Source organism: Schistocerca cancellata, chromosome 4 (genome assembly GCF_023864275.1).
Source record: "Schistocerca cancellata isolate TAMUIC-IGC-003103 chromosome 4, iqSchCanc2.1, whole genome shotgun sequence".
NCBI classification, from domain to species: Eukaryota; Metazoa; Arthropoda; class Insecta; order Orthoptera; family Acrididae; genus Schistocerca; species Schistocerca cancellata.
This window is the reverse complement of record NC_064629.1, coordinates 116,440,323-116,512,411: the sequence shown is the minus strand read 5'-3', so window position 1 is coordinate 116,512,411 and position 72,089 is coordinate 116,440,323.

The window sequence follows — 72,089 nt, the reverse complement described above, 5'->3', positions numbered from 1 at the left end:
GAGTTGGTGACTAGCTGACAGATCGTTTGGGCGGGAGAATGGTGTCCGTCACGGCAGTATTTTAAGTGCTACAGTATTTGCCATAGACATAAAAATATCACGTCTGCGTTAACGAGTCCTATACAGTGCTCCTTATCTGTGGACGATTTAGCTGTTTTCTGGTCCTCCTCCGGCATTGCAACAGTGAGCCGTCAATTCAGCTTACAGTGCGGAGGTTAGGGGAGTGGTTAGCAAAGACGAGTTTTCAGTTTTCGACAGCTAAGTGTATGCGTCCAATTTAATCATTCTGGTCGTATTTTTAGTTTACCTGATTTGCATATGAGGGACACCATCAGACATTTCAGAGACTCGGTGAGGTTTCTGAGTCTCATTTTTTACTCCAAATTGTCGTGGTTACCACAACCGCGAGGCCTGAAAGCCAGAACCCTGAAGGCAATGAATTTCATAAAGTACCTTAGCTACAGGTCTTGGGGAGCGAACAGGGCGCGTCTGCCCCAGTTTTATAGGGCACGGTGTGTGGATCGGTGAGGCGTTCTTATTTGCAGAACATTGACGTTGTCCACCATGAGGGGATTTGGCTGGTTATGGTGCTTATTGGACCAGTCCCATAGCCAGACTCTGTGCTGAGGCCGGGGAGCCGCCACTCACCATCCGGCGGCAGTCCTCATGGTGCGACAGGCATGTAAGTTCGTCGGAGCTCCAACTTCATCTGCATACTGCACTGTTGCTCGTTCGCCTTTGGAACGTCTTTTCTCCCACTGTCCATAAGCTACAATGCCGTTTGGTATCCGCGAGTACTGTGTGCTGCAGTCACTCGGTGTGGCGCAAGAGCAACTCCGAATACAGGGTTCCGCCTGTTAACATGGTAACTGCAGAGGCCCAGTGTCATTTTAGATGTAGTGGAGTACAGGAGACATTGCACTCCTCCTCCGGTTTTTGATGCGATATTTTCTAACATTTTATATGAGCACCACAGCTGTGTAGCTATCTTTACGGATGGGTTGAAGCAGTGGGACTTCATTGTTCCTATGTGGTTTTCCTGGATCGTGTCCTCAAGCTCCGACTGCCTCTAGAATTAACTGTCTTCGACGCAGGATTATATGTTTTCTTGCCGGCACCGGAGCAGAAGAGGCGTTCTTCACTTGCTAAATTTCTTATCTTTTGCGGTTCTCTGAGTGCCCTTCACTCACTCCGACGTTTGTACTCAGAGACAAAGTAATCCAGAATATTCAGGGTGCCCTCATCCAACTAAAAGGACTAGGGAAGAAGGTGCCTTTCTGCTGGGTATCAGGGCACATGGGTATTATGGTAAACGAAAGGGCGGATCCAGTAGCCAAGGAGGTGAGTCGTGATCCTCAGTTAGTTCAGTGTGCCATCCCAGTGCATGCTATCACCTTGCTATTGAGTGACAAAGTCATGTGTAGATGGGAAGATGAGTGGCCGACAATAAGCTCCGTGTAGTAAAGCCCACAACTCGGCCGTGGCGTACTTCTTCCAGCCACGTCGATAGGACGAAATCTTTCTTACTCGTCTTCGCATAGGCTACAGCCCTGTGACGCATGGCTTCTTACTCCGGCGGGAGGACCCTCCAATGTGTGGTGTTTGTGGCGAACAGATCACTGTGCGCCTCATTGTATTGAATTGTGTTTTATTTTCCGACCAGCGGGCTGCGGCGGATTTGCGGACGGATCTGCCCTCTGTTTTAAGCAACGTTCAAACGAATTTGGTTCAAGGTTTAAGGTTTTGGGAATTGTCCAACATCTTTTCCAAGATTTTAGGGAGATGGTTTTAATGTGTTAACAAGGTGACTGGCTCACCCATATTTTTTGTAAGCAGTCAGCCAGTTACATTTAACTGTGCATTTCCTTTAGATCGTTTCTCGTTTTACTTGGTGTGTATGTATAACTTCTTTTACATTTTCTTCATTGTTTTAGCGCATATGAGATAGAGTTATTTTTGGTCGATTCTGGTGCATGAATGTTGAACAATTTTCGAGATTTTAGCGACATTCGCGCGCTCTTGGGAAATGCTACTCATCATGCGGCGGCACTCCTCTTAGTGCGCCAGGCATTTAAGTTCAAACCAGCTCCTAATTCACCTGCATACCATACTGTTACTCGTCCACCTTTAGAACGCCTTTTACCCAATCTTCGATGAGCAATAATGTCGTTTGGGATCCTCGTGCAGCTTGCAATGGAGTGACTTGGTGTGGTAAACGTATGACTCCAAATCCAGGATTTTAATAGTCTGCCACCATGGTTACTGCATAGGTCAAGAGTAATTTTAGATTTAGGGCAATACAGGAGAGGTTGTACTCCTGCATATGTTTTTAATACTTTATTTTTTGACATTTTAACTGAGCACCACAACTCTACAGCTGCCTTTATGGACGGGTCGAAACAGAGGTTCTCCGTTGGTTGCTCTGTTGTTTTCCTTGATCGTGTTTACAAGATCCGACTGCCTCGAGAACTGTATGCGATCTTGTGGTCACTGCAGCAGATGAGGCGTGCTTCCACTGCTAAGTTCTTTGTCTGTTCCGATTCTCTGAGTGCCCTCCACTCTCTACAACCCTGGCACCCAACAGAGAATGTAGTGCAAGACATCCAGGACGCCCTCCTCCAACTACGCTAGGAAAGGAGAAGAGTTTCTGCTGGGTACCAAGACACATGGCTATAATGGGGAACGAAAGGGCGGATGTAGCAGCCAAGCACGGGTGTTGCGATCTTAGTTATTTCATTGCGCTATTCCCCTACCTTCTGTCGCCTCACTTTTGAAGTACAGCGTCATGTCTCGATGGGAAGAGGAGCGGCTGGAAGTGTCAGATAATGAGTTGTTTCTAGTTAAGTCCACTACGGGGCCATGACGTACCTCCTTTATGCCACGAAGACAGTATGAGGTCTTGTTTACTCGTCTTCGCATAGGCCACAGTTCTCTGACGCATGGCTATTTCCTCTGGAGATAGGATCCTCCAATGCTTGGTGCTCGTGGCCGACAGCCAACTGTGCGCCACATTTTACTAGACTGTGTTTTATTTTCGGACCATAGGGCGGTGGCAGGTTTGCCGGCAGATCTGCCCTCTATTTTCAGCGATACTGAAACGAATGCAGTTAGAGTTTCAAGAATTTGTAATGTGTCCAACTTATTTGCAAAAATTTTTTGGGAAATGCTCTTCATGTGTTAACAGGATGAGGAGTTTCACCATTTGTACGTGGTAAACCAGCCACATTCCCCTGTGCCTTTCTTTTAGCTCTTCTCTGGTTTTATTTCTGATTTAATCCCAGGAATAGAACCTCACACCGTTCCCGTTGTTTTAAGGTATGTGAGATAGAATGATTGAGTGGGTCATCACGAGTGAGGTGAGATTGGATGAATGAGTGTCATGTTATTAGTTTCTTTCGCACTTTGTGAGGACAGCGTAAGACAGTTGATCCACATTTGTTTCTTTTAATATGTGTAAGGGCGCTGATAACCTCTTCATTGAGCGCCCGTAAACTTCAAACACACATAAAAACACGGACGATGTATTCTGACATTGAGCATGCCGAGTTTCTGACGTCATGGCATGGAAAAAGCACGTTTGGCATTCTTTCCTATCGTGCAGAGCAATCTCTAGTATGTAAGATATTCCGAACGTGCGTTTCAACGTAGACGAATGAGATGGAAGATCGCTACGTCACACGGCCGCTATCTCTGATCAGTAATATAAGTCGCGAGACGCATATTGGCTTTCAATTGAAGCCTGCATTTATATTGCCATTCCCAAGCACTAGAAAGTGAGGATCTCTCGAAAACTTGTCATTAATTGTATCATTTATTGTAACAAAATAACAGGAAAGGTCCTATTGGTGGTTAAAGAATTATTGTAACTCGTGTATTATGAAAGTACGTATATACCGTTTAATGGCAACGGCACGTTGAGGATCCATCAAAAACGCGATGTTCTGGGCACAATTTGTTTTAATTAAATGTCAGTCAATAACATATCTGCGATTAGAGCTTTCAGGAAACGGTAAATCATTCGTCATCGCTGTAGCGTAATGAGTAGAGTTGCAGAATTGTAAGACGTGAGGTGATGTGTTGGTCGTTGGCGTATTACTGGATAGAAACATTTCTTACTATGTTTGACGTTTTTGTAATAGGATCTCATAATTTTGTATTAGCTTAATAAAAGTACGCTACTGGCCATTAAAATTGCTACACCAAGAAGAAATACAGATGATAAACGGGTATTCATTGGACAAATATATTGTACTAGAACTGACATGTGATTACATTCTCACACAATTTGGGTGCATAGATCCTGAAAAATCAGTACCCAGAACAACCATCTCTGGCCGTAATAACGACCTTGATACACCTGGGCATTGAGTCAAACAGAGCTTGTATGGCGTGTACAGGTACAACTGCCCATGCAGCTTCAACACGATACCACAGTTCATCAATAGTGACTGGCGTATTGCGACGAGCCATTTGCTCGGCCACCATTGACCAGACGTTTTCAATTGGTGAGAGATCTGGAGAATATGCTGGCCAGGGCAGCAGTCGAACATTTTCTGTATCCAGAAAGGCCCGTTCAGGACCTGCAACATACGGTCGTGCATTATCCTGCTGAAATGTAGGGTTTCGCAGGGATCGAATGAAGGGTAGATCCGTCTCTAATGACCTCGTTGTCGACGGGACGTTAAACACTAATCTCCCTCCTCCGAATGAAGGGTAGAGCCACAGGTCGTAACACATCTGAAATGTAACGTCCACTGTTCAAAGTGCCGTCAGTGCGAACAAGAGGTGACCGAGACGTGTAACCAATGGCACCCCATACCATCACGCTGGGTGATACGCCAGTATGGCGATGACGAATGCGTTCACCGCGATGTCGCCAAACACGGATGAGACCATCATGATGCTGTAAACAGAACCTGGATTCATCCGAAAAGATGACGTTTTGCCATTCGTGCACCCAGGTTCGTCATTGAGTACACCATCGCAGGCGCTCCTGTCTGTGATGCAGCGTCAAGGGTAACCGCAGCCATGGTAACCGAGCTGATAGTCCATGCTGTAGCAAACGTCGTCAAACTGTTCATGCAGATGGTTGTTGTCTTGAAAACGTCCCCATCTGTTGACTCAGGGATCGAGACGTGGCTGCACGATCCGTTACAGCCATGCGGATAAGGCGACTGTCATCTCGGCTGCTAGTGATACGAGGCCGTTGGAATCCAGCACCGCGTTCCGTATCACCCACCTGACCACACCGATTCGATATTCTGCTAACAGTCTTCGGATCCCGACCAACGCGAACAGCAATGTCGGGATACGATAAACCGCAATCGCAATAGGCTACAATCTGACTTTTATCAAAGTCGGGGGCCGGCCAGGGTGGCCGAGCGGTTCTAGGCGCTTCAGTCTAGAACCGCGCGACCGCTACGGTCACAGGTTCGAATCCTGCCTCGGGCATGGATGTGTGTGCTGTCCTTAGGTTAGTTAGGTTTAAGTAGTTCTAAGTTCTAGGGGACTAATGACCTCAGAAGTTAAGTCCCATAGTGCTCAGAGCCATTTGAACCATTTGAGCCATCAAAGTCGGAAATGTGATGGTACGCATTTCTCCTCCTTACACGAGACATCACAACAACGTTTCACCAGGAAACGCCGGTCAACTGCTGTTTGTGTATGAGAAATAGGTTGGAAACTTTCCTCATGTGTCGCTACCGGCGCCAACCTTGTGTGAATGCTCTGAAAAACTAATGATTTGCATATCACAGCATCTTCTTCCTGTCGGTTAAATTTCATCTTCTTGGTGTAGCAATTTTAATGGCCACTCATACACTCCTGGAAATTGAAATAAGAACACCGTGAATTCATTGTCCCAGGAAGGGGAAACTTTATTGACACATTCCTGGGGTCAGATACATCACATGATCACACTGACAGAACCACAGGCACATAGACACAGGCAACAGAGCATGCACAATGTCGGCACTAGTACAGTGTATATCCACCTTTCGCAGCAATGCAGGCTGCTATTCTCCCATGGAGACGATCGTAGAGATGCTGGATGTAGTCCTGTGGAACGGCTTGCCATGCCATTTCCACCTGGCGCCTCAGTTGAACCAGCGTTCGTGCTGGACGTGCAGACCGCGTGAGACGACGCTTCATCCAGTCCCAAACATGCTCAATGGGGGACAGATCCGGAGATCTTGCTGGCCAGGGTAGTTGACTTACACCTTCTAGAGCACGTTGGGTGGCACGGGATACATGCGGACGTGCATTGTCCTGTTGGAACAGCAAGTTCCCTTGCCGGTATAGGAATGGTAGAACGATGGGTTCGATGACGGTTTGGATGTACCGTGCACTATTCAGTGTCCCCTCGACGATCACCAGTGGTGTACGGCCAGTGTAGGAGATCGCTCCCCACACCATGATGCCGGGTGTTGGCCCTGTGTGCCTCGGTCGTATGCAGTCCTGATTGTGGCGCTCACCTGCACGGCGCCAAACACGCATACGACCATCATTGGCACCAAGGCAGAAGCGACTCTCATCGCTGAAGACGACACGTCTCCATTCGTCCCTCCATTCACGCCTGTCGCGACACCACTGGAGGCGGGCTGCACGATGTTGGGGCGTGAGCGGAAGACGGCCTAACGGTGTGCGGGACCGTAGCCCAGCTTCATGGAGACGGTTGCGAATGGTCCTCGCCGATACCCCAGGAGCAACAGTGTCCCTAATTTGCTGGGAAGTGGCGGTGCGGTCCCCTACGGCACTGCGTAGGATCCTACGGTCTTGGCGTGCATCCGTGCGTCGCTGCGGTCCGGTCCCAGGTCGACGGGCACGTGCACCTTCCGCCGACCACTGGCGACAACATCGATGTACTGTGGAGACCTCACGCCCCACGTGTTGAGCAATTCGGCGGTACGTCCACCCGGCCTCCCGCATGCCCACTATACGCCCTCGCTCAAAGTCCGTCAACTGCACATACGGTTCACGTCGACGCTGTCGCGGCATGCTACCAGTGTTAAAGACTGCGATGGAGCTCCGTATGCCACGGCAAACTGGCTGACACTGACGGCGGCGGTGCACAAATGCTGCGCAGCTAGCGCCATTCGACGGCCAACACCGCGGTTCCTGGTGTGTCCGCTGTGCCGTGCGTGTGATCATTGCTTGTACAGCCCTCTCGCAGTGTCCGGAGCACGTATGGTGGGTCTGACACACCGGTGTCAATGTGTTCTTTTTTCCATTTCCAGGAGTGTATATATTCCATAATATTCGATGTTATCTAAATATAAGAGCGCTCTTTGTGAAGACTGAATTTGTTCGGTTGGCTTGCTGTAAAATGTTTTGGACTTTCTTGTTTTAAGTCTTGTGCAATGGGGTGAGAGAAGTCGTGGGGTACCTCCTAATATCGTGGCGGCCTCCTCTTGCTCGGCGGAGTGGAGCAACTCGACGTGGCATGGTATGGTCACAACAAGTCGTTGAAAGTCCCCTGCAGAAATATTGATTCGTGTAATTTCTATAGCCGTCCGTAATTGCGAAAGCGTTGCCGGTGCAGGAATTGACCTCTCGATTATGTCCAATAAATGTTCCATGGGATTCATGTCGGGCGATCTGGGTGGCCAAAGCATTCACTCCATATGTCCAGAATATTCTTCAAACCAATCGTGAACAATTGTGGCCCGATGACATGGCGCATTGTCATCCATAGAAATTCCATCGTTGTTTGGGAACATGAAGTCCATGAATGGCTGCAAACGTTCTCCAAGCAGCCGAACATAACGCTTCCCAATCAATAATCGCTCAGTTGGACCAGAGGACCCAGTCCATTACATGTAAAAAGAGCTACACCATTATGGAGTAACCAACAACTTGCACATTCCCTTGTTGCCAAAATGGGACCATGGGTTCGTTGGGGCTGTGCCACACTAGAATCTACCATCAGCTCTTACAATCTGAAACCAGGACTCAACTGACCAGATCACGGTTCTCCAGTCGTCTAGCGTCCAACCGATATAGTCATGCGCTCACATGAGGGGCTGCAGGCGATGTCGTAATGTCAGAGTCGGTCATCTACTGCCATGGCCCATTAACGACAAATTTCGTCGTACTGCCCTAACGGATGTGTTTATTGTACGTCCCACATTGATTTCTGTGGTTATTTCATGCAGTGTTGGTTGTCTGTAATCTCTGGCAACTCTACACAAATGCCGCTGTGCTCGACGTTAAATGAAGGCTGTCGGGCACTGCATTATCAGTGGGGAGAGGTAATACCTGGAATGTGGTATTCTCGAAAAGCTCTCAAAATATTGACTTCCCTAACGATTTCCGAGATGAAATGTCCCATGCGTCTAGCTCCAACTATCAATCCACGTTCAAAGTCTGTTAATTTCCGTCGTGCGGTCATAACGTTTTTACATGAGTCATTTGAGTACAAATGATAGGTCCGCCAATGCACTGGCCTTCTATACCTTGTGATCGTGATACTATCGCCATCTTATGTGTGCGCATCGCTTTCCCATGATTAAGTCACCTCAGTGTATTTCACGTGTTGTTAAGATTCTGGTACTAAACAAGAACAGTGATCAAATAAGAATGACGTTGTTCTTTACTAAAAAGTGAGAATGACTTAATAATTTCTATCTTACGTGGAGAACTATTGTAAATTTGTATCGCGATGCTTGTAATGGATCTTTTATAAGTCGGTGTCCCTAATGACCGGATGTGGTACTTTCATTTTTGCCTTATAAGATGTCCACAGATATTGAAGTTTTTATTTTTGTGTGCTACAGATACAACAGCATGACTAGCATATGGACAGGGGAGGAAATTTGCGCTTTAATAGAGCTAACGTAGGAATTTTACGCCCGTCCGTTTTGTAAACACGCTGTGTGCCATCATGTATACCACTTTCAGGCCCAAGTACCGTAGGCTCAAGTTGTGAGTGTTCCGCAGCACGTTGAACTCGGCATGCTCAACATTGACGTCCCAAAGCACGGTTCGCGTGCCGACGGCCTTAGCATAATGTGCTGCTGGCTAGCTTGGGACTAAGCGCGAAAGTGAGTGCCGTACGAGTTAATAATTTGAGGTAGGTGATTTATTATGGAGCAAGGCTCGTGAAGGCAGGACGGCAGGGTATTTTTACCGGTGGCTCCCTCTGTCTTGGTGTTTACTGCGCTGTACAGTCGGTGTGGAAGAACGCAGGCGTCCGCCGCGTCTCGGATGTCCGTTTACTCGCCACTCACATCGCTTACGTCGCCTTTGTGTGGACAAACGGCTGTGCTGGAAGCTACGCCGTAGCTGGAACAAATTCATAGACCAAATAAATAAAGTATATTTTCATAGATGTACACAAGTATAGAGTTTTTCCAGATTAGAGGGGTAACATAATTGAAGACCATTTACTCTTTTATTGTCTTTTTTCTATATTGGAGCCTCAGTATGGAAGTGCAAATTTGAGGGAATGGCCGTTATTCTTCTGCAAGTGTTACAATTACCATACCGTATATACAGGAGGAACCAGAACTGTACTGACAAAATTTAACTGGACTGTTAGAGTAGTCCAGTTAGTGTTTAGTTTTAAGAACCCTTTGACTCCAGCAATTCTTTGCGGTGTACGTCATTTGGTTTGCTACCCAAAGAAATTTGTATGAGTAATCCACTAAATTACAGGCCCATATTGTTAACGTCGATATGTAGCAGGATTTTAGAACATATATTGTGTTCGAACATTATGAATTACCTCGAAGAAAACTGTCTATTGACATACAGTCAACATGGGTTTAGAAAACATCGTTCCTGTGAAACACAACTAGCTCTTTATTCACATGAAGTGTTTAGTGCTATTGACAAGGGATTTCAGATCGATTACTTATTTCTGGATTTCCGGAAGGCTTTTGACACTGTACCACACAAGCGGCTCGTAGTGAAATTGCGTGGTTATGGAATATCGTCTCAGTTATGTGACTGGATATGTGATTTCCTGTCAGAGAGGTCACAGTTCGTAGTAATTGACGGAAAGTCATCGAGTAAAACAGAAGTGATTCCTGGCGTTCCGCGAGGTAGTGTTATAGGCCCTTTGCTGTTCCTTATCTATATAATCGATTTGGGAGACAATCTGAGCAGCCGTCTTCGGTTTGACGCTGTCGTTTATCGACTAATGAAGTCATCAGAAGATCAAAAGAAACTGCAAAATGATTTAGAAGAAATATCTGAATGGTGCGAAAAGTGTCAGTTGAACCTGAATAACGAAAAGTGTGAGGTCATCCACGTGAGTGCTAAAAGGAACTCGTCAAACTTCGGTTGCACGATGAATCAGTCTAATCTAAAAGCCGTAAATTCAACTAAATATCTAGGTATCAACTTAAATTGGAAGGAACACATAGAAAATGTTGTGGAGAAAGCTAACTAAAGACAGCGTTTTATTGGCAGGACACTTACAAAATGTAACAGGTCTACTGAGGAGACTGCCTACACTACGCTTGTCCGTCCTCTTTTAGAATACTGCTGCGCGGTGTGGGATCCTTACCAGATAGGACTGACGGAGTACATCGAAAAAGTTCAAAGAAAGGCAGCACGTTTTGTACGATAGTGAAATATGGGAGAGAGTGTCACAGAAATGATAGAGGATTTGGGCTGGAAATCGTTAAAAGAAAGGCGTTTTTCGTTGCGACGGAATCTTCTCTCTGAATTCCAATCACCAACTTTCTCCTCCGAATGCGAAAATATTTTGTTGACACCGACCTACATAGGGAGGAACGATCACCACGATAAAATAAGGGAAATCAGAGCTGGTACGGAAAGATACAGGTGTTCATTCTTTCCGCGCGCTATACGAGATTGGAATAATAGAGAATTGTGAAGGTGGTTCGATGAACCCTCTGCCAGGCACTTAAATGTGATTTGCGGAGTATCCATGTAGATGTAGATGTAGATGTAGATTATATTACGCTGAGAATAACTAAATACCAATTTAAATATGTATATTGAGGAATATGTGTCACGTTTTTAAGGAAACTTTTCCTCTATTCGAAGTATTCGTTGTTGACAACACAACTAAATATCCTCTACGCCTCCACTGCTGAACTTAGACAATGGTTAAGACTTATTTGTTCGAGGACACAAACCAAAGTTTTATAAAATAAAAAGGAATATGTCGGTCACATTACCGTGTAGTACAGCAAACAATAATGTAAATCGTGTCTTTAAGTAACTGCTCAAAAGTTGACGACATAATTTATGTGCTCACACATACTTCGTAAGCATCTACGTAGTGCATGGCGGAGGGCACTCAGCAACAGTATCAACAATTTTGTGCTGAATTCTGTTACCCTACAGAGCGGATGAAAATCACTGAGTATACATTCAAGGCATTTCACCCAAAATTCATCCACAAACAATAAATACATTGAGGCGTGATTCTGGCTTTGGTTCAGCGGACCAGGTGCCCGATTTTCTGACATGCGCAAGTAATTTTTAAGTTATATAGCTGCCGAGACGTGACATCGCCTTTTCATTTTAATATAATTATTTTCTTAGTCTTTGACACTGAAAAGAGCATTCGAAGAGCACTTCAACGCCATAACATGTGTGGAACCGAACCAAAGAGTAACAAGATCAAAATGGTTCAAATGCCTCTGAGCACTATGGGACTTAACTGCTGAGGTCATCAGTCCCCTAGAACTTAGAACTACTTAAACCTAACTAGCCTGAGGGCATCACAAACATCCATGCCCGAGGCAGGATTCGAACCTGCGACCGTAGCGATTGCGCGGTTCCAGACTGTACCGCCTAGAACCGCTCGGCCACACCGGCTGGCGTAACAAGATCGTCAGGGCCACAAATCACTGGGCCATCCTTTGGAGAAGAAGCCCTTGTGTAATACACGTAATCAGTCACTTAACTCAGGTAAGTATTGTGTGTTTACTAATATGACTGTCACAACAAATGCTCAAAATTTTGACTTTTAGCATAATACAAATCGATTCCGCACGGGCAATTCTGCACGCTGAATTTCATCTGGACTTATCACAGCAGAAGACAGTGTTATATGGCATTTCATCTCTTCGGGTGTAGTCGATGTTACCTTACACACCTCTTATTTTAATTGTCTCACATCTAAAAACCTAGAAGTGTTAAGTATGTTGAACATACAATCCATTTTGTGTCTTTCCTGAATTACCGATCCAACGATCTACAAATGTGCTGTTAAGAAAGAGCGCGATTTTCTAGGTGGGAGATCCATCGTAATAGTACAACATAGACTGCCTTACGTCGAGTAATTTGTCTCCTAGTAACTGTTGTAGCACATCTGATAGGCGCTGTAGGTATTTGTGAGTATTTAGAGCTCTGTCAATAAAAAGGGGAACCAACGATATGATTCTTGAAAAGACACATTGTCAGACCACGGTCATTGTTCAGCCACTTCTCTTAGACTTCGTGGATTTTCAACTGACTAGTAGTGCATATTCCAGTGATAGATTTACCCATGGTTTGTAAACAGTGCTTATCCAGTAATATACCGATTCAATACTGGTTGTACAATGACATGAAATGGACGTTTGCCATTTTCGTGAACGGTGTTGCATCTACAGGAAGCGGCAGAACTGACTGAGCAGTTTTAAAGAGCAATAAAAAGTAAATCTGGATGTATAGAGAAATAATGTTTTTATTTTCTAAATTAGTACAATATACCATTTTTACATTCATTTAGTTTTGAAAATAATGTCCTCAAGATGGCAGCCATTAGCATCAATACATTGCTGTAGGCGATCCCTGAAGTTTCGAGTAGTTCTTGCACACATATCGCGGGGTATCGCATTCACTTCGTCAATAATCCGCTCTTTTAACTCTGGTAGGGGTTTTCCTTCAGATACCCCCAAAGAAAGCAGTCACAAATGCTCAAATCTGATGACCGCGAAGACCACCCGACATCACCCCTCAAAGAGACGAGGCGTCCCGGAAACATTTCTCTCAAAACATCAAGTGAAATTCGAGATGTGTCAGCAGTAGCTCCATCCTGTTGGAACCACAAGTTCCTCAGTCCATGTTATTCAACAATCTCGTCCATTCTGAGTTGCAGAAAATTTCGCAACATTGAAACATAACGTGTGGAATTCACTGTCACGGTCGCTCCTTCCTCCTCAAAAAAGTAAGGGCCTACCACACCAAATTGTGATATGGCACACCACACTGTCACTTTAGGAGAATGTTGCGGTCTTTCATGAATAATTCGGGGGTTGTTTTCAGCCCGGTAGCGAAAGTTTTGCGTGGAACGTTGAACTGTTGCCGAAATGCTCGTTGGGTAGTGATCACAGATCTGTTGTTTTCATAATAAGCGCGAACGGCAAAACCACTATATGTACCGGTTCAGACCGTGTTGGCTACTGAATGGTGTCAACGACTAAACAAAGGCAGACCACGTGCAACTGCCTATCCCCACCACAGCCCCAGCGGCAATCGATAGAAACTGCTGTCGGTTCTGCCGCACGCTGTATATTAATTTTATTTAGCTGATTGTCTGCCAATAGTGGTAAACAATGGCACAGGTCTGCTTTGTGTGAAGAACAACGACTGATGCTAAGATTCTGAAAGTGTGGTGAATCGCTGTATACGGAATAAAATAAATATCCGTACTCTAGATTTAAGTGATCCCAACCCACCGCCGTTTGCGACTTCAGCGGCGTCAAGCGAGGGCTCGTTGGAGGGCAGGGTCTGTTGTGTTTTCTGATGGAAGCTGCTTCTGCCTCCGTGTAAGTGATGGTCGTGTGTTAGTTAGAAGGAGGACATTTGAGGGCCTGCAACCAACCTGTTTGCGTGCTAGACAACCTGACCTATACCTGTAGTTGTCGTTTGGGGTGCGAATTCATGTAACAGCAGGAGCATTCTATTGGCTATCCCACACATACTGACTGTAAATTTTTACGTCAGTCTGATGATTCGATCAGTTGTGCTGCCATTCATGAACAGCATTCAAGGAAGTCTTTTCCAGCAGGATAACACTCGCCCATATACCGCTATTGTAATCCAGCATGCTCTACAGAGTGTGGACGGGTTTTCTTGGTCCGCTCTATCACTAGATACGCCTCCAGTCGAGCAAATATGGGACATCATCGAACTAAAACTCGAGCTTCATCCACAAGCAGCATTAACTGTCCCTCTGTTGACCGACCAAGCGCAACAGGCACGGAACTACTTTCCACAAGCTGACATCCGGCACCCGTACAAAACAATGCATACACGTTTGCATGCCTGCAGTCAACATTCTGGTGGTTACACCCCTTATTAATGCACCAGAATTTCACTTTTTTAATGGCTTATCTCGCCTGTAATCTTGCGATGTTAATCACTTAAATATGCTACTCTAAGATAATTAATTTTTGGTATTGTGATCTTTTCCGTCAGTGTATAAGTCGACAATGGTTAATGAATTTTTTAATTACCCTTGGTAATGCGCGTTGTGGGAAATTCGTTAGTATTGCTGGCGTTAATTAGTGTCATTTTGTGGTAACAATTTCGCAAATACAGTACTGAGATTGTTCTACAGGGTATTTATCGAAAAGAGTCTGAAAAGATCTTAAGGGTGTTGCACGGTACGTTGTGCTGAGAAATAGTTGTTAAGGAAAAAATTCGATACGTAGAGCCGTTTCCGAATTAATTATCATTGAAGTTAGCCAATCAGGCCGTTGCGCAAGAAAATTGAAGCGGCCCGCTAGATAAAATTGGTGCCAGTTGTCCTCATAGCGAAGCTGATAGCTCACGAAACTGTTTAGCCTTTGGTTTGGGTTTGATCCTCACTACCTTCCCATGTCCAGTTTTTGTATAGCTCTCTTCTTTGGTTTTAGGATGCCAAGTGAGCGACACATTTGGTGATACCGTCTCTACACTCCAACTTCGTCACTGACTTACCTCAATACTAATTAACTCGGAAATGGCGCAACGTATCGAATTTCTTATTCTTAACAGTTATTTCGCATGAAAATCTACCCTAAAACACCCTTAAAAGCTTTTCAGACTGTTTGTGAGCACTCTGCACACACAAACACATACAATCACAGGTAAATACCGTAACAGGAAACATTGTATGTTTCTGCGTTCCGTTTTCTATTCATTCTGTGTAATGGTAAAATAGTTGAATAAAGGTCCTTTCTTTTCTGGAATGACTACAGATTCCTCTTTAACGGGAGTCACGATTACCAATTTAGTCAAAGAGCAAACTGTCACAGCAGCCAAGACACTGGACCAGTATTCGAAGGAAAGACAGTTCTGTTCTTTCTTGATTAGATTTTCCGTGGTTCCCTAAATCGCTCTGAACCAATTCCGCGTTCGTTCCTTCGATAGGACACAGCTGGTTTCCTTCTATGTCTTTCTACAATCGGAGCTAGTGTCACATTTCTATTTCCGTGACATAATTGCAACGTTGAACCATAATCTTTACTTCCTTCATAATGATTGCTCTATCAAGTGTCATTTCCATCGGTACTCTTTTCCGCACAGGTAATAGTGCCCCAAGAACAATGCTCTCGTAATCGAAGAAGTGAGGGTCTTTAACCTTACCTGTAATTTTCTGGATCCTTCATAACACAGGATCCTCCGACAACAGTTTCACATGTGAATGCGCGTGAGAAATGTATTTTCTTCCCTTTTGCGACGCAAAATTCCAAAAAGTTATAGAAATCCAGTATATGTTTTTGCGTAAGTTTAATGTAATGTGACAGGAAATGAGATCAGTACACCCACTCCTATAAAGTTCACCTCTTAGTAAACATTTGTCTGTCACAGATACAAACGCGTCTGTGTGTGTCTGTCTTAAGATCTGTTCAAATTCGGTGTTTTCAGAGCCCAATTTTCATTTTTCTCAGATGAGGAAACAACATTAAAATAAATAAAAGATTTTTAGAGTTAGTGTAGTGTAAGCAACTGACCCACGGACCAGAGAGTTGTCATTCAGATATCTCATTCTATCAGAAATACCGTGGATATGTATTGTGAAATAGGCCGTTGAAGTTTTATTACTTTCACGTTTTTCTTGCTCTCGACAAGGGTCAACTTTTCTGCGATACGTCGGCAGAGGGTAACTAACTCCCAGAAAAAAAAAAAAACGATTAAGACTATTTTTTTCAGTGCAAAGTTCTCTTGTAAAGTGGTCGTGCAACAGTCTGCGTTCAATATCGAGTACTGTTCGCTACTTTGCAAGGACCCCTGTGAGAAACCCTGATGCAGGAAGACCCGTAGCGCAGTTTCATTCGGAGGGAAGGATCGGTGTTAATGTAATATGTGCTATTGAATTAAAAACCCTTATTGATATCTTGTGTGCATACATAGGTGAATTTGGATGTTGTTATTGTTGTGGTCTTCAGTCCAGAGACTAGTTTGATGCAGCTCTCCATGCTACACTATCCTGTGCAAGTCTCATCATCTCCAAGTAACTACTGCAACCTACATACTTCTGAATCTGCTTAGTGTACTCATCTCTTGGTCTCTCTCTACGATTTTTACACTCCACCTGCCCTCCAGTGATCCCTTGATGCCTCAGAACATGTCCTACCAACCGATGTCTTCTTCTAGTCAAATTGTGCCACAAATCACCTGATTTAATTTGACTACTTTCCATTATCCTCGTTTTGCTTTTGTTGATGTTCATCTTATATCCCCCTTTCAAGACATTGTCCATTCCGATCAACTGCTCTTCCAGGTCCTTTGCAGTCTCTGACAGAATTACAATGCCATCGGCAAACCTCAGAGTTTTTATTCTTCTCCATGAATTTTAATTCGTACTCCAAATTTTTCTTTTGTTTCCTTTTATGCTTGCTCAATATACAGATTGAATAACATCGGGGATAAGCTACAACCCTGTCTCACCCCTTCCCAACCACTGCTTCCCTTCCATGCTGCCATCTGGTTTCTGTACAAACTGTAAATAGCCTTTCGCTCCCTGTATTTTACCCCTGCCTCCTTCAGATTTTGAAAGAGAATATTCCAGTCAACATTGTCAAAAGCTTTTTCTAGTCTACAAATGGTAGATACGTAGGTTTTCCAAAGTATCCTTAATTATTTTATGCCAAATACGGTGATACGGACTTTGAAATGCCAACCATCGATTTTTTTGTCTTCTCCATTGTCCAGTTTGTGCTTATGATGCATCTGCATCGATATAGCTTACTTTCCGAAGTCGAAGTAATTTTAAGTTCTATATACAAAGTTCTTAGATTTCATATTTTACATATTATAGCAATTTAAGTAATGTTCTTCTTTCTTTGTACATTCTGCGGGTGAGAACTAAATTCTTACTGAAACTAAAGTCATTGTCTTAATGACTACTCGGTCGAGTTAACTATTTGAAACAGGCTATAAAACAACTCTCATGCCGACAAATGTTTCATGTAAGGTCAATAAGGAAACCGGGATTACGACACCTTCGAAAGCACAGAAACAGACACTTTGCCCTCGCTCCAAAGACACGCACATTTGTATAATGAATGACTAATAGTTTATACGAAGCTATTTACGGTACCCTGGGTAGTATGTGTATAGCTGTAGATCTGCTATTCCCTAAATGGCAGGTGGCAGAACTAGCAGTGGAAGATGTTCCGGAGTAACGACAAGTGCAAGAAGAGAGCCACTGAGATTTTGGAAGGTACCAACAGCGATGCTGATCCATGTTAACATAAGTGCCGTGGACAGCTGGGCTAGGGTTCTCGGTTCAGAATCCATGACGCGTGCAGCCTGATCGAGATGGTCCCACAGATTCTGGATTGGGTTTAAATCCGAGGAGTTTGGTGGCTAGGGGAGTACGGTAAACTCATGTTGGTATTCATCGAAGCTCGCACTTACACTGCGAGCTGTGTGACACGTTGCATTGTCCTGCTGGTAGATGCCATCGTGCCAAGGAAAAACAAACTGCATGTAGGGGTGGATACTGTCCCCAAGCATAAATGCGTTCTTGTTTTGATCCATTGTGCCTTCTAGAATGACGAGATCACCCAGAGAATACCAAGAAACCATTCTCCAGACCATAATGATCTCTCCTCTGGCCTGGAACCTTCCGACGATTGTTGCAGGGTGTTTCACCCCAGACACGTTGACGGCCATGCATCCGACGGAGCATAAAATGTGATTTGCCTGAAAAGACCACTTGTCACCAGTCAGTTGACGTCCAGTTGTGGTACTGGCGTGCAAATTCCAGCCTTCGTCGCCGATGAACAGTACTTAACAAGGGTGCATGAACCAAGCGCCTGCTGCAGAGGACCATATGCAGCAACGTCCTCTAAACGGTCGTTGAAGAGATACTGTTGATAGCTCCTTGGTTCATCTGGACGATCAGTTGTTCAACAACTGCACCTCTATTCTCCCACGCACATCTGCACAGTCTTCGATCACCCTTGTCGTCTATGAACTGTGGTTCACCAGTCTTCTCGGTGCCATTTTGTCACTCACGGCATGCTTTAACCACGGCGACACACGAACAGTTTACAAACGTAGCCATTTCGGCAATGTTTCCACCTTTGGCCCAAAATCCAATGATCATACCCTTTTTGACGTCAGATAAATCGCTCCTTGTGCGCATTATGACAATGACTACACCGTGTCTCGCGTCGACCCCCCCCCCCCTTTCCTTCCGCCGACTCGCTTTATATGCCTCGTCTCTTACAGGGTGCCTAGGAAACTGTCTTCTGGGATAGCTAGACAACATACAAGCAAATCATATTAATGGAGTTTATTGAATTGAGAATACTTGACTTTCGTTTCGACATGACAGGTCGCAAGCAATTTGCTACATGCAAATAATCAATGTCGTTTGATAGATGCAGTTTCCATGCAAGCTAATCACACAAGTTCATAAGTCACTGCTATCGTTAATATCACTGCGGCTCTTCTAGTGCCTCTCTACTAGTGCGGCCTTCGCTAGGCGGCGCGTCGCTTTTATTCTCTTCGTGTAGATGCCGCTCGAGTCGTGGTGACTTCCTAGTCAGCGTGCTATTGGCTGACGTCGTCTCACAGTCCTCTCTGCTGTATCGTTCTTGATATTCAATAGTGTCAACAAATTTTACCGAACTGTATCATAGCAATACGTCTGACTTTTGGAATTTAATTGAATAATAGACTTAATTGAATAATAGGCTCAAGATAACGAGAACACATTTTTCAGACACCTGTAGCGTAGCACAATACTGGGAAACCATTTAAAAAAGATAAAAATGGGACCAAAAAGTAAAATAGTAAAAGACATCCAGAAAATCTGTTTTGCTAGTTGATTTTGGACTATTGATTCTGAAAAATAGTTCTTCGGAAAAAATATAAGCACCTTTCATTTTGAGGCCATTTTGAAAATGTTCAGAAAATTTTGCCGAATATGATCAAAGAATTACGTCTGGAAAATGATGGGTAGCATAAAATTATTTGCCCGTATCTCGTGGTCGTGCGGTAGCGTTCTCGCTTCCCACGCCCGGGTTCCCGGGTTCGGTTCCCGGCGGGGTCAGGGTTTTTCTCTGCCTCGTGATGGCTGGGTGTTGTGTGCTGTCCTTAGGTTAGTTAGGTTTAAGTAGTTCTAAGTTCTAGGGGACTGATGACCATAGATGTTAAGTCCCATAGTGCTCAGAGCCATTTGAACCATTTTGAACCATAAAATTATTTATTTATTTAACTTAATCTGATCAGGGCCATCAGGACCTCTCTTACACTGGAACAGGATTTCTCACGTACGATACCTTTTATACATCATAGTTACCCAAGAAATCAAAGCATTAATATGAGAAATAGAATTAAAATGATTTGAGTGTGTATAGTGATAATGTGAGTAAGTAATACTCACTATAGGGAGCTAATAATGTCAATATTGTCAGTACTTGTACTACTGCTATTGCTGTCAGTAATCGTGATAATAGTAATAATAATAACTATAAAAATAATGATGACAATAAAGATGCAATAATAATAGTAATGATATAGGCAGATATTAAAAAAGTTACAGGTGTGCAAAATACATGTTTTCTGTTATAATGAGTGCTGAGGAAAGGAAATTTAAGAAGACTACACCAACTAAGTGTACTGGGAAGTGACGAAGATCAAGAATTATGTACAAGGGTAACTTGTGCGAACAGGGACAATGGTAATCATTGTTGTTGCTTTAATACATATCTTATTAACTGTCTTCTGAAGCTGGAAATGTTATTCACTTCTCTAATATACTGTTTGAGGTTATTCCAGAGTAGGGTACCTATTACTGAAAAAGACTTCGAGAAAGAGGCTGAACAATGGACTGAGGCAGAAAGGTTTTTGCTCTGACGGGAATAGGTGTTTCTACAATGTTGTTCAGACAAGAGCATTAACGTCAAGGAGAGATAACGTGCAGTGAAAGTTGATACGGCAATAGAGGAGACAGAGGATATGGAAATCTCTGGGCTTCTCTGCACGCAGTCAGGATAGCTGTGCATGTGATGGTGAAATATGATCAAAGTGTAAGACATGGCAGGTATAACGAACACAGGCATTCACAACCGGTTCCATGCGCTGTGTGCTTATCTGAGAAAGGTCTTGTAGGATAACATCGATGTAATCAGTGATTTCGAAGTATAAGTGTTTGTACAAGGTTCTTTTTCGGTCTGAGAGGGAAGAGTTCTTTATATTTTTGTAGGGCATGGAGAGATGCTGATGCCTTCTTCCACTTTTCAGTTACATGCTCAGTCCTATTTATATTTTAATTTGTTATTGCTTTTAGACACTTTGCTAGAGGAGAGAAGTTGATATTTGTCCCATTTAGGATTAAAGTTATGGATTCCCTATAGGTCAGGCTAATGAGCCTAGAAAGACCAACTGGTATCGCTTGGTTTTGAATGGCTCGTGCTTTAACCGTATATCCTGCAGCCGTTTTGATAGTGCACGCAGGTCCGTATTGAGATTCTCGATAGCTGTCGTCAGTTTTATTAGTTTTGCACTTAAATACAATTGGAGATCACCAGCGTACATGTGGTATTTGCAGTAGGACAAAACTGATGACACATCATTAACATACATGAAAAAGATTATAGGACCTAATACCGAACCCTAGGGAGGATGCTGCGGTTAAGACCTATAGATAGTGGCTTAACTAGTCCCTGTTTCCAGGTCTCAGGAAAAATGGTTGTGGTTAAGCTGTGGTTGAAGATATCTGTTACAGTGGGCAGTAGTGGGTCTGTAACAAGCTTCGTCATTAGGACTGTGTCCAAAATTTTCGGATCTGATACGCATGATGACTTTCTTGACGCCCTCAGGGGCACAGAATTTGTCTGCTGAGTAAGAGCTTGGTGATTCTGCGGTTCCTAAGCTAGGGACTGGCAAGCGACTCCAGTGCTCTGTCACCATAAACTCTGGGCATGCTTCAGCGACCACCGTGTTGCACTGCGGTGGAATGTTGTGTGTCTCAGGGAATGAGCATCTTGGCTAGACTGCCCTGCTCATGAGGATCGTACAAACCTCTATAAAAACCCCTAAATCTCAAGCTGTGCTGCGCGCTGATGAGATGTATAGTTGTTGAGGTGGAACAGTCGTTAGCAGGCAGCCTCTGGGGATCCTGACACACCTCAGTTGCATAAGACTTACTCAGGCATGTGGAACCCAGGACACGTCGGAATCCTGGGAAATGAACTCGCTGACAGGCCAGCCAAAAAGGCTACTTGTGAACCAAGTCTGGAGATCGGCATACAGTAATCTGATCTGAGTTCGGTATTACTCGACAAGATCTTTGGGCTCTAGAAAACAGAATGACGCTCCCTGACTTTGTCAAATAAATTATGTATGGTAAAGGAGACGATTAATGTGTGGAGGTTCTCCAAATAAGTTTCTCGCCTTATGTACCCAACAAAATTCGGTGTTTCAAATGCCAGCGGTTTGGGAATACTACTCTTGTATGTCACGGAGAAGATAATTGTAGCAAATGCAGTAGGGCCGCCCATGAATGGGTTCCTTGTTCGTCTCCAGTAAAGTGTGTGAACTGCTCTGGAGCACACCCTGTCTGGAGTTGGGACTGAAGTGTATGTTTGGAAGAACGAAAGATACAGGAACTTAAGACTATGAAGTACATCCCATATAATGAGGCCAGAATATTGTATAAACCCATGCTGCCCCAAACATTCACTACATCCTTTGCTTCGGTTGCTAAACAGCCAGTGCAGAAGACTAATACTGCTACATAAATGGAGGTTGCTAATGTCAGCACTAGTACCTGCCTTTGTCCATGGACTTGTGCTGCCACAGTCATTATGAAGCCTGTCTCCCCCCAAGAACTTCAGAAAAAGCCCTGGTTACCGACATTGTGGAGCTCCCTGACCTTCCAAAGGTTCCATCTAGTACGCTGTAAAGGAGTAGTTGCCACAGTCACAGCCACGGTTCTGGCTGCAGAATCTACAGAGAGAAAGAAATCAAAGGCAAAATGTCCACCAAAGATGGAATCGGGAAGTAAACGGCCTGACAATGTCGACATCACTGATATCTCCCTCGATTCTTCTTTAGAGGCGATGAACCTTGATGTCAGATGGTGGCAATCGTCTCGCCTCAAATGCCGAACCTCCAGCCATTGTGGGCTCCCCTCCACGGCAGAAAGTCAGGATGAAAGTGCTACTCCCATGATAGATAGGTTCCGTCCTCCAGTGGAAAATTAATGTATTCAGGGCACATGTAGAGGAACTGAAGCTCTTAGAACAGGAACGCCCCCTGTGCATGTGTTTGCAGAAAACACATTTTAAATAGTTCATGCCCCTATCCTACGGGACTATACACTATATAGCAGTGGTGACCTGACACGGGAAAGAGCCAAGGGAGGAGTTGCCGAGTTTGAAAATAACGCTCACTACTCGACTACTCTCCCACTGGCTACTGACTTGCAAGCAGTTGCAGTTGAAATTCATGCATATAGGAGGATTATCGTTTGCTCGCGTTATTTACCTCTACTAGATGCAGTAGACTCTGATGTTCTCACAGATCTTATGGAATAATTCCCCTGGCCATTTATCCTTCTCAGAGACTTCAATGCCCATCATGTCCTGTGGGGCTCGACATCTATTTGCCCTTTGGGATCGGGCTTTGGGAAGCCTCCTGGCATCTCAAGAGCTGTGCGTCCTCAACGCCGCTATTCCCACTCATTTCTGTGCTGCAGCAGGGTCATTCTCAGCCATAGACCTATTTCTCTGCTCTACAGCTCTCACAGACTCTGTTCAGTGGGAGGTCATTGACGACCTTCATTCCAGTGACCACTTCCCACTCTGCATTCACCTACTGGATGGAATATTGCTTGAACAGATGCCACCAAAATAGTTGGTCAGCAGGACTAACTGGATGCTGTTCAGGCAGCTGGCTGTGCTCAAGCACCACGACTGTGTCCAGGAATGGGAGGACCACATCACATGAGTGCTGCTGACTTATCCATCCCAAAGTGCTCATGTCATCTTAGGAGGCGACCTGTACCTTGGTGGAAATATGAGTGCCTTTCGGCAATCCGTGACAGGCGTGCAAATCTTCGACTATTTAAATGCCACCCTACAGCATACAACCTCACAGCCTTTCGAGTCGCGAGAACCAAGGCTCGATGCTTCGTTGAGGAGAGCAATAAGAGGTCTTGGAATGCGTTCCTGGACTGTATAAACCGATCCACTTGATCTACCATCCAGAGGATTTCTGGTAAGCGCAGTCATGTATCAAAAGTAGCAGTACTGAAGCAGGGTGTCTCCAAACAATACCTGGAGATATCGCTCAGACGCGTATATGCAATAGATTTGACCAACTGTCAGAGTTGAGTGGAGAGGAGTCTCTTGTAGTCATGGAAATAGGGAACATGCAGCAGTCCTCAGCAGTTAGGAGGCCTAGGTCCTTTGCAAAGTCTAACAGAAAGAAGAAGGTTCTGCTGCTAGGTCGTTCGCATGGTAGAGGTGTGGGCCAGCAGTTGCAGAAAGTGTTTGGGAGTGAGTACCAGGTCGCCAGCATTGTGAAGCCTAGTGCAGGGTTGGATCAGGTGACTGACAGCATAGGGGAGATATTTAGGAATTCAACGAAGTAGGATCACATAGTGATAGTGGGTGGAGCAGGGAACAGTCTTGATATGGGCAGGGAATATAATGTAGGTGGTGACCTGGTAAAGATAGCTACTCAAACTGGTGGCACTAATGTGCATTTCGTGCAACTGTTTCAGCTTCATGATCGGCCTCATTTCAATGCGGCTTTTAGGCGCGTTAACATGGGGCTGGAGGGGGCGCTGATAGCAAAGGGCATGGGTCACGTTTCAGTGGTGCCAGTTGGGTCTATCAATAGATCGAGTTTCACTAGGCATGGCGTGCACCTCAATAGGTATGGGAAGGGGAGGCTGACAAAGCTTATAGGTGAAAGTGTAGTGGGTGGTGGTGGGATCACTCATGGAAAAATTCCTGCAGTATTTGGTGTTAGAGCTGCACCTTTTCTAGATTGAAGTCAGCTGGTAGGTATACCTGCTTAAAGGAAGTCCCTCTAACTAAGGGCTCACCACCAGAGGACGTTATGTTTCCAACTAGAGAAGGAATTAGCATATTTCATCAAAATATAAGAGGTTCAAAATGGTTCAAATGGCTCTGAGCACTATGGGACTCAACTGCTGTGGTCATAAGTCCCCTAGAACTTAGAACTACTTTAACCTAACTAACCTAAGGACATCACACACATCCATGCCCGAGGCAGGATTCGAACCTGCGACCGTAGCGGTCGTGCGGTTCCAGACTGTAGCGCCTTTAACCGCACGGCCACTCCGGCCGGCAAAATATAAGAGGTATTAGAGATAAAGTTAGTGAACTGCTTATTTATAGATGTTGACTCTGAAATTCTTGGTATATCGGATCACCACTTAAATAATTTGACAATTCAGAGGCTTCCTTTACCAGGATACAGATTAGGTGGTTGTTTTTCAAGGAGTTCCTTGCGGGGTGGGGGAGCGAGTGGCTATGTACGTAAAAAACAGTATTCCAGGTGGTGGTGGTGGTGGTGGTGGTGGTGGTGGTGGTGGTTAGCGTTTAACGTCCCGTCGACAACGAGGTCATTAGAGACGGAGCGCAAGCTCGGGTTAGGGAAGGATTGGGAAGGAAATCGGCCGTGCCCTTTCAAAGGAACCATCCCGGCATTTGCCTGAAACGATTTAGGGAAATCACGGAAAACCTAAATCAGGATGGCCGGAGACGGGATTGAACCGTCGTCCTCCCGAATGCGAGTCCAGTGTGCTAACCACTGCGCCACCTCGCTCGGTAACAGTATTCCATTTGAGTCCACAGACGTATCACGGCGCCGGCCGTAGTGGCCGAGCGGTTCTAGGCACTCCAGTCTGGAACCGGGCGACAGCTACGCCCGCAGGTTCGAATCCTGCCTCGGGTATGGATGTGTGTGTCGTCTTTAGGTTAGTTATGTTTAAGTAGTTCTAAGTTCTAGGGGACTGATGACCTCAGATGTTAAGTCCCATAGTGCTCAGAGCCATTTAAGCCGTATCACGGCATTGCACTGAACACATGTTTGAATGTTATGTAGGGGCAGTTGAATTTAGTGAAACTAAACTTGTGATTGTTGTTGTTTATAGGTCCCCTAACTCTGACTTCAGAGCATTTCTGCTCAAGCTAGACAGGGTTCTCGATTCACTTTGTAGGAAGTACCAGAAATTAGTTATATGTGGAGACTTTAATATAAATTTTGTATATGATGGAGCAAGAAAAAGGATGTTGGTAGATCTCCTATATTCATATGATCTGATGCAGACTGTGTTTTCTCCAATTAGGGAGCAGGGGAGCAGTAGCACAGCCGTAGACAATATATTTATTCATTCTTCATTACTAGATTGGCATTGTGTTAGTAAAAGGGTGAATGGTCTTTCAGACCATGATGCACAAATTTTAACGCTAAATGGCTTTTATACTCAAACAAGTGTCACATATAATTACAAACTATGTCAAGGAACAAGAGTGGCAGGATGTTTATAGTGCTAATAACATAGATGATAAATATAATGCTTTCCTTAACACATTTCTCATGCTGTTTGAGAGTTGCTTTCCATTAGTAAGTTTTAAACGGGGTACTAGGAGTAGTAGGCAGCCCAGATGGCTGACTAGTGGGATAAGGATATCATGTAGAACAAAGTGGGAATTATATCAAAATGTTAGAAGTAGTCACAATCATGCTACAGTACCCTATTACAAACAGTATTGTAAGGTGTTTAAAATGTTATTAAGAAGGCAAAGAGTATGTGTTATGCAAGAAGAATAGCTTTTTCACGGGATAAAATTAAAACCATATGGTCAGTTGTGAAGTAAGTGTCTGGTCAAAAGCACAAGGTCGACCATATAAAGTCAGTTCGTAGTAAAAATATTTCTGTTACTGACAAATCAGATATACGTACAGTATTTAACAATCATTTTATAAGCATTGCTGGTGAATTAAATAAAAATTTAGTTTCTACAGGGAATCATATAACTTTCTTGGCAAATGCCTTTCCGAGATTGATGTCTGAAATACTCCTCTGTGATACAGACAAGGGGGAGATTGAGCCAATAATTAAATCACTGAAGACTAAGGACTCTCATGGATATGATGGAGTGCATAGCAGAATATTACTGTGCTGCACATGTTAGCCATGTATTTAGCCATATTTGTAATTTTTCCTTTAGAAATGGTCAATTTCCTGAACGATTAAAGTATAAAAAGGAAGAAAAGGGTAATGTAGACAATTTTAGACCTATTTCTATGCCATCAGTGTTTGCTAAACTTATTGAAAGGTTAATTGATCATTTTATGTCATACGATTTTCTACCAAATGTACAGTTCGGCTTTAGAAGTCATTTAACAACTGATAAAGCTATATTATCTTTCCACTGTGAGGTACTGGATGGGTTAAACGAAAGGTTTCGAACGCTAGGCACATTTCTTTTATTTAACGAAGGCGTTTGATTGTGTTGATCACAAAATATTGCTCCATAAGTTCGACCATTGCGGAACATGGGGAGGTTCACCTCTTACTTCAGCAACAGACAGCAAAAGGCCATTATTCACAATGTTGAGAATGGCTGTGATGTGGCGTCTGAGTGGGGTACAGTGAAGTGGGGGGTGCCCCAGGGATCAGTGTTGGGGCCACTCCTGTCCCTTAGTTATACAAATGATATGCCCTCTAGTATTATGGGTAATTCTAAAATATTTCTGTTTACTGATGACACTAGCTTGGTAATAAGGGATGTTGTGTGCAACGCTGACCTGGTTTCAAATAGTGCAGTTTATGGCCTAAGTTCATGGCTTGCAGAAAATAAACTAACGCTAAATCACAGCAAGACTCAGTTTTTACAGTTTCTGACACACAGTTCAACAAAACCTGACGTTTTAATTTCATAAAATGGACATAGTGAAACTGATCAGTTCAAATTAGTAGGTGTTCAGATAGATAGTAAATTGTCGTGGAAAGCCCACGTTCAGGATCTTGTTCAAAGACTTCATCGTCATAAGTCGCTGTGCTCATTGCTGAGCATTTCTGAGCATTGTGAACCAAGCGTCTCCATCCCGGACGGTTGCCAGCTTCTCTTAAGTGCCTGCTGAAGAGGTAGACTGGAGATCTCCTTTATTTGGTCTATCCCTCTGCTCGCTGCTCTTCCTCTTGGTCTCGTGCCCTTGATCTTTCCCTGCAAGATAATTTTCTCTAGAATTTCTCCATCTCTTCTCACAATATGGCCAAATAACTAAAGAATTTTTTCGCTGACTCGAAAGGAAAGGCGTCTGGAGATATCGAGTTGTTCAATAATGGACACATTTGTTCTTCTGTTCAAAGACTTAATGCTGCCATTTTTGCTATTCGAACGAAGTGAGTAATCGTTCGACACGAAAAGTAGTCTACTTTGCTTATTTTCATTCCCTTATGTCGTATGGTTCGCAGCTCGTGGTCTTGCGGTAGCGTTCTCGCTTCCCGCGCACGGGGTTCCGGGTTCGATTCCCGACGGGTCATGGATTTTTCGCGCCTCGAGATGGCTGGGTGTTGTTGTGTTGTCTTCCTCATCATCATCATTCATCCCCATTATGGTCGGAGGAAGGCAATGGCAAACCACCTCCGCTAGGATCTTCCCTAGTCGGCGGTGCGAGTCTCCCGCATCGTTCCCTACGCTCCTGGGTGTATGGGACCTCTAATGTCTTATGGTATTATATTTTGGGGTAACTCTTCCCATTCTAAAAGGATATTTTTGGCTCAGAAACGGGTGGTTCAGGCAATAAGCGGTGTACGTTCACGAACCTCTTGTCGACCCCTGTTCACGAGTCTGGGTATTTTGACATTGCCTCTTAATACATATTTCCCAACAATAAGCAGCTTTCACTCAGTTGATACCCGACAGAAATCAAACCTGCATTTGGGTCGGACTTCCTTAACTCTTGTGCAAAAAGGTGTGCAGCATACTGCTGCATCCGTTTTCAATAAGCTACCGCTCGAATTCAAAAATCTTTACAGTAATCAAGCGCTATCAAATGGAAACTGAGGAGTTTCCTCATGGGTCACTCCTATTCTGTGGAGCAGTTCCTTGAAAAACTAAGCTGATTCTTGTTGTATTGTTGATTGCGTTTATTTATTGATTGACTTTTTTCGGGTTCATAAACATTTTATTTTTATGTGTTATTACTTTTATGTTGTAATTTCATGTACTGACATGTTCCATGAGCTTAGATATTTGCTCTTCAATTTTCTCCTACGGAACTTCACGTGTAAATAAATAAATAAACGCTGGCAGAGCTAGAGAATTTTTCACAAACTACTGGCAATGAAAGCCAGGACCGGCGATTCGCCACTAACGTGCAACTGTAGATAGGGGTAAGTTTAACAAAATGGGTCAAATGGCTCTGAGGACTATGGGACTCAACATCTGAGGTCATCAGTCCCCTAGAACTTAGAACTACTTAAACCTAACTAACCTAAGGACATCACACACATCCATGCCCGAAGCAGGATTCGAACCTGCGACCGTAGCAGTCGCGCGGTTCCGGACTGAAGCGCCTAGAACCGCTCGGCCACCGCGGCCGCCGTAAGTTTGACTTCAAATTCAATGGTTCTGAGTTCTACAGCTCTCCTTTCTCCGTGTGGGAGCGGGAACCGGCACTGTCTGAGATTCGTGACATTACACCCGGTCACGAAAAAATCTGGTACTGCATGCTTCGACATTTGCCAGCGGCGTCAAAGCAAACCCTCCTCGAATGTTTAAATCTTATATGGCAGACATGCAACTTCCCCAACTCATGGAAGGAGGCAATTATTATACCTTACCTCAATCCAGCAAAGGACCGCTCATCTTCCAGTAGTTACAGGAGTATCGCCTTAACGAGCTGTCTAGGAAAGACCCCGGAGCAAATGTTTAACCGTCGTCCAGTCTGGTTGTTAGTGACAAGGTAATTCCTCAGTCGCTCTCTATGTGGATTCCAGAGATTTCTGTCCACTGTCGACAACTTAACATTGCTAATTACGTCTATTCAGCAAGCTTTCCTAAGTAAACATCATGGTATCGGCATATTCTTCGATACCAGTAGGGTTAACGATACTACTTGGAGACACTGTATTCTCGCACAGCTGCATCACTGGGGCTTTAGTGACCACCTCCCCATCTTCATATAGTCTTACTAGTCTCTGCGGTTTTTTAGGACCTGAGCTGGTGACATACTGTCAGATCATTTTGAGCAGGAGAATGTTGTGCCTCAGGGCAGTATTTTAAGTGTTACCCTCTTTGCCGTAGCCATAAACGGTAACAAGTCTACGGTAAGGAGTACCGTACAGTGTTCCTTATTTGTGGACGATTTCTGTTCCTCCTCCAATTTTGTAACAGCGAACCGTCACTTAAATTGCAGAAAAGTGGGCAGCAAAGATGGGATTTTAGTTTCCTGAAGATAAGTGTGTTCATTTTAATAGTTCTCGTCGCGTTTATAATTTACCTCACTTGCATATGACGGGTACATTTTAGAGACTCAGTGAGATTTCGGGGCCTTTCTTTTGCCTCCTAGTTGTCGTGGTTGCCAAACCTGAGAGAACTAAAAGCCGGATCTCTCAAGGCACTAAGCAGCATAAAGTGCCTTAGCCAAATCTCTTGGGGAGCGAACAGGGTGCGTCTGCTCTAGTTTTACAGGCCTTTCGTGCGTTCACCGCTGAACTATGGGTTCATTGTCTACGAATCGGCGAGGCCTTCATATTTGGAGATCATTGACCTCTTAGCAACAAATGTTCCTGAGTTAATAACGAGAATCAAAACCGATTCAGGGATTAGTGAACACAGGGTTGTCGTAGTGAGATTGAATATTGTAATCCCCAAATCCTCGAAAAATAAGCGAAAAATATACCTATTCAAAAAATCAGATAAAAATTCAATTGACGCCTTCCTGAGAGACAATCTCCACTCATTCCAAATTAATAATATAAGTGTGAATTCATTCTTTCCGCGCGCTATACGAGATTGGAATAATAGAGAATTGTGAAGGTGGTTCGATGGACCATCTGTCAGGAACTTACATGTGATTTGCCGAGTATCCGTGTAGATGTAGATTGACGCTCTCCACCATGAGGGGAGTCGGCTGGCCACAGGTACTTACAGGACCAGTGCTATACCCAGTCTCCGTGCTGAGGCTGGGGAACCACCGCTTACCATCCGACGGTGTCTCCTCATGCTGCGTCCAGAATGTAAGTTCTTCGCAGCTCCAACTTCACCTGCACACTATACTGTTTCTTGTCCACCTCTGGAACGCCTTTCTTCCGACTGTCCACGAGCCATAAAGCCGTTTTGAATCTACGAGCCGCGTGTGCACGAATCACTGGGTGTGGAGCAAATACGACCTCAAATCCAGGGTTTTTTTAACGTCTGCCGTCCTAGTTACTGGAGAGGCCCTGAGTAAGTTTAGATCTGGTGGAGTACAGGAAAGGTTTCGCTCCTGCTTCTGTCTTCCATACGATATTTCCTGACATTTTGTCTGAGTACCACAACTATGTAATTGTCTTTCCGGATGCTTCGAACCAGGGGGAGTTGGTTGCTATGTTGTTTTCCCGGATCGTCTCCTCCATGCCGGACTGCCTCAAGACTTTACTGTCTTCGATGCAGGACTATGTGCCGCCTTGCGGGCACTGGTGCAGTTGAGACATTCTTCCAGTGCTAAATTTCTTGTCTGTTCCGATTCTCTGACTGCCCTTCACTCTCTGAAACGTTTGTACCCAGCAGACAAAGTAATCCAGAATATCCAGGATGCCCTCCTCCGACGACTACGGCTGGGAAAGGAGGTGTCTTTCTGCTGGCTACGAGAGCATATGGGGATTGTGGGTAATGAAAGGGCGGATCTAGCAGCCCAGGAGGCGTATCGTGATCCTCAGGTATTTGAGTGCGCCATCCCCCTGCATGTTATAAACTCATTGTTGAGCTCCAGACTCCTGCGTCGGTGGGAGGATAAGTGGCTGGAAGTGACAGACAATAAGCTCCGTCTAGTGAATTCCACAACGCTGCCCTGGCGTACCTGCTTTCAGTCACGTCGATGGGGTGAAGTCCTCCCTTCTCGTGTTCGCATAGGCCACAGCCCTATGACCCACGGCTTCTTGCTCCGGTGAGAGGATCCTCCAATGTGTGGTGCTTGTGGTGTACAGATCACTGTGCGCCGCATTTTATTGGACTGTGCTTTATTTTCGGACCAGAGGGCCGCGGCGGATTTGCCGCCGGATATACCCTCTGTTTTAAGTAACGTTCAAACGAATGTGGTGCGAGTTTTAATGTTTTGTGCATTGTCCAATATTTTTCCCAAGATTTTAGGGAAATAACTGTAATGTATTAGCCAGCCAAAGTGGCCGAGCAGTTCTAGGCGCTACAGTTTGGAACCGCGCGACCACTACGGTCGCAGGTTCGAATCCTGCCTCGGGCATGGATGTGTGTGATGTCCTTAGATTAGTTAGGTTTAATTAGTTCTAAGTTCTAGGGGACTGATGACCTAAGCAGTTAAGTCCCATAGTGCTCAGAGCCATTTGAACCATTTTTTGTAATGTATTGTTGTTGTTGTTTTTGGGGAAGGAGACCAGATAGCGAGGTCATCGGTCTCATCGGATTAGGGAAGGGCGGGGAAGGAAGTCGGCCGTGCCCTTTGAAAGGAACCATCCCGGCATTTGCCTGGAGCGATTTAGGGAAATCACGGAAAACCTAAATCAATATGGCCGGACGCGGGATTGAACCGTCGTCCTCCCGAATGCGAGTCCAGTGTCTAACCACTGCGCCACCACGCTCGGTGTAATGTATTCCCAGTGCGACTGGCTTATGCGTGCTTTTTGCCAGTGATCAGCCAGTTACATTTTCCTGGGCCTTTCTTCTAGATCCTCTACCGTTTTACGTGTTTTTAATCTCCTGCATAGTACATTTCAATATTTCTTCATCGTCTTAACATGTATGTTAACATTATTGCTGTTTTATCCACATTCGTTTCTTTTAATGCTTGTAATGGCGCTGATAACCTCGCCGTTGAGCGCCTGTAAGCTCCAAACACACACACACACACACACACACACACACACACGAGCGCGCGCAAGCGCACACACACACACCGCTTTCTTGACGGTATTGAAAATTAAATGCTTTACGTAGAATTTTGCGTGGCTGCAGTCGTTCCCCCCAATAAATAATCAATGAGTCTGCGGTTAGTTTGTCATTCAATTATGGTTGTAGTACTGGGGCTGTTCTTCGGCTGGGACGATAGGTTCAACTGCTGCTTTTACTTTGCCTATACCAAGAACACGCAGGTTTTCCACATGACATCTGGTATATTTCATTTGTTGGTTAATGTATGGGCATACCCGAGTTATGCATTTCTCACAGTTTGACTGACTCTATTGCGCTCTTCTTGTACATAGTATGATTTTCAGGCGTGGGGCGCAGATTGTATCCCCGACGTGCAGCGCCTCTGAGATTCATGAGCTGTTTTAGTTCTTCATTAATCCAAGGAGCATGTTTTCTTCCTACTGTTATGGTCTTAAGGGGAATATATTTGTCATGTATTGAGTAAATTTGTTAGTAAATCCATGAAGTTTTTCGTTTATGACCGAGAAAGGAATAGAAAACGTTCCCCAAACTATTTCTTGTGCCTCAGTTGCAAATTAAGTTACATTAATGTGTCTGTAGTCTCGGAATGTAGTCAGCTGTCGTTTCTTTCTGGGACATTCAAAATTATGTCACGGACAAGCATGAGAGGTGCAGATATTTGAGAGGTAAGAATTACTCGGGGATTTCAAAAATGGCTCTGAGCACTATGGGACTTTACTTCTGAGGTCATCAGTCCCCTAGAACTTAGAAATACTTAAACCTAACTAACCTAAGGACATCACACACATCCATGCCCGAGGCAGGATTCGATCCTGTGACCGTAGTGGTCGCGCGGTCCCAGACTGTAGTGCCTAGAACCGCTCGGCCACTCCGGCTGGCTCTGGGGATTTCGTTGCAGATGTATCTATGAGACTGTAACTACTGTTCATATGATGGATAGGAGGAAGCCGAAGTTTGAAGAAAAATGCATCCAATCAAATTTCGCACTGGAAGTACTATCGTATAGAAAATTTATGTTAGTGTAACCAACTGTAATCATATGCTCGTAGTAGTTACCGATATGGATAAAAAATTGATATCAGACAAATTTAGCACCTTACTAATCAGTCAACCTTCCAATACTCAAATATCGTTAAAAATTGTATTGAAGCGAATGAGAGTCTCTATTGCAGTCCAACGGATAAGTTACAGCCTTCACATTCTGAGATGATTAATGAAGAGCTCGGAAGAAACTGTCCTACTGCAGCTGACTGATTTTTAAATAAATTGCTCTAAAGAAACTGGGATAAAGTTTGAAAAATACTGTTTATTTCAAGTGGAAAAATGGAAGCGTATTTTTATCGTTTTGTTGGACTCATAATTACTGTCGTCATCAAAATCGTCAGGTCACTATGAAGATTTTCAGTGTTTTATTGTGGAAAACAAAATATAATTAGTCAAAATCTCTCATTTCTTTATAAAAGTCTTACAATAAAATTCATGTTAGTTATGCGCCATATGGTTGTTGATTCTTCGTTTAAAATGATGTCACTCATTTCTGGTAGTTAACTATCGGAAAGCCACGAAAAGTCGTAACATCCTTCGTTGTCATACCATCCGAAAACTGTGGGGGGGTTTACATCTGCTAGATGTTTCGTATGAGTTTTACTCCATATGCGCGCAGTATATTTCCGTATTCCAATCCTGTTTTATACGGTGATGAACTGCAGACGTATTAATTAGATGAATCAAGATTTAAAGTTGTAGAAAAATGTTGACTTTTCGTTTTGTATGTTTTTGTAAACATGTTTATTCTAGCCAAATCGAAATCATTAATTTATTTTTTTGTTTTGTAATCTGCCCGTGAATTCATCTAAGACGTTCGATACATTCACGGTATCAGAAGTATATCTGCCTAAATCTTTGAAACCCTTTTGGTAATGTGTAGAGTTTTTCAGCAATTTCAATAGCCTTTTTTCCTTTTCGATAGAATACAGAATTGCAATCATAGCCGGTCATAGCACGAAAAGGAAGTCCTGATGTCCCTGATAGACGGTCAGAAGCATCTGTCAAATATTAGGTCGAGACTTGCAACATCATGTTTATAAAAAGTGTGAAAAAAATTCGTTTGGAGATCTCTTAATACTCATGAAATGTCTGGTAAGGTAAGCAATAAAATAATCCGTCAATGATTAAAACGTATGCAGATTCCGGCTCAGAAGTTTCATTTTTTGATTTCTTTTTCAAGTTTCGCATCATCCTAGGGGTAACAAGCACCAGAAAATTCTTTTCCTTTTCGGAAGTGTAGGACACACCGAAAATGTTTGCAAACAGTACTTCCGTAATACTGATAGCAATTCAAAAGGTTAAAAAAATTAACTGACTGGGGATAATACTGTTCGGTAAAATTAGTTGACGTTTTGGAGAATGAGCTCAGGCTAAACGCTACGTTCAAAATTACTGAAAACAAAATTTTTAGTAATAAAATGACTAAATATATGTACTGCATATTTCTGATGTCTGACGTGTTGAGGAAATACCTTTTTTTTTTCTTTTTGTCATAGCAGAAATAAATCCACGTGAAGCAGTGGCGCTTTTGATCTTTTCTACCCACTTACTCGGGTTCACGATCATCTGATCTAACTATTTTGTGTGGATCTGGCCGTAAAATTATGAGGCATTGTCAAAGATATTTGTTATTTTATTACGATTAACGGTAGTATATATCGTCATAGATGTCTGAGGTTTATCATTGACAGTACCTGACAAGAGTTGACAAGAGTAGGCCTATCTGGCCTACATGAGTCCTATAAAAAAATTGAAGTGTTTTAAGTGCTGATTTGTAATGGAGAGATCTTAATGCAAACCTGTGCAAGGCAACACCAACTCAATACTGCCTCAAGATGACGACTGAAAGACCTCTGCATGCAGTTGGTATCTTTCTGAACTGTATTTCCGATTACAGCTATGTGGGACTGGCAAAGTGGTGATTATAAAGAAGAATTGCAAAATCCAACATTTAGTAACATTCTCTTGTCCAGTTGACCTTTAATTTCACAATAAATGAATGGAAATTTGATTTATCTAATTATCCCAAACACATTCGCTCCTTAGAGAAACTAAATGGGAGAAAGATCAACGTGATGTGTACTCTGTGCACTTAATAAATGGGAACTGCATTGGAGGGGATGTTGATCATGCACATACGAGACTTTCTCCGTTAAAGGAAACTATGAGGAATGAAAGGGAACACCGATACTTGAGCAATGAAAGCTACAGAGAATGCACGAAACAAACTGGCGGAGGCAAGTTCACGCTCAGCTAATTAAAGCTTTGGTATTTAAGAACTGGATGGACTAACTCCAGACAAAGTAATTTTAAAGAACGAACCGGACATTTACTCGAGCTGCAACAATGATTCTAAATCGTCGCATAGTTCAACTATTACCTGAAGGAGGAAAGACGAAAATACTGATGAAGTTACCAATTACTCCCGAGTTCACAACTCATCACTAGCCACGCTTACAATTACTTGTTTCTTACCATTTCAGCGTGCTGGCTGGTACAGCTTTGGATGGCAGCAACATCTGTGATCTTCCATCACTCATTTACTGCACCCGACATGAATCTATTTTTTACAACACCCCCGAGTTTATATGAGAACCATAGCGCTGATTTAATTCAGAGTTACATCCAGCTTTTATCTGACCATATACGGCAATGAAACTATTTTCCACAATCTCTATAACTTCTCAACACAAAGTGACTGAACTTTATAATTACTCAAATATCTCACTACACTTTCAGCGTCCCCAAAGCTATCTGCTTTCAATACAGTGACCAAGACGACACCTTACCCGCAGTTTCCTGAAGTCTACACCGACCAAAACTCTGTCACGCTTTTCTGCGCGACAGTGCAGGTCAATCAGATTCCGAGAAGAACGCGTGGAAATGCACCTTATCTGGCGCCCTTCTGTCAAGAAAAGGTACCAGAAGCTTCTAGAAGCTTCTTCTGAGGAATCGGACGGACCAATGAAACATCTCGCATGTAAATTTGGCAGGAATGTCCTTTTCGACATCGGCGCACGTCGACTGAATTATATAGGCCACACAGATTTTTTTTGTCGTGTCCACCCCCTTATTGTGTCACGAAAGTTAACGGAAACACCCTGTGCTCCTTCACTAAGGGAGAGCTGAAATACGTCTAAGAACTCAACTAAATTTCCGCGCCCTACAATGAACCACCGTAGAGTTGAGATTTTCTGATTAGAAAGTGAACTTAAAAATTAAAGATAAAACACAGGTTACGCAGATATTTCCTCTGGGCATTAGTATTACTCGGCAGGACTGGAAACAGGGAAAAACATAATATGGCACCAAGCTGAATCAATCTATCGTAGAATCAGTGAAAGAGGTACGAGAGCAAAGAACGTCTTACAGTTACTTTGGTCGTGGGCTCTCGTGCTATTATTATTTCACGTAAAAAAGAATACTAATTCATAACATACTGAAAGCGCCAAGCTAGAGTGTCTGACTGTCTTGTCCTCTCGATCGCAACAGTTGAAACTTATTATAGATAAGTATTTGTAACTCCGTGTCGTTTGCAAGCTTTTTGTAGACTAAATATGTTTACCACATATAAATTCATTTTCTTCGCTCACATGAAGACAGAAAATGAAATACTTCATTAAACAAAAATTTCACGTTCAAAACAAATTCTTTTATAGTTTTAGAAAGTGTAGAATGGAAAGCGGGAAGAAGTGCTCTGGTTTTCCGTGGTGAATGTTAGAGCTCGACTGTGTTTTTATTTTTTGACAATACTTGATATTTTTAGTTGTTCTTTGTTTGAATTGTTAACAGAATTAAATTTATCTTTCGAAGTCTAGTAATATACACGTGTCTGCCATTGCAGTATCTTTTTAACGAGCACCGAGCGAGGTGGCGTAGTTGTTAGCACACTGGACTCGCATTCGCGATGACGACGGTTCAAACCCGCGTGCAGCCATCCTGATTTCGGTTTCAAGTGATTTCTCTAAATCGCTTCACGTAAATGCGGGGATGGTTCCTTGGAAAGGGCACGGCAGACTTCCTTCCCCATCATTCCCTAATCCGATGGGGCTGAAGACCTCGCTGTTTGGTTCCCTCCCAAATCAACCAACCAACCAACTAACCAATCTTTAACGAGAAATGTTTAGCCAGCTCATGTAGTCTAGTCTTCAGTTTCATTTTGCTCGTTGCTAGAAAAACTTTCGTTATAAGCTAGGGTACAGAGCTGTTTTAGATTTGGTCATAGATTCGTTATCTTGTAAACTGCGTAATATTATTCTCATGGACAGTTTATTAAGAATTAAAAATTTTTTCAAGGAAAATGCATTTACTAATTTTTGCGATGAAGGCAACTCGGCTGTAAACAGTACTCGGAGACAGTCGGTGATAAACAGACTTACTGCATATAAAACATGCTACGTGATGTGTTGTATCCATATTACTTGATAGAATCATGATAAACCGAGAAATAGCAACTCTATCTCTACTTTTGAGATTCTCACAAAAGTAATCTTTGTTGGCACGCATTCATGTCACCTGTGGTAAGTGCCAATAACATGACTGCCGGATACAGTAAAATGTGCAGTCTTCGTACCAGAAAAATCCTTTCCTAGGACGATTTGTACAAATCTGAAGACGACGTGGAAACTGCAATGCAAATACATGTTCCTAGACACAAATGCGCTTCGAAAGTTGCACTAAGCAGATAGCTGTGAATAACTTTTAAGCACGTAAACAATGGTGTGTCCCTTACAATTTTCCTCGTAAATTTACTTGATAGTATAATGGCAGTTATGTTAACGGTCATTCTTAACATTGTTTACGTACTGTACTAAAGACACAATAAAATTAATTTTCATAGATTAATATATGTGGTTGTTGTACTTTATTATTGCAAAGATTGGTATCGCAAATCTTAGTGTCATAAGCTGTAACAATTCTAACCTTTTCAAACTGGATTTTTGAGAGGTTACATAGTAATTTTTCGATAACTCACTTAGCATTAAACAACTGAAAGTCAACTCTAAACCACGTTAAGTGCACTCAGCTTGCAAGTAAACAATGTTAAATATGGACTGACGTATTTTAGGAATAACCTGTTCGATAGAATTCACCATTTTAAGAATTTGTCGTTGCTGTATAAATATTCGAAAAGAACGACTTATCTGAATAAAAAGTTATAATGGGTACGAGGGAAATGCGGCAGCGATGAGCCCGCGTTGGTGACAGTATTGGCACCATCGTGTGGAATGAGCCTCAAAGGAACGCGGTTTGTCTGAAGTCTTAGAAAGTCCAGGTAGCGCTGCCCCTGCGTGAGGACTACCCTAATTGTCACAGTTGCTGAGGCTGCGGCAGCTTAGAACTAACGCCGTTGTCACACTTCCTGCAAACCGCAAAAGTTGTTATCATGGTGAGTAGTGTTATGATGATGACGAACGAGTCGTCGCCAATGTCGATTTCTTTTTCTTTATTGTTATTTTGAAACCTGTATTACAGGCAGGCCTGCAGCAGCATACGACGCCGCTCTTCATCCGCTGTGAACACAAATATACAAATGAAGACATTTAAAGAAAAAAACATGGTGGACATATAAACGGAGACAAACACTTTTTAAAATACAAGGTGCCGTTCACGGGCGTAGAGTCCAAGATAAAATTGTTCAGACACTTCGACATGGACAGAAACGAAAATTGTCACACGTGAACGTAGGATGGGGTGGGGGGTGGGGGGTGGGAGCGGGAGAGGGGAGAGCAGATGCCATGGGCAGGGGAGATAGGGGGAAGGGAGGAAGGGGGATGGGGAAAAAGGAAAGAGAAGGGAGGGACCAATGTTGACTGGTGGCCAGTGCTAAATAGAAACATATAAATCACAGCAGGTTTGTCAGTAACGTCGATAAGGTGCTGGCTGCATGGTCTCGATCTGCAACGACTAAAATAATTAGAATTCGTTGGTAAAAAATAATATATACAGGATGGTCCATTGATCGTGACCGGGCCAAATATCTCACGAAATAAGCTTCAAACGATAAAACTACAAAGAACGAAACTTGTGTAGCTTGAAGGGGGAAACCAGATGGCGCTATGGTTGGCCCGCTAACTGGCGCTGCCTTAGGTCAAACGGATATCGACTGTTTTTTCTTAAATAGGAACCCCAATTTTTTATTACATATTCGTGTAGTACGTGAAGAAAAATGAATGTTTTAGTTGGACCACTTCTTTCGCTTTGTGATACATGACGCTTAATAGTCACAAACACATGGCTCACAATTTCAGACGAACAGTTGGTAACAGGTAGGTTTTTTAAATTTAAATACAGAACGTAGGTACGTTTGAACATTTTATTTCGGTTGTTCCAATGTGATACATGTACCATTGTGAACTTATCATTTCTGAGAACGCATGCTGTTATAGCGTGATTACCTGTAAATACCACATTAATGCAATAAATGCTCAAAATGATGTCCGTCAACCTCAGTGCATTTGGCAATACGTGTAACGACATTCCTCTCAACAGCGAGTAGTTCGCCTTCCGTAATGTTCGCACATGCATTGACAATGCGCTGACGAATGTTGTCAGGCGTTGTCGGTGGATCACGATAGCAAATATCCTTCAACTTTCCCCACAGAAAGAAATCGGGAGACGTCAGACCTGGTGAACGTGCGGGCCATGGTATGGTGCTTCGACGATCAATCCACCTGTTATGAAATATGCTATTCAATACCGCTTCAAACGTACGCGAGCTATGTGCCGGACATCAATCATGTTTAAAGGACATCGCCATTCTGTCATGCAGTGAAACATCTTGTAGTAACATCGGTAGAACATTACATAGAAAAACAGCATAAATTGCACCATTTAGATTGTCATCGATAAAATGGGAGCCAATTATCCTTCCTCCCATAATACCGAACTATACATTAACCCGACAAAGGTCGCTGATGTTCCACTTGTCACAGCCATCGTGGATTTTCCTTTGCCCAATAGTGCATATTATGCCGGTTTACGTTACCGATGTTGGTGAATGACGCTTCGTCGCTACGTAGAACGCGTGCAAAATATCTGTCATCGTCCCGTAATTTCTCTTGTGCCCAGCGGCAGAACTGTACACGACGTTCAAAGTCATCGCCATGTAATTCCTGGTGCATAGAAATATGGTACGGGTGCAATCGATGTTGATGTAGCATTCTCAACACCGACGTTTTTGAGATTCCCGATTCTCGCGCAATTTGTCTGCTACTCATGTGCGGGTTAGCCGCGACAGCAGCGAAAACACCTACCTGGGCATCATCATTTGTTGCAGGTCGTGGTTGACGTTTCACATGTGGCTAAACACTTCCTGTTTCCTTAAATAACGTAACTATCCGGCGCACGGTCCGGACACTTGGATGATGTCGTCCAGGATACCGAGCAGCATGCAGAGTACACGCCCGTTGGGCATTTTTATCACAATAGCCATACATCAACACGATATCGACCTTTCCCGCAATTGGTAAACGGTCAATTTTAACACGGGTAATGTATCACGAAGCAAATACCGTCCGCACTGGCGGAATGTTACTTGATACCACGTACGTTTGTGACTATTACAACGCAATCTATCACAAAGCGAAAAAGTGGTCCAACTAAAACATTCAAATTTCTTAACGTACTACACGAATATGTAATAAAAATGGGGATTCCTATTTAAAAAAACGCATTTGATATCGGTTTGACCTATGGCAGCGCCATCTAGCGAACCAATCATAGCGCCATCTGGTTCCCCCTTCAAGCTAGACGAGTTTTTTCGTTTGATGCTTATTTCGTGAGATATTTGGCCTGGTCACTATCAATGGACCACCCTGTATATTGTACTTGTTGTACCGGATTCTTTTTTGCTGCATACATATAATTATAGACAGATAGCTCTAGAGGCCCCACTTAGGCCATACGTTACTAAGCGCCTTGTTAGAGGTTGCTTCCTATCACCTGAAGACTATGCTACTTTACTACTTGACGTCCCGAGCAAGAGTGGACGATATCTCGCTAGAAACTTGATACAAGCCGCGGAGCGGCGCTAGAGACGCTCTTCGCGACTCGCGGGTCCAACGATATTAATACGGACTGCGGTCGATAACTGCAACCCCTAACAAGTGTGGTATCGAACGTTGATACCACAACTAGTTTTTTAAATGTTTATTGTCAATAATGTTACATAGGACAGAGGCACGGCTAGTACGCACAATATGATAATTTCCGGTTTTTTACCTTTACTTTTCTACATTTACATGAAATACACAATATCTAAGAACTGACCACTTTGACGCAAAATGTGACAGAGAAAGGTTGTAGATCATCAAAGTGGTTTTTCAAAAAAATCTAAGAAAGATACTAAAGAGACATAGGAAATAGGGGTAATCCGCTGAATTACAGACCCGTATCACTGACGTCGATTTACAATTGGATTTTGGAACATTGTGAGTCACCTCGAATAAAAGTAATTATTGACAAATAGCCAGCACCGATTCAGAAAATATAGTACTTGTGAAACACAACTACTCCTTTATTCTCTCGAAATAATGTGTGCCAACGACTGGGGGCGTCAAATTGATTCCATATTTTTAGATTTCCAGAATGTTTTTGACACCTTTCCTCACGAACGACTTCATATTAAACTGCGTACTTATGGAGTATCGTTTCAGTTGTGGACTGGATTCGTCATTTACTGTGAAAAAAGTCACAGTTCTTAGCAACTGATGGAAAGTCAAACGGAAGTATTCTGTGGCGTTCCCGAAGGAAGTATTATAGGTCCTCTGCTGTTCATGATCCACACAAACGATTTAGGAGACAATCTGATCAACCCTCTTAGGTTTACTGCTGATGACGCTGTCATTTATTGTCTTGTTAACTCATCAAATGATCAAAACTGACTGCAAAATAATTTAGATATGATATCTGTATGGTACAAAAAGTGACAACTGACATTATGCAAGGAAAAGTGTGAAATCACCCACGTGCGTACTGAAAGGAATCTGCTAAATTTTAACCGCTCAATAAATCACACAAATCTAAAGTCTGTAAACTCAACTGAATACTTAAGGATTACAATGACGAATAACTTAAATTGGGACGATCACATAGGTAACGTTGTGTGGAAAGCAACCCGGAGACTCTGATTTCTTGACAGAACACTTGGAAAGTGCAACATGTATACTAAAGACACTGCTTACGCCACCCTTGTCCACCCTCTTCTGGAGCACTATTGTGCCGTGTGGGACCCACATCAGATAGGATTGACGGAGGACATCGAAAAAGTTCCAAGAAGAGCAGCGCGTTTTGTGTTATCGCGAAATAGGAGATAGAGTGCTACGGATATGATACACGAACTGTGGTGCCAGTCAGTTAAAGAAATGTGTTTTTTTTTTGTTGGCGCCCATCTACATAGGAAGAAATAATCATAATAAAATAACAGAAATCAGACCTCTCACGGTAAGATTTAAGTGTCAGTTTTTCCCCGTGTGTTGTTGGAGAGTGGAACGGTAGAGAAGTAACTTAAATGTGACATCTTGGATATTCGGGAATCCAGCCGGATGTTCGCGTCGTTCTCGCACGATATTTGAACAGCGTTCCTCGCTGTCTTCTTCAGGTGCTACCAGTCTCAGGTGCTACCAGTCTCAGGTAGCGCCTGAAGAAGACAGCGAGACGCGCTGTTCAAATATCGTGCGAGAACGACGCGAACATCCGGCTGGATTGTGAGTTGCCGAGTAATTATGTAGATATGGATGAAAAAAGGAGCCGGTAAGTTAAATTTGGCATTTATCAGTTTAATAGGCATCGCATGAATGAAAGTAATAGTTAACCAAAACAATAAATTTAACAGAATAACGTTAAATAACAGACAAAAAATTTGTTTAGATGAATACTGGTTGTATTTATTGTTAATTTTGTGAATATGGATATCCTCATTGGTGAACATAAACTGGATAAAAGAATTACCTTGAATTTCTATTGCTTTTTGCATACTGGATACTTCAAACTGTCTGACATTATTACAGGATTCATACAGAAGGTTACAGCCCGTCTACGTGTTCCCTTGATGCATATTGTTCTCAAGAGTTGTGTATTAGAAAAAAAAAGGATCTTGATCTTGCAGGTGAAATAACTGGATTCGAATGGCTGTTAATTGTTGTCTTTGGCATTGAACGGTCTCCTTTCCTTTTTGGGCGAATGATCGTTCTAAGAAAAGATTTCAGTTACTCTGGCTGTCACTTTCAACTTTATCCAAGAACACGGCTACAGGGAGATACGTTGCCACTTCATAAACTCACGTTCTAATTTCCTCCGTCTCTACCGCAGCAATTTCATTCAGTTGCGTTCGTCATGTTAGTCTTTGTTCCTGGCCTCACGCCACATAAATAAGATGGAAAAGTCTGTGTACCGAAAGCATATCATGGTTTTCTCATGCTGGTTTATGCATGTTTTTGACATAGGGGTAGCAAAATACGGAGAATGATTGTGCTAATAATTAATGAAACAACAGGAGTGAGTACTGGGAAACTCCAGTGAATGGTAAAAAATTCATGGTTATTAACCACGCGATGTACAAAAAACTAATAGTGATATTTAATAACCAGCTAGGTTTTCCGATCTTTTCTTTTGAAAACACATGTTATTTCTCTACAAATTTCCTTATAGAAATGTTTTCGTAAGATTGGCGAACTTTCAGATGTTGCACGTTTTACGGCGACAAAACAAATTTTTATCGACAGTTGAAAAACTAGCGTTTTCTGATGTAGCTTGGTAGTAACAATGTTTCGTGAACGCGCGTTATAGATACGTTTGCATCAAATGTATAGTTTATTTGTAGTAATTAAGATGAAATTAAATTAGTCCTGTTCCAACACAATTATTCAATTTGTTTTTAAGGATGACACGGACCTCAAACACAACGCAAACGGCGCGTCGACTTCAGACTTCTAGCGATAAGTAGCGATCAGAAAAAGGATGCGAAACAGGCAGGTAAACTTTTACAAACTGTAGTTGAAATAATTAGGCCTATGTGTGGCCAAAATCGATAATCTTTGTGCAGTAGCCGATCATTGCCAACCTTAGCCATCTAACATGGTTACAACATGCTTAATTTAATGTTGTATCCGCTACTATTAGTAATACTGTCGTGAAACCCTACAGCTTTCGATATCGCAGTGCATTTCTTGTTAAGAACATCGATTCAATGTTCCTTCAGGTATGCATGCAATTTTCGTCTGTCATTTCTACCATAGCACGACCTCAACCCCAGAGCCAGTCATCTAGGTTTGAGTTTTTCGTGGTTTCCCAGTTCACTCTAGGCGAGTGTCGAGATGGTTCCTTGCAAAGTCCACGTCGCTTCCTTCGCCTCCGTCTCCAATGACTCAAGACATTTGACTGTGAAAGATACTGAACCGCTAAACCAGACAAAACAGCATTCACTCTAGGCCCACAGGTCATTTGCTGTGGACTGTTTTAATACTGTTGTTTTTATCATCAGATTTACGGGAACAGTAGTTTAGTTATAACAATTTAGCATGTACACTTAATCGCGTTTGAAGTAATGCGATGACTCAACAATAGTTCAATGATCTTCACTGAGACTCCCCTTGCTCTAACCCCTACGTTGTTGAAATCTAATTGCTAAAGTACACTTTTAACATCCATAATTCCCTGTTCTCTATTTCGTGTATAGAATATATGGTAAAAAGCACATATATGTACCGTAGTTTCCCACATTCCCTTTGCGTATATGGCGCTTTCAGCATTTCGTTATACAGAACCACGCCTTTTTCGTCTATTGACGTTTCAGCATAATAAATGATATCTCATAACAGAGAAATTTCAGGAAGAGAATGTTTCCCAATATGGGAGTATTTTCTACAGTTCTACTACTTGCTATTCTATAGTTTTTCAGTTGCATCAGCAATTACTAGACATGTTTCTGTGAGCATAACTGCATAATGTATTGCATACATGTGCTGTAGACATGACCAGAGTTCACTGTTGTATTAATTTCGATGACAATGAACTTAAACAAGGGACAAGCTGAATTTTAACACAAGCATATACACTAGGTGATCAAAAGTATCCGGACTCACCAAAAACATACGTTCTTCATATTAGGTGCATTGTGCTGTCACCTACTGCCAGGTACTCCATATCAGCTACCTTAGTAGCCATTAGACATCTGAGAGAGCAGAATGGGGCGCTCCGCGGAACTCACGGACTTCTAATGTGGTCAGGTGATCGGTAGTCACTTGTGTCATACGTCTGTATGCGACATTTCCACACTCCTAAACATCCCTAGGTCCACTGTTTCCGGTGTGATAGTGAAGTGGAAACGTGAAGGGACACGTACAGCACAGAAGCGTACCGGCCGACCTCCTCTGTTGACTGACAGACCGCCGACAGTTGAAGAGGGTCGTAATTAGTGTAATAGGCAGACATCTATCCAGAACATCACCCAGGAATTCCAAACTGCATAGGGATCCACTGCAAGTACTATGATAGTTAGGCGGGAGGTGAGAAAACTTGTATTTCGTGGTCCAGCGGCTGCTCGTAAGCCACACATCACTCCGGTAAATGCCAAACGACGCCTAACTTGGCGTAAGCAGCGTAAACATTGGACGATTGAACAGTGGAAAAACGTTGTGTTGATTGACGAGTCACGGTACAAAATGTGGCGATCTGATGGCAGGGTATGGGTATGGCGAATGTCCGTTGAACGTCATCTGCCTGCGTGTGTAGTGCCAACAGTAAAATTTGAAGCCGGTGGTGTTACGGTGTGGCCGTGTTTTTCGTGGAGGGGGCTTGAACCCTTTGTTGTTTTGTGTGGCACTATCACAGCACAGACTTACATTGATGCTTCAAGCACCTTCCTGCTTCCCACTGTTGAAGAGCAGTTCGGGGATATCGATTGCATCTTTCAACACGATGGAGCACCTGTTCATAATGCACGGCCTGTGGCGGAGTGGTTATAAGACAATAACATCCCTCTAATGGACTGACCTGCACAGAGTTCTTATCTGAATCCTACAGAACACCTTTGAGATGTTTTGGAACGCCGAATTCATGCCAGGACCCACCTACCGACATCGATACCTCTCCTCAGTGCAGCACTCCGTGAAGAATGGGCTGCCATTCCCCAAGAAACCTTCCACTACCTGATTGAAGGTATGCCTGCGAGAGTGGAAGTTGTCATAAGGCTAAGAGTGGGCCAACACAATACTGAATTCCAGCATTACCGATGGAGGGCGCCACGAACTTGTAAGCCATTTTCAGCCAGGTGTCCGGATACTTTTCATCACATAGTGTAGATTCCTACTGATAACAGTAACAAAGGGCCTAATAAGCTCAACATCCTAATCCTGATATCTCCGATTTCATGTTGAATATAACTGTACTGCAGCCGGCCGGAGCGGCCGAGCGGTTAAAGGCGCTACAGTCTGGAACCGCACGACCGCTACGGTCGCAGGTTCGAATCCTGCCTCGGGCATGGATGTGTGTGATGTCCTTAGGTTAGTTAGGTTTAAGTAGTTCTAAGTTCTAGGGGACTTATGACTACAGCAGTTGAGTCCCATAGTGCTCAGAGCCATTTGAACCATAACTGTACTGCAAAATATATTACGTTATTTTTTCGCTAAGGACTAGTTTCTCTGGTGTCAACGCTCTTCATTGTTCCTTTCATTTAGCCTCAACTACCTCCGTACACGAAAAAATTTCTGTAACGTCACTGTACTCCAATTTGCAAGAGCTTTACAATTCAGTGAAAGTAAAAATCACTCAATTTTGAAAAAGCAGCCTTACTTCCTTAGGTATCTACTGTATTCGAAAATGCACTAATCATACAGAAAAATACTTGCCCAGTTCGTACACTTATCTGCTTAAATCCTTATCGCCACATCGTGATCATTTTTATGAAATATTATATCTGTCCATGTTACGTGAAGGACAGGGAGGTATCCATCGAACTGCTGCGTTTATAACACCGAGGCATTTCCCTGGATGACAATGATACACAAGGACAACTGTATTTCAGTCTGCGTCCTCCCAAACACGCCGCTCGACTCGTTTATATTTTCGCCTCTAACGGCTGGCAATGGTTGCTGCGAGGGACGAGTTTAGACTGCTGTGTAATGGTAACGACAGTGCACCCCTTGACATGTTTTAGTGGCGCCGCCATTGCGAAAAGCGACGAATATGTATAATGACAACGAGGGGAGCGTTATTATAGAAGACTCCCCGCTGCGCCTCCGGCCGATTACTCGAGGGGAAGCACCAGCCACCGCACAACTTTCATTATGCCCTGTTGTATCGAGTTATATGTTTCCCGAGAGCCTATTAAACGACAGTGAGGGTTGAAAGAGTAATTATTTTACATGGGGACGGCCATTCGCCGTTACGCCATTACTTTATCCTTTGTGGCGTGCCCGATTATGCGTGTCTGAAATTCTTGTCGAGTATGACATTCCATTAGAGATGTATGCACAACAGCAGTTTTCATTTAGTGAAATTTAATGCGAGTTTTGCTGAGAATGTCGACCGCTATAGAGGAGCCCTGGGAATGATATCATAGATTTATTTTACTTCTGTAGACGTCTCGTTAATATCTAGGGGACAGGTAGCAAGGGACAGATGTTTCCTTCGATTGCAGCAAGGCCTACGCACGTACAGAGAGACGTCAAACGCTGTAAATCATTTTCTGAAAGCTTCTGCGTGCAAATATTCTGCCGATTAGCCACATCATAGTACTTTAAATTAAATATCTCTCCACGGTGTTTCTTCTTCACATCAGGATAGTTACTTACTGTTTGATGTATAACTACCGTACCTAATTTTTAGGGCAGCATCTTGAGAAATACACTGCGCATTAAACAGTTACGTCAACAACAGTGGTAAAATACACCAGGTTTTAAAGGAACGCCATAACTAACAAAGAGTAATTGGAACGAGGACGAAATGATTCAGTGACACAGCGCTTTTTTCATTATTTAGCACAGCAGCTGTAGAGAAATTGACTTATGTCTTCTATCCGCAAACAAATAAAGTTTGCAAATATACTGGGAAAGAGACAGTTTGCCATATAAGTTAGTACAACGTAAAATGCCAATATCACTATGAACGTGAAAGAAAGAGTGGTTGAAGAACTAGATTCAAAGTAAATATTACTGTACTGAAGAAACAAGAAATGATTGCAATAGAGGAACCTCGTAAAGTAAATACATATTTGATACTACCAAATCACATCTCCTAGATACGACATACATAGAAGAAAAGGAGGGTACAAGTTCTTCAACTCTCCAGATTTAAATTTTTATTGAATCCATCCATATTTCATGTATCAAACCTCACCTTATTTGATGAGCTTCTAGTATTACAAGTTATACTTCCTATTGTTTTCAGATGTAAAGTTAAAGCAATATGTGTTACTTTATCTGTGCCTGATCTTCTTTAACTGTGTGTTCTTGGTTCAGCTAAAGACAGTTGAGCGAGATTGCAGCTAGCCACAGATACTTTTAAAAAATCCTTCTCCATTTATATGGGCGTAACCAACTATGGCAATGAAACTAATTTATTTTAAAAGTATTTTTTTTCTATTTGCAGTCTCCCCTACCTACGTTCAACTAAAATAATATAGATCTGTAATTAACAAAAACAATTACTTTGATTGGAAACATAGGACCTACTAAATAGCATTTTTTCCTAATTCCTATGGAAGAACTTCAAATGGAATCAAAGAACAGTCCACTTAACTTACACCATAACGTTAATTAAAACTGGGGCTGGAATGAATATAAACTCTGAGGATGTGTAGAATATCGGATTAGAACTAAATTGTAAGTGAATGGGACTACAGAGTGATAGCGTTCATGCAGATCTACTACCTCTCCTTCTTGTGTCACTTGGAAGAGTAATTTCACGCCAAGTTCATTTCATTTTCATCTTGTCCCATCCCTATTACACAAAATAAGTAAAATTACTCTTTTCAGGTTTAGGACCCAAACTGTGAAATTAGAGTCGGTTTTAACTGTATTCGAAGTACTAAGGCCTGCAGCTTATAAGCAGCGTTAGGAGATTAACATTAAGAAAACAGCTATATCGGAAATATAATAAACTGTGTAATCTCACAGTTAGTGAAGTTTGTGGAACACGGAATCCCAAACACTTCGGCAAAAGTAGCTCAACAATATACAGAATAGATAGATGAAGAAACGTATATACTTTGACACGAAGAAGGAGTATCCGACAGCTGATATACAAGGTGTTTTAAAAATGACCGGTATATTTGAAACGGCAATAAAAACTAAACGAGCAGCGATAGAAATACACCGTTTGTTGCAATATGCTTGGGACAACAGTACATTTTCAGGCGGACAAACTTTCGAAATTACAGTAGTTACAATTTTCAACAACAGATGGCGCTGCAAGTGATGTGAAAGATATAGAGACAACGCAGTCTGTGGGTGCGCCATTCTGTACGTCGTCTTTCTGCTGTAAGCGTGTGCTGTTCACAACGTGCAAGTGTGCTGTAGACAACATGGTTTATTCCTTAGAACAGAGGATTTTTCTGGTGTTGGAATTCCACCGCCTAGAACACAGTGTTGTTGCAACAAGACAAAGTTTTCAGCGGAGGTTTAATGTAACCAAAGGACCGAAAAGCGATACAATAAAGGATCTGTTTGAAAAATTTCAACGGACTGGGAACGTGACGGATGAACGTGCTGGAAAGGTAGGGCGACGGCATACGGCAACCACAGAGGGCAACGCGCAGCTAGTGCAGCAGGTGATCCGACAGCGGCCTCGGGTTTCCGTTCGCCGTGTTGCAGCTGCGGTCCAAATGACGCCAACGTCCACGTATCGTCTCATGCGCCAGAGTTTACACCTCTATCCACACAAAATTCAAACGTGGTAACCCCTCAGCGCCACTACCATTGCTGCACGAGAGACATTCGCTAACGATTTAGTGCACAGGATTGATGACGGCAATATGCATGTGGGCAGCATTTGGTTTACTGACGAAGCTTATTTTTACCTGGACGGCTTCGTCAATAAACAGAACTGGCGCATATGGGGAACCGAAAAGCCCCATGTTGCAGTCCCATCGTCCCTGCATCCTCAAAAAGTACTGGTCTGGGCCGCCATTTCTTCCAAAGGAATCATTGGCCCATTTTTCAGATGCGAAACGATTACTGCATCCCGCTATCTGGACATTCTTCGTGAATTTGTGGCGGTACAAACTGCCTTAGACGACACTGCGAACACCTCGTGGTTTATGCAAGATGGTGCCCGGCCACATCGCACGGCCGACGTCTTCAATTTCCTGAATGAATATTTCGATGATCGTGTGATTGCTTTGGGCTATCCGAAACATACAGGAGGCGGCGTGGATTGGCCTCCCTATTCGCCAGACATGAACCCCTGTGACTTCTTTCTGTGGGGACACTTGAAAGACCAGGTGTACCGCCAGAATCCAGAAACAATTGAACAGCTGAAGCAGTACATCTCATCTGCATGTGAAGCCATTCCGCCAGACACGTTGTCAAAGGTTTCGGGTAATTTCATTCAGAGACTACGCCATATTATTGCTACGCATGGTGGATATGTGGAAAATATCGTACTATAGAGTTTCCCAGACCGCAGCGCCATCTGTTGTTGAAAATTGTAACTACTGTAATTTCTAAAGTTTGTCTGCCTGAAAATGTACTGTTGTCCCAAGCATTTTGCAACAAACGGTGTATTTCTATCGCTGCTCGTTTAGTTTTTGTTGCCGTTTGAAATATACCGGTCATTTTTGAAACACCCTGTACATACCTAAAAGGCATCTGATTTGTTGCAGTGGAAGCTGATACAATACAATAGCTGCATTTTTTTTCAAACTGCATAATGATTACTAGGGCCTGCCATCTTACTACTTTATGAAGGCCGTAGTGCTCCACACAGACCTCTTACCCAGTAAACATGGCCACCACCGGGCAGCAAAATTGTGCTACGCAGTTGAGACTGTTGTCCATGTAGCAGTATATGGTGGTGGAGCTGAGTGGGGTTGTTTTGCCTGCACTTTGGTGATATCTTTTATTTACTTACAGTAACTACACTTATTTTTTGAAGATAAATGCAGGAATTTGTAATAAAATATTATAAATTAGTGGAATAATTTTAAGAAGAAAACAAAGGAAGGCAGGAAAGAGTATATATAGCTACCTCTTCACAAACGCCACCTGGAGAAAAGGACTTGTTATTGAACTTCAAGTCCAGCATCCACCTGCGGTACTACTCATTTTTGTATTATCCACAAGAACATAGCTCTTTGGGAAAACTCGATTTTTGAGTCCATGTGGATGTAATCTATGTTGGTGTTATTTGTTAGAGTGCTGTGTGACTTGATGTTTGTTATGCTCCATAACAACTACTACTGTTAGGGTAGTTATTAAACAAATTTTGCATGGCTTTGGAACAATATCCTGCCTCATTGTAATCTAATTAAGTTATATGCTGTTCCTAAACAGCTGTAGGAGGAATAACAAGCCATAAATAATCTGTTAGCAATCTTGTAAGAAACATTTTTGCAGGAAAAAATAGACTTTTTTGAGTAATGGACTTACTTAGTATGGTTGCATAACATGCATGACCTGTTTCTGTTGTGTACATCTACATCTCCATCTACATCTACATCTACATGATTACTCTGCAATTCACATTTAAGTGCTTGGCAGAGGGTTCATCGAACCACAATCATACTCTCTCCCTACCGTTCCACTCCCGAACAGCGCGCGGGAAAAACGAACACCTAAACCTTTCTGTTCGAGCTCTGATTTCTTTTATTTTATTTTGATGATCATTCCTACCTATGTAGGTTGGGCTCAACAAAATATTTTCGCATTCGGAAGAGAAAGTTGGTGACTGAAATTTCGTAAGTAAATCTCGCCGCGACGATAAACGTCTTTGCTTTAATGACTTCCATCCCAACTCGCGTATCATATCTGCCACACTCTCTCCCCTATTACGTGATAATACAAAACGAGCTGCCTTTTTTGCACCCTTTCGATGTCCTCCGTCAATCCCACCTGGTAAGGATCCCACACCGCGCAGCAATATTCTAACAGACGACGAACGAGTGTAGTGTAAGCTGTCTCTTTAGTGGACTTCTAAGTGTCCTGCCAATGAAACGCAACCTTTGGCTCGCCTTCCCCACAATATTATCTATGTGGTCTTTCCAACTGAAGTTGTTCGTAATTTTTACACCCAGGTACTTAGTTGAATTGACAGCCTTGAGAATTGTACTATTTACGGAGTAATCTAATTCCAACGGATTTCTTTTGGAACTCATGTGTATCACCTCACACTTTTCGTTATTTAGCGTCAGCTGCCACCTGCCACACCATACAGCAATCTTTTCTAAATCGCTTTGCAACTGATACTGGTCTTCGGATGACCTTACTAGACGGTAAATTACAGCATCAACTGCGAACAACCTGCACTGTTTGATTCTGCTTGCTTACTTTATCTTAAATTGATATTACATTCATATTTCCACATTTAGAATGATGTGTTCATTTGTGTAACTACTTAACAATGTTGGGTACAGGTTTAATGTGGCTTCTAGAACAATATCTATCCACAGAATATTGCAGTTACTTCTAGTTTTGATTAGATTTATTCATAATAAGATATAACTAGCAATCTTTGATTAATGTTCACGTGGGTAGCTGCGCATGTTTTATAAATGTTTTGTGTGTCTATGTTATGTGAATACTGCCCGGGTTCCCGGGTTCGATTCCCGGCGGGGTCAGGGATTTTCTCTGCCTCGTGATGGCTGGGTGTTGTGTGCTGTCCTTAGGTTAGTTAGGTTTAATTAGTTCTAAGTTCTAGGCGACTGATGACCTCAGCAGTTGAGTCGCATAGTGCTCAGAGCCATTTGAACCATTTTTTTATGTGAATACTAAACCCGTTACTCGTTTCATCGTCAATACTGGAGCTGCCCGAGCGATCTATGTCGGCCTCTGTTCGTCTTCTGCGCCTTCTGGATTGATCAGTCTGTTTGTATATGTCATGTTCTGCTTTTGACATGTTGTTGGCGATTGCGTTTAACTGCGCCCATGTTCGTCAGTGCATCATATAGTATTGTTTCCGTTATGTGGTCTGTGTTATTACGTAAGTGCCTGTATCTAATACATTTCAAAAGGATGTGTTCTGAGGAACCAGTTTACCCGTATATGCAACGATTGCTTTCTGAAAGCGACATGCGCTGAAAGTACCTGGGATAAGAGCCATTCCAGTCGCAAAATGAACCATACCTGGGCCGTGGTTGACATGGCGCAACCGTAACCGCGGCCTGACATTGGGGAAAACTGAATAGGTTGGATGGACCTTATCACTCCCGTCGCAGATCCAGGTGTGAATGGAGCTTTATAAAGAGATTTTTCGTGTCTACTTTGATCTAGTAAACGTGTTCCTGTCCATTCTTTTGGCCCATGACTTCCATAAAAGGCCACTTAAAATTTCTATTAACAGTAAATGCAACGGCTTTGCCGCAGTGGATTGACCGGTTTCCTTCAGATCACCGAAGTTAAGCGCTGTCGGGCGTGGCCGGCGCTTGGAGGGTGACCATCCAGGCCGCCATGCGCTGTTGCCATTTTTCGGGGTGCACTCAGCCTCGTGATGCCAGTTGAGGAGCTACTCGACTGAATAGTAGCGGCTCCGGTCACAGAAAACCACCATAACGACCGGGAGAACGGTGTGCTGACCACACGCCCCTCCTATACGCATCCTCAACTGAGGATGACACGGCGGTCGGATGGTCCCGATGGGTCACTTGTGCCCTGAAGACGGAGTGCTGCTGCTGCTACTGCTGCTGCAGGTATTTTATTTTCCCAAGTGGTAGCCAGATTTCGCCACAAACTGTATTTAAATCAATATGTAAGCCTTGCCTCTACATCCGCAATGGCTTCTTCCTTTTCCAATTGCAGTTTATAGTCTTCCTTTATGACAATTTTCTTGGCCAAAAACTCCAGTTTTCTTTTTTTGGCTTCGGTATTCTCCATTTCCAGTTTTCTGTTTCGCACGCACACCACATTAACTGCACTTAAAGGAGTAATTTCTTTAATGGGGAATGACTTAAGTCTGTTCGACATATTAGTTCTTTGCTTAAGTGGAATAACATTTTTTGTGGATACCAGTCCTAATTCGGCGATATCTGTATCTGATGGTACCATGGAGAACAATGTCCTGGATTGGGAGAAATATGTTTCTCCTTCTTTAATATACCATTTCTGTGTGACACTCATACTCTCTTTGTTGGAATCAGTGTTAAGAATCTCCAAGTAGTTTACAGGTAGATAATTAAAAACTATATGCATATTGCACATAACTCGGTTTTGGGAGTCTGGCAGACTTACTTGCACTCCAGTCAGTTTTCAAGTATTCTTATTACCCAAGTAGAAAAACTGCAGAACGCTGTTAAACACCACACAGCGACTGTTGTTTAAGTTATTAGTACACTAGCACCACGTAGATGTGATTGGGACAGAGAACAGATTCAAATGGTTCATATGACTCTGACACTATGGGACTTAACATCTGAGGTCATCAGTCCCCTAGAACTTAGAACTACTTAAACGTAACTAACCTAAGGACATCACACACATCCATGCCCGAGGCAGGATTCGAACCTGCGACCGCAGCGGTCGCGCGGTTCCAGGCTGAAGCGCCTAGAACCGCTCGGCCACACCGGCTGGCGACAGAGTACGGTTGAGCACATGGTAAATACTGTTAGAGTTTGAAACACTGAAACAGTCTTGCAGAGGGTGAAGCACACGATCCATCCTGTAGTTGTATATTGTAGCCTGCAGTCTCGTAATATCACGTTGTTTATCCAAGGAGGACGTAGACGTTTCTCGTAGCCGCATGTCTGGACACTTTATAAAATCCATAAGATGGTTTATGATAACTTTGTTCACATCTGGGCTTATGATTTGACATATAAATTTGTTATATAACCTTACTGTTGGAGGTCATCCACGTTAAACAGTCTAGTCCAGCGGTCTTGTCGTTGTCCACAATCACATTGCTGCTTCTCTGGCGGTCTCCTTCCAAGCAGAAGCCAAGGTTTGATATTAGATAGTTCCACATTTCGATTTTATTAAAAATCCTGACAAAATCTTGCGTTATTTCCAAATCCAAAAGCTAATAGTCGTCTACACTTACCTGTTGCTATATTCCAGGCAGCTCTTCCATTACGACATATATTTTAATGTCAGCTATTCCACTTTATATCGTATTGCCACAGGATTTTTATATTTTTTCGAAAAGTATCCAGTGTTTCCTTGCCGATTTTATCCAATATTCCTCTTACTGTTGCGTTGTCGCTCATCTGCCGGCCGGTGTGGCCGTGCGGTTCTAGGCGCTTCAGTCTGGAACTGCGTGACCGCTACGGTCGCAGGTTCGAATCCTGCCTCGGGCATGGATGTGTGTGATGTCCTTAGGTTAGTTAGGTTGAAGTAGTTCTAAGTTCTAGGGGACTGATGACCTCAGAAGTTAAGTCCTATAGTGCTCAGAGCCATTTGAACAATTTTTGTCGCTCCTCTGTTGGAGAAATGATAGCTTCGTCTTGACATCATGTCTTGCAGTAACGAATTTGGAGAATTTACTACGTAAATAACAGTTAAATGAGCCACACATTTCCTTCTTTAACATTACAGATCGTCCTTTCTGTAATAGATCCTGACAGTCCACCTGATCGCAGATTTTAACTACCGTACTGTTATCGCAAAACGGTTTTGTATACTTATTATGTAATGTAATTATAATAGGAGTACGCAAATTTAAATTCTTCTTGCTATGGATCGTACCATTTTCACTGTAATTCATGTTGCCAGTGTCAGAAACGAAAGTGTCCAGGTTCTCCAGTAGTGACCATAAATCTAAGCGTTCGTCGGTTGGTATCACCCTCCGCCCTAATAACTGAGGTGTGTTAAGCACTTTGGAGGAATCCATGTTAACAGTTTCAACTACCACAGATGGCTTGGTTCAAATGGCTCTTACCACTGTGGGACTTACAATCTGAGCCCATCTGTCCCCTAGAACTTAGAACTACTTAAGCCTAACTAGCCTAAGGACATCACACACATCGATGCCCGAGGCAGGATTCGAACCTGCGTAGCGGTCGCGTGGGACCAGACTGTAGCGCCTAGAACCGCTCGGCCACAACTTCCGGCAAATGTTCAAATGTGTGTGAATTCCTGTAGGACCAAACTGCTGAGGTTATCGGTCCCTAGACTTCCACACTACTTAAACTAACTTACGCTAAAGACAACACACACACCCACGCCCGAGGGAGGACTCTAACCTCCGGCGGGAGTGGCCGCCCGATTCCTGACATGGTGCCTCTAACCACGCGGCCACTCGGCCACAGATAAATGATCGGTTGCTGCTGTGAAGTCTCCGTTTATACTCTGAAGACCCTAGATGGCGGCACTTCTGGTCACGTGATCTTCTAGTCAGACTTCTATATTTGGTTGCACTTGCAATGCAATTGTAAACTCCCAGCCCAGTTGCGCTATTTTGTGTGCAAGACGTTCGGGGTAGGAGGGAGACTGCCCCTCTCGAGTACCACTCTTATGTTTGGGATAGAAGCAATGCATTAGCCGGAATGTATAGTACTGCAATGTACTGTTAAGTCTTTTTGGATAGTATAGTAGAGCGCAATATCCTCACAGTAGAGTATGGGGCTGTACTTGTACACGGTTTCGGATGGGGTGATACAGTGCAGAGCAGAATTCACACAGTGGATTATAGCGCTCTAAATGGACGTGGTTTTGGGCGGGGTGGTTCAACGCAACATCTGGACAGAATAGCGTATGGTAGTATTCGAGCGTGGTAGCGGGATTGTGTGCAGCGGGATAGGAAATTATAAATGTACACTACTGGCCATTAAAATTTCTGCATCAGGAAGAAATGCAGATGATAAACGGGTATTCATTAGAGAAATATATTATACTAGAAATGACATGTGATTATATTTTCACGCAATTTGGGTGCATAAATCCTGAGAAATCAGTACCCAGAACAACCACCTCTGGCCGTAATAACGGCCTTGATACACCTGGGCATTGAGTCAAACAGAGCTTGGATGGCGCGTACAGGTACAGCTGTCCATGCAGCTTCAACACGATACCACAATTCATCAAGAGTAGTGACTGGCGTATTGTGACGAGCCAGTTGCTCGGCCACCATTGACCATACATTTTCAGTTGGTGAGAGATCTGGAGAATGTGCTGGCCAGAGCAGCAGTCGAACATTTTCTGTATCCAGAAAGGCCCGTACAGGACCTGCAACATACGGTCGTGCATTATCCCGCTAAAATGTAGGGTTTCGCAGGGATCAAATGGAGGATAGAGCCATGGGTCGTAACACATCTGAAATGTAACGTCCACTGTTCAAACTGCCGTCAGTGCGAACAAGAGGTGACCGAGACGTATAACCAATGGCACCCCATACCATCACGCCGAGTGATACGCCAGTATGGCGATGACGAATACACGCTTCCAATGTGCGTTCACTACGATGTCGCCAAACACGGACGCGACCATCATAATGCTGTAAAAAGAACCTGGATTCATCAGAAAAGATGGCGTTTTGCCATTGGTGCACTCAGGTTCGTCGTTGAGTACACCATCGCAGGCGCTCTTGTCGGTGATGCAGCGTCAAGGGTAACCGCACTAATGGTCTCCGAACTGGTAGTCCATTCTGCTGCAAACGTCTTCGAACTGTTCGCGTCGTTGCGCGAAAGTGGTAGGGAGACACGATATAGAACAAACAGACACCACGCAGAATGTTAGAAACTGTTCGTGCAGATGGTTGTTGTCTTGCAAACGTCCCCATCTGTTGACTGAGTGATCGAGACGTGGCTGCACGATCCGTTACAGCCATGCGGATAAGATGCCTGTGATACAATGCCGTTGGGATCCAGCACAGCGTTCCGTATTACCCTCCTGAACCCACCGATTCCATATTCTGCTAACAGTCATTGGATCTCGACCAACGGGAGCAGCAATGTCGCGATACGATAAACCGCAATCGCGATAGGCTACAACCCGACCTTTATCAAAGTCGAAAACGTGATGGTACGCATTTCTCCTCCTTACACGAGGCATCACAACAACGTTACACCTGGCAACGCCGGTCAACTGCTGTTTGTGCATGAGAAATCGATTGGAAACTTTCCTCATGTCAGCACGGTGTAGGTGTCGCCACCGGCGCCAACCTTGTGTGAATGCTCTGAAAAGCTAATCATTTGCGTATCACAGCATCTTCTTCCTGTATGTTAAATTTCGCGTCTGTAGCACGTCATCTTCGTGGTGTAGCAATTTTAATGGCCAGTATTGTAGTATAGTACAGAAGGTAACTGAAAGAAATACGCAATGACACGAACATGAGTGACACTTTTACTCAAAGACAATAATTACACTGAAGTCACCGCGATTAATGATGATCCCCTGGACATTACAAAAGGCGGCCATGGTTCTTAATAGGGTTTGCGAATACCACAAAAAGCACTACATGCTCTGCAACGTATTGGCTTCAAGGATGACATGGAGGTGTTGCGGTAGCAGTTTCCATTCCTACGCCAGCGCAGTTGAAAACTGTTAGATGGTGCTGGTGTACATGGACGTGATGTAATACGTCTGCCCAGCGCATTCCACACGTACTCGATGAGGTTTAAGACGGGAGAACGGGCAGGGCAGTCCATTCGCAGAACATCCTCTCGTGCCAACAGCTTCTCCACGTCCTCCATCATGTGGTCGCGCATTGTCGTTCGTAAAAATCACGTCAGGGCCAAATGCACCTCCTGAAAAGACGAACCTGGTGAAGGAGTACAGTGTAACCATACCGTAGACCGGTAAATGTACTGTGTTAAAATACCTATGTAACTTTACACCTGTCCACACCATAACACCTAGACAGCCGAAACGATCATATACGAAAATGTTCCTGAGGACATTAATTGCTTCCACCTTTCGCCATATCAGGAAATATCAAGCATTGTTGAACATGATAGTTTTGTGTTCTAGGTGATACGGTGTGGGCGGGCATAATGTTGTACGGGCGTTCTGACCTCCAAATATCTGAACTTCGTACACTCATTGATCAAACTTATTGCGACACTCTACTCCTTCATCAAGTGCGTCATCTCAAGAGTGAATTCGGCCCTGACCTCAGTTTTATAGATGACAATGCGCGACCGTATCAAGCAACGTAGGTAGAGGAGCTCTCAGAAAGAGAGGATATTCGGTGAATAGACTAGTCTGCCTGTTCCCTCGACTGAAATCCCATCGAGCACCTGTGCTGTGGGATTCTTTGGGAAGACGTGCTGAAGACCACCGAGACGTTGTCAACCGCGCTGGTGATGCAATGGAACGCACTACCCCAAGAACTTCTTACGAAACTTGTGACCAGCGTGGGAACACGTTTAAGAGCATGCATTGCCGACCCTGTTGATCACACACGCTATTAGGAACTTCTACCGCCCTCTGTAATGTCCAAGGAACCATCATAAATTGCAGTGACTCCTATATGACTATTATCTGTGAACAAATGTAGCATTTCTGTTCGTCTCACTGGGCTTTTCTTTCAGCTACCTTCTGTATTGTACTCTGTTAGTTGTTTCTATGTATGGTCCAGCTGTCAGCTAGGTATGTCACACATCAGCGTAAGTCACGTTAGTCAATGAATTATGCACACCAGCGGCTTATGCATCAAAACCAAGAGTGCATTTTACATACAGTTGTCGAAGAAGTTAAAGGAGAATAGAAAAGGAAGAGGGAGTTGAACTTTTGTGAATTATCTACAAAGGATGTAGGAAGGAAGCTGGGCACATTCCTTTAGTGTCCTAAACCTCACGTTATAGAGTTTATTATAGTTACAACTGAACAGACATGCTGTGTAAAGTCACTTTCAACAGTGACTTGAAAAGTTCTCAGACTGGTGTACTGATAGAATTATTTTTATCAGATATTTGTTGAAATTCATTATTTCAACAGTGACAAGCCAAATTCCTCTATCACAAATACACTCATGTTCAGAAATAACAGAACACCTTGAACGACTAGAGATAGGATGTCCGTATTCACAGTACATGTACATTAGTATGTTCTGCGGGAATGATTAGCATTTCAGTCACTTCTGATTAACGTGTCTCCTGTTGCCAAGTAGACACCGGCCACGGTGGTCTAGTGGTTCTAGGCGCGCAGTCCGGAACCGCAGGGCTGCTACGGTCGCAGGTTCGAATCCTGCCTCGGGCATGGATGTGTGTGATGTCCTTAGGTTAGTTAGGTTTAAGTAGTTCTAAGTTCTAGGGGACTGATGACCACAGAAGTTAAGTCCCATAGTGCTCAGAGCCATTTGAACCATTTGAACCATGCGTGCATCGACGCGTATAAGATGGGAATTGCGTCGTGTGGTATAAACATCCATGCTGCATTCACTTGTTTCCAAAGGTCATCTGTGGTGGTTGATACTGGGTCACAGCGCTGCACCTGTCGTTTCACCTTATCCCACACATATTCGATTGGCGATTAGTCTGGTGATTAGGCGGGCCAGGGCAAAAGGCTGACGTCCTGTGGCATGAAGAAGGCACGTGTTCTTGCAGCAACATGTGATCGTGTGTTGCCTTGCTGAAAAATGGTGTCTGGGATGTTATACAGAAGGTGTATGGCTACATATCGCAGGATGTCTCTCACGTAGGTCAAACTGGTCACAGTGCCCTGGACACGCACCAGCTGTGATTTATGGTTGTACCCAGTTACACCCCACACAATAAGGCCTTGAATTGGCGCTGTATGTCTTGTGCGAATGCAATTACTGTGATGCCGCACTCCATGTCTGCGGCGAACCAAAATGCGGCCATCGTTTTCAAACAACCAGAATCTGGATTTTTCCGGAAACACTATCTGATGCCATTCCTGTCCCCACCGACGTCGTTCCATACACCATTGCCGTCTAGTATGTTTCTACACATTCATCAAAGGTAGGCGGAGAAGTGGATTACGGCCACACAATCCATGCCTCAATAAACAGCGACGGACTGTCACCCCTGATAGCGTACGATGTATTACAATGTTCAACTGTCGCGCTAGAGCCGACGACAACGCAGATCTGTCCTGCAATCCCATTCGGATGAGTGTCGATCTTCCCGGGGGCTGGTCTGTATAGTGCATGGAGGTAAGAATAGAGGGAGATGCCGTGACGTCACAGCTGTGAAGCTATGTGAAGCCGAGGGTAGCCATCTCAATCCGACCAAAACATTGCTGCTGTAAGCTTGTGTGCATAGGCTTGTCGCTCGCTTTTGGAAGGATTTTGCGCTATTATGGTGACTTGTGTGGTGTTCGGATGCACGAATCGTTCTGATTGTGATGCGAAATCGAAGGGAATAACATTTCATGTGTAAGTTGTCTCGTTAAGTGTGATTTTACAACTTCATTGTGAATGAACGTGTGCTACATCTGTACTTATACTATAGCGTATTTTTATCCTGTATGATTTTAGATTTCCTAAAAATGAAAGTCAGAAAGCTCTGTGGGAGAATGCCGTGAGGAGGAAGAATTGGCGTGCGTCTAAATGGAGCACTATATGTTCTCAGCATTTCCGAGAAGAGGACATAGACCGAACTTCCCTTTCAACAGTAAGGCTCCGAGAAAATGCTGTACCATCAGTTTTCTCTACACACCCAAAACATTTGCAAAAGGTATGTTAATTCAAAGAATTAAATTCTTAGTTTTCAAGTTCACGTTTCAGTATAATACGTCCGTATCGTCGATAATCGAAGTGTTGAATAACTCACTTTGTCTTCATCATGTACCAAATTAAAAGCTAACACTACATTAACTGGCGTAAAGTATAGGCCTAAACAGGACACTGTGTAGATTTGCCATTCTGTGTACCGTATTTCAGTAAATATTGGTGGTAATGTATTTATGGGGCTTTGGAGGGAGGGTATAGCTAACTTAGTTTTCAGTTTCTATTATTTAGTTTGTGATACACGTTTATTACTGAATTAACAAAATTGTATCGTTTACATTGAAGGCTAGCTATTCGTAATATTACATTAAAAACTATTTTTAATCAGAAGAAACGCGGAATTTCGCCTTTACGAGATTTTATTTTAAACAAAAACTTTGAAACAACCAATCTGATGACGTTACATGCGTATATGGTGCAATTAGCGACTGTAATACACGCAGCACTATAGCACACTGGTAATGTTTTGGTCAGAATGTCATGGCAGCGAGCCACGCCCCCATGGCTTCAAAACGTAGTACGGCTGGGATACGTAGCGCCATCTCCCCTTATTCTTACCTCCATGGTATAGTGCGACCTGACCCATCTCGTCGTGTTCTACGGCCTTCCGTGAAACATTCTGCACACAGCCGTTGCAGTGCCAAAACGCTTCGTCCCACACGAGCAGCAATTTCCCGGTTGGATGCATCACATTTTCTAATGCCAGTAACGAGACCTCTTTCAAACTCACTAGTTTGACGGTTCAGTTCGTGCATACGCCGCGCATCCTGTACGTCTGCTTAAATCTCACCGATCCATTACGTTCGGTTTGTAGCGACAGTGAGAGCCGCAGACACGTCTTACCGCTAGGTGGGGTTGCGCAGCGATATTGATGTTGACCTTGAAGCCGCGGCCGACATGGTTCAAATGCCAATCATTTCTGCAGAACATACTAATGTACATGTCCTATGAATATGACTATCCTATCCCTAGTCATTCAAGGGTTGGGTTTTTTTTCTGAACATGAGTGTATCTTCTTTCAACATTACGTTAGCTGTTAACTTGTTCGTATCAACCCATTATAGCTGCGTGAATAAATCGTCACTGTATCAGTTAGCACTACAGAATGTTCTCAAGTACGTGAGAAATACCGACTGAGACGGCTCATGACACGATGAACGCTTATTCGTGAGGAGCAAGTATAATACGCCACTCGGCGTTTTCGCGACAACAGTTTATATCCAGGCCAATGCCGGGACAATAACTTCATCGAAGATACCGTCTTTTCTTTAAACAGTTCGAGTGAAATCTGAGAGTAGGTCTCATCCATATTAGTCTCAATGTTGGTGAGATGCTAATGTACGCTGCTAGCATTCCAAATTGCAACACTAGGGTGGATTTTACTTATAGTGCGCATGTAATATAATAGAAGGAATATATGATGACATTTGTAGGCAGTTTGAGAGTACACAAGGTACGACATACAGTACATTGAACAGTGGTTCCAACCTGGCTGGACACCAACCCGAACTGGACTTGGATGACAGGCACGGGTAAAACATTCCGTGCAGCTTCAAGTCTTTCACTTAATTCGTCACTCATACTGATTGACGAGAGAAGTCATGCCAGTCTCCTCAGCAAGCGTGAACAGATGATTTCATTTAAGTTCAGGACAGGTCAACATGCTGTCCCGCGTCATCTTGTTGAAACAAGAGGCCTCAAAGATAGGACACATCTTACCTCCTTAACACGTTAGAAATGTAACGGCAACCGTCAAAATTAGTGGCTATGCGAACCAGAAGTGATCTTGTTGTCTATCCAATGGCATCCAGTCCATGAAGTCAGCTTCTGGGCCCGTATCACACTGACGAATACTATCTGGCTACGTCCACCCTACTCGGAGCATCCGCACGGATGGATCCATCTTTATGCTGCAAGTGGAATCTGCCCTCATCTGAAAAGACAACGCGGCGCCAGTTCAGTGCCCAGTGTTGTTGGGTGCACCACTTTTGGCTGGACCCTCTCTGCTATCACGCCAAGGGAAGCCGCAACAATGGCCGCCGTGTTGGACAGTATACTGTGTTCCAGACGTCCTCATGCTGCCCGTGGGCTGACTTGTCTTGCTGCAAATAACCCTGTTTCCTGATTCGAGGCATGTGACATAGCTGTACCATCCTGCACGGGCGATCAAGTAATACGTCCGTCCTCTTGATCGCTAGTTGCAAGGAGAAATTGAGATTCAGCATGGTGTCGAGTATAGCCCTCTGAAACTCATCGACTCCATGTTCGCATGGCAGTCGTGGGATTCCTATGTACACGAGTAGCAATATCGTGGGACAATGTACTGGAATCTTGATAGTATACCATGCTGCTGCTGTCGAATTCCGACTCGCGCTTGTAGACGTTTCTATTTCTTACACGCGACATACCACGATCTTTTCACAAACATCCTGCATTCAACAGTGATTTCTGAATGAGAGAAAACACTACATACTCTTTCCTTGTAGAAGGTGGTCAGAAACAGGCTGAAAAGCTTGTATTGTTGTTGCAGGGACGGTTGAACTGAGAAGAAATTCGATACTTTGTGCCTTTTTCGAGTTAATTACCATAGAAGTTAGCGGACATGGGACGGTACTAAGGATCGAATCCGAGCCAAAGGGTGAACAGTCTCGTGCGCTATCATCTACGCTGTGAGAACTACTAACACTAATTATATCTGGCGGGCCGCTTGATTCTCTGCGTGCAACGCTCTGATTGGCTAATTTCGGTGGTAATTAACTCGGAAACGGTGCAACGTATCAAATGTTTTATTAATAATCATATCTCAACACAACCTATTCTGCAGAATCCTTACAAGCTTTTCAGACTCTTTATGATTACCCTGTATACGGCTTAGGGCAGTTGCACAGAAATGGTAATCATTAGCACATCGAATGACACTCTAAGAAAAAGAAACTACGCAGCGCAAAGAAGACTGGAGTATAACTATCTTCAGGGATGACTCCCACTTCGAACTCAGTCCCAGTGATCGGCGGAGACGTGTCTGAAGACAGAGGTGCACCAACGCGTTATTGACTTGCTCATTTAGCGAGGATCTTTCTACTGAAGAAATCATTAAGTGTTTCCGCGAAGACGTTTCTTTTGATTAAATCATCAAATGTTCTTGAAATTGTAATAATTTTTTATATTTACATCACATCTACTGATTTCCGTCCCATTCGGACAATTCCTTTCAGGTGCGCCGTTTTTCTTTCTTTTTTTGTCTTAGAGTGCATGTAGCACACTTCACGCCAGTTTGATGTTTATGGAATTTCACCTTCATGGTATTGCTATTTTGATGGGCAACAGTGTAAAAGAAGCTAGTGAGTGTGATTACGATCGACGCCGCTCTTCGAAGAAAATTTTAACATTTCTTTGTAAGAGAAAAGTTCCCTCTTGAGGAAGTGATCACAAATTGTAAGGCGTCTGCAGTAGACTCAAAGCTATGGGGCGATGCGCCGCCGTCTGCGGATGTCGTGGAACTGCAAAGTTCTGGAGCAAGAGTTTCCGGGCCACGAAAGAGCTGGAGCGCAAATCCTGCTGGAGTGGAAGGAAGCACTCGCAACTTTTCACCCACTCCGCTTCTTGTGTCGAGTCCAGCCGTTACCACCTCCGCCTCTCAGAGTGGCCAACACTTTTAACATCATTCTTCCCTAAGTATAGAAACGGATGCCTTTTATAGGATTTTAAGACTTGGATTTATACCCAGCCATATCTAACAACTCGTCATGCAATTATCGAAAACAAACAGAGGAAAATAATTCAATAACCAGTTCTGAAACTAAAGAGGGAAAAGTATCGCAATTTCGCAAAATGTGCTCCCACTTTATTTGAAACTAAGTAGTAAACTCATGTGTTATAATATTTAGTATTCGCCGACAAAACTCACATAATATTCGTGCATAACTGCTATTTTTTGCTTTTACCAGTAATCACCTTCAAACTGCATCACTGTCTTTGCCCTCCAAAGGAGGTTGTTAGTGACGACCGAAACCGGAAATTGTGTAATTTTGTTGGTAAATAAACAAGGTTTCAATTCGAACTAAATCACGGTATACTCAACTAGTTTACATTGAAAGCATAACTTCAGTAACTTCTTGTCTCGAACGATATGGCATTCCCTCACGTAAACACTTCATTACTATATCTCGAAGTCTGATTCTAGACTAGTGACGGTTGAGAGATTGCTTTGTCCCTTTTCTTCTTAACTTCCACCGAGCGAGGTGACACAATGATAAGACATTGGACTCGCATCTGTAAAAACCACTGCATTTCAAATCCCCGTCCAGATACGCAAATGTTGGTGTTCGGTAGTTTCCCTAAACCGCCTAAGGGAAATTCCGAAATGGGTCACTGTGAAAGGACACAGCCGATTTCCTTCCCGAAACGGGCGCGTGTTTCGCCTCTTACGACCTCATCGTTGGTGGGACGTTAAAATCAAACCGTCCTTCCTTCGTTTCTTAATGTCTGGGACCGGATGCATTCCCACTGCTATAAACCAAGACGGTACGGAATCTCATGTATGCCACTTATCATCGAGTCGCATAATTTTTTTTTTCTCTGCGTTTTCATATTTCATCTCGTGTTCCTCAGATGAAGATGATGAACGATGCTGGTATTTGCCTAGAAAGAGGTAAGAAAACTTCTAAACCCACATCCACCTTGGGCGATGTGCCACATCAACGGTCGTTCGTCCACTCCGCGGCTTCGGTATGGGGCAAGGTCACATCTGTGACGCAAGGTGACGATTCCCGCGTAACGCTGTACCAGGAAACCGAACTCTTGTCTTACGCGGTAGCTACGCTGTCAGCGCGGCGGGGTGCTAACCCGGCTTCGATTTCCGTCCGGATCGGAGATTTTTTTGCGCTGGGGGACTGCCTGTTGTTTTGTCTTTACATTTGCATCGTCATAATTAACATTACATTCTTGAGACGGCTATATGGATAAGTCCTAAAAGCCAATAAATTAAAAAAAGAGTCGAATATTAGTTTCTCTTACCACTGCGATGTTAACCTTTCCTTCATCATCTTTGTGTCTACAGCAGGAAATTACCGAGACAAACGTTACAATGCTTCTTCTCCAAACATCGGCAGTATGTCTTCTGTTGCACTCTCTCTCTCTCTCTGACACTCTAAGAACATGAATGGTAATTACCTCTGTCAGCACATATTCTGTGTGCTGAACGTTTGGTGCAGTGACTTGAGTTTTGGGTTAGTATGCAGGAGGTCGAAGGTTCGATCCTGGGTAGGGCTCCACTTTTATTATTTGCTAATTTCATTCTGACATTTCATTTTGTAGCATACACCATTTCTTAGGTGACATGTATCCTAAATTTACAACATTTTGTAACGCTGAACATAAAAAATACGCGGTTAGACAAATAAGAAATAGACAGATGAAACAAATGACCTGTCATAGGACAGAATAACTACAAAAACAATATCAATTTCGAGACGTTAAAAATGATAGCTCATTACAAGAACACAACATGTCATTTATACTACATGTAATATGAGGGCTCAGATGTCGCACATTAACAACCAGTGACAATAATAATAACCATATTAATGAGCGCTAGATCTTCACAACAGAATACATTGTCCGCACAACAGATGCTTAAAGTGACCTCCCTGCACGTCCAAACATTGCGCAACCCGCCAGATGATACAGCTCTGGACCCATCGCAGCAAAGCTGCATCTACAGTAACAAGAGCAGCATGTACACAAGCTACCAATTCTTCCACATTCTTTGGCAGAGTAGAGTGCACGTGCTTCTTCAGGTGTCTTCACAGGAAGAAATCCAGGGGATTTAGGTCACCCAAACATGGTGGCCATACCACTGGACCTCCACGCCCGAGCCATTTCCCCCAGCGCAAAAAAATCTCCGACCCGGACGGAAATCGAAGCCGGGTTAGCACCCCGCCGCGCTGACAGCGTAGCTACCGCGTAAGACAAGAGTTCGGTCTCCTGGTACAGCGTTACGCGGGAATCGTCACCTTGCGTCACAGATGTGACCTTGCCCCATATCGAAGCCGCGGAGTGGACGAACGACCGTTGATGTGGCACATCGCCCAAGGTGGATGTGGGTTTAGAAGTTTTCTTACCTCTTTCTAGGCAAATACCAGCATCGTTCATCATCTTCATCTGAGGAACACGAGATGAAATATGAAAACGCAGAGAAAAAAAAAATTATGCGACTCGATGATAAGTGGCATACATGAGATTCCGTACCGTCTTGGTTTATAGCAGTGGGAATGCATCCGGTCCCAGACATTAAGAAACGAAGGAAGGACGGTTTGATTTTAACGTCCCACCAACGATGAGGTCGTAAGAGGCGGAACACGCGCCAGTTTCGGGAAGGAAATCGGCTGTGTCCTTTCACAGTGACCCATTTTCTATCCAAATACTGTCACACATTAATTCCAGAGTCTTTAGGTGTACCATCAGGTTGGAATCTTATTCTTTGCCGAACATGTAGTGGAACATCTTCCATTGTGTCAGACAGACGGTTTGAGACGAATACATGATAACTTTGTGCAGCCAACGGGTCAGGCAACATGTAGGGGCCCAAACACTTGTCGCCCAATATTCTGGCCCAGATGTTGATACCAAAATAAACTTTATATCCACAGCAGTGGGTGACGTGCGGCTTAACCTCACATCAATGGTGGCTATCGTGCATATTGAAGACACCCTCACGAGTGAATGCTGCTTCGTCCAACCATATTACGGTGTTCACGAAGTCACCACAGGCTTCTTGTTGTTGTTTGAACCATTTAAAGAATTGCATCCTCTGATGGCGATCTGCAGGATGCAGATGTTGCGTGAAAGCGTAATGATAGGGGTGCAGCCCATGCTCGCGCAGCACATTAACGACCGTGCGTTGCGATACACGCAGCTGCCTTACTACGCAACGTGTACTTCGCTGAGGTTCATGGTGTATGACCTCCAGAGTAGCTTCCTCAGTAGCTGGAGTATGGCGAGTCCGTGGACAACCTCTGTCACGCGATGGTGGAAGGAGAGAATCAGTCTCCCGAAGGCATGGATCCAGACGACGAAACACATTTTTATTTGGATGACGTCGACCAGGATATTTAGCAGCATATTCACGAGTGGCAACACCAACCCGTTTATCAGATTCGCCACGGACCAGAAGCACATCCACATATCCATCGTTTCTGTATGACATACGTCATCCACATTGCTGTAGAATAACACACGAAGAAATTACGATATACATACAAATGTACATGGAGTCTGTCACGGGCGCGTTACTCCGCTAGCTACTATTCCCTATCTGGTGGACAGCACTTTCAGTATAAACACGCCATTAGTCCTGCGCACTGTGCCACCTAACGCCCATTACGCATCTGACAGATATTGTTCTGCATGATTCATCCTGAAACCGTTAATTGTGAAATGTTCGGATTGGAATTACTCTCTTTCCCTAACGGTAATAGACGTGATGTTTCCACAGTTCCGTCGACAGAATAATAATAATAATAATAATAATAATAATAATAATAATAATGCATTGAGATACATACTAAACAGAATGCGATCACCAGACTAAATGTTGAAAGGCATAATTAGTGGGACCATGGTTATAACACATACAAATAGTAACCGAGTTTGGACCTTATTTGCAAAGCACATTGCTGGTCCTACTGGTAACGTAAGGCCCTAACGAAATGTAATGGACCTGAATGAGGCAAGAATAATAGTTGGTAGTAATCTATGGGAACCTTGGAGGATGTAACAAAGGAAACAGGTTTCGCATCGAGAAGATGAAGGCGGGTACCAGGTTGAGATTCATTGGGAGAGTCCTTAGAAAATGTAGTCCATCAACAAAGGAGGTGGCTTACAAAACACTCGTTCGACCTATACTTGAGTATTGCGCATCAGTGTGGGATCCGTACCAGATCGGGTTGACGGAGGAGATAGAGAAGATCCAAAGGAGAGCGGCGCCTTTCGTCACAGGGTTATTTGGTAACCGTGATAGCGTTACGGAGATGTTTAACAAACTCAAGTGGCAGACTCTGCAAGAGAGGCGCTCTGCATCGCGGTGTAGCTTGCTCGCCAGGTTTCGAGAGGGTGCGTTTCTGGATGAGGTATCGAATATATTGCTTCCCCTTACTTATACCTCCCGAGGAGATCACGAATGTAAAATTAGAGAGATTAGAGCGCGCACGGAGGCTTTCAGACAGTCGTTCTTCCCGCGAACCATACGCGACTGGAACAGGAAAGGGAGGTAATGACAGTGGCACGTAAAGTACCCTCCGCCACACACCGTTGGGTGGCTTGCGGAGTATAAATGTAGATGTAGATGTAGAAGTGGTGCAAATAAATTCTCGCCCACGACGTGGAAAGGGCTTCTTTCAAAGCTGACCAATCTGCCATTTCCAAGATTGTAGTATGTAAGGGCAAATGTTTTCTCGGAGACCCTCTGCAATCGCTGTTGATGATTAAGATGTCAGATACTGTACCACCTGGGTTACATTTACAAAATAAAAAGCATATGCCTCAACCAAGCATCGAACCTTCAACCTCCTCGATGCTGACCCAAAACTCGATCCACTGCACCATCTGTACAGCATACGTAAAACGTGCTGACAGAGGCAGTTACCAGACATGTTCTTACAGTATTGCCAGATTGCCACTCTTTAACGTTCTTTTTCTTCCAGATGTACTCGCCGGACGAAATATTGTGAGAGACATTTTTTTATCGCTGGCATGTGAGGAGTCGCGCTGCGAAGCCCGAGTGCGCGAATTTCGATTCACCCTGTATAATGGACGGAGCCGAAAGATAAAGGTGAGTAGGATGTGAGGGCGAACTGTAATGACTTCCATCTAATATCACATAAGAAATTGTTTCTGGAAAACGCTTTTATGGCAAAGAATAAGTCATGGCAGCTTAGACAGATATTTGGTAATTGTTCGACAGACGCAAGAGCACAGTATTTTATGTGAGAACGCACAATCTAGCACTTGACTTAGCGTGAACAGTATGAAAGAATAGATGTTAAAAGCAAGAGTGTTGGCGGTAATGAACCAACGAAGACCCAGAGATGATAGATGATGTGAAACAGGGAATGTGAAGAGGATCGATCGATTTTCGCGGCTTTATAACTAAAAAATAAAATTCATAGCAATTATATGAAGCATGAATGGAGATCATTGGGTAACGTGGATGGATATAATAGATGCATGTACATTAGATACCTTAAATAAATGAGGTTGAGCATCAAGTGTTCCAATTATAATTAGTAGACAAAAAATGAATGCATGAGAAGGAAAGGAGAGAGTGCATGAAAAGGTAAGAGTAATGAAGTACTACTGGTAATAGTTAGAAATTAACGCTAACCACTAACCTATGAAAAAAGTGTCAAAGTGAATCAATGGAAAAGCAGCGAAACTTTGATTAACGTGTAACTTTGCCAGAATCACGTTTATGGAGAATTACAACCTGCATCTTGCTACGACCTCAATGGAAAGGCACATAAATTCAGCTGCCAGTACTACTGTCGCAGATCGGACAACGATAGCATATCGAGATAAAACACTAAGAGTGATAATCAATAAAACTGTAACAGAATGAAGGTGATGGACAAGGCATACGTCCATCATTATTTAAATAGGAAAAAAATGTGAGAAGACGACCTGGCACAAGCCTCACATATGTGATACAGCCTATTATTAGTGGTTTTTGCGAAGTTACAG